This window comes from Brachyistius frenatus, unplaced genomic scaffold, assembly GCF_029030835.1.
Source record: "Brachyistius frenatus isolate BFR_SWC_R1_liver_20210118 unplaced genomic scaffold, ASM2903083v1 Contig_410, whole genome shotgun sequence".
Taxonomy (NCBI): domain Eukaryota; kingdom Metazoa; phylum Chordata; class Actinopteri; family Embiotocidae; genus Brachyistius; species Brachyistius frenatus.
The window spans coordinates 50,175-120,122 of record NW_027211009.1 but is presented as its reverse complement, the minus strand read 5'-3'; the positions used below and the strand labels follow the sequence as shown (position 1 = coordinate 120,122).

Sequence of the window (69,948 nt, the reverse complement as noted above, 5' to 3'; positions counted from 1 at the left end):
GGAGCGTCCGTTCTCAACTTTATCTCACGTACTGAAGCTAACAACAGATCTATCGAGGTGAAACGGACGACTTTCTGCACTCGTGCCAAAAAACATCCGCCATGTTTTAGCATTGGCTTCTTCACACCTTCAGAGAAAGACGTCTTTGAACGCAGCGTAGTTTCAACCACGCTAAAGAAAGCTTTCAGAGCCTGGGTTAGCTAAACCAGAACTAGCTAAACCAGAACCAGCTAAACCAGAGAACCATCCGTGGAAAATGATGAATTATGGATGAAAGTTAATTCGTGTTTTAGGGGCGCTACAGATAGTTTTAGTGTTCTAGTCTCAGATGAGCCTCTTAAACCAGAAGTGTCTACATTAGTTCTGGTTCTGGAACAGCCCGGACCAGGTCATATCTGAGTTCACACTCTATGAAGTAAAATAAAAGTGTATTATGTACATATCAGCATCTAGAAACAGTACAAACGGTAGAAATTACAAAAATAACAAAAGGAAAAATAGTTTTCAGAAGGCATCTTCAGAGACATGAAGGTAAAATAAGTTATAAAATAATATGGTTCTAACTAAATGTTCATAACGTACTGCAGGTGCACATGTAGAGCTGTTACAGATGTGTCACAAACAGAAATATAAAAGATTACAACTTGTATTTAGAAAAACAGGAATTCAAAAATCAAATATTCAGAGAAATTTAACTGAAAATCTCTTAACAAAACAAACCAAACTAAAAAAAGAAGAAAATGGAGGAACGCCACTTTAAATCCAGTCTGCTCCGTTTTCTCCAGATTGTTCAGTTGTTAGAAAATTACAAACCAAACTCCATTCAAAAAATGTGACATTTAAAAATAATTCCACTACTACCCAAAGGATATTTTGTGGATAATAACATCAAAATCACATTAATGAGAGTTTAAACTTGAAGACGGCATGTTGGGCCAGTTTATACCGAGCAGTGTACTAAAGTAAAGTGGAGATATTCTGAATTTACCAGATCCAAATTCAACTATTTGGCTTTAAAGCCTTAAATGAGTGATGAGTGACAGCTGCCTGAGTGACATGGAAATAAGACCGCTGTGGAGTTGTTGGAAGGCAGATTCTACCAGTTGGATTAAATCCGTCCTTCATCTTCTTCATCTCGTGCTCGTCTTTAAATGAGAAGAAGCGCGTGTTCCTGCCTTCATCGCCATGGTTACCTGAGGGGGTTGTACGTGGTCGAGGGCTCGCAGGTCGCGCAGCTGACGGGCCGTGACGTTTATATCTTTGTCTCGTGGACTTCCTGTCTCCTTCCAGTCCAAACAGTTCGGTCCCAGCAGACCTCACAAGGCAGCGGACACAACTTCATAAAGGAAGTGCGAGTTAAAAGAACGAAGGTTCCCAACAGAGATGTTGTCAATCTGTCGGCCGTCTGAGTGAAACAGACGGCCGACAGGAGGCATCATGAGCAGGCTGCATAGCTAGATTCACTGTTTCAAGCAAAAACGCCTCTTTAATCACACGAAGACACAAAAACACAGAAATAGAGAAGAAAGTCCAACATGAACCGCACCAGGAGTCCATCATCTGGTTTTAATTATCTAAAGAACTCTAACGCTGTTTAAAGTGCTTATAAAATAGGACTCCTGCTCCGATCAAACCCTCTCCGGACACCCCGATGAGCTGCCGCCGACGTCTTGAGCCACCGGTCAGCAGGAACAGATTCTGAGGTCTGGAGGAGGGACGGCTTGGTCCACAAAGGTCTTCACGGTTCCAAAACGTCGAACCAAACCCCAAACAGACCCTACCGATAGCATTAACTTTACAAAGACCTGATCCCAGAACAGCTGTACCCCAACAAACTCCAATTCATATAAAAAACAGACCGTCCTGTTTCCAACAGTAAAAGCTGCTGTAAATGCAAGAAGATATCGAGGGGACCGTTTGGATCCATGACGGTACTGGACACATTGAGACTCAGACCAGGACCACAGGCGCGAGGTTACCACGCAAAGGTGGTTCTGTGGCATCGGAAACGTCCGTCACTTGGACACCAACAGATTTCTGAGCTCCTCCAGGGAAATTCACCACAATCAAGTCCGTCTGGAAGTAGAAGTCTGGAAGTGGACCAGAGGACGTTCCTTCACTCAGCCAACAACAGGTTGGGTCAAGGTCACGTCCACAAACCATCGGCCTCAACCACCAGAAGAGTCACGACGGGACATCTACAAGTAATCTCAGCTCATCACCAACACAAACATGTTTAGGACTTCATGGGTGTCAAGGTTGAATGTCTAAGGTCAAAAGGTCACAGGACGGCACCAATCAGCAGCAATCATTCCAATCGTATAATAAAGCCGACCCCGGCTCCTTTCGGATCTCAGTTGGGAGGTCGTGGGTTGTACGCGACGCCTTCAACTGGACGTTAGGAGCAGTTTAGTGCCAGGGAGGACGAATATGGCGGCTAACTGTCAACTTCCAAAACAAACAAGAAAGAAGTCCAAAAGAAATCAGGTGGGAAAAGAAAGAAAAGTTTCGATGAAGCAGTGACTTTAGAAGCAGGTCATCCCGTCGGGCTCGGAGGTCGTGGTCGCTGTGGCTCCGCCTCCAACCAGATAGACCGCCATGCTGGATTTGGATTGGTTGAGTTTGGGGACGCCGGTGCTGCTTGCTTTGTAAAGACCAGAGGAGAAAAGGGTCTGGCTACTGCTACCACTACTGGGGTTGAACTGGAAGTCCGGGTCGAGAGCCGTATCCGTGGAAACAACCCATGAGGCTGGACGCCATTTCTTCAGAGTGTAGGGAGTCTTGACCCGACGTTTTATTTTCTCTCCTGAGGCGCTCAGACTGCCGTCATCCGTCCCGGAAACATCGTCTGAGAAGGAGAAGAAACAGCCAGAGATGTGGAGGAAGATGTCTTTTGAAGGAATCACAACACAAGTACAGCACAGTAAACCACTCACCTGAGGAGATGCAGGAGGAGGACAGGTCCAGGGAACAGGGGCGCTGAGGCCTCCGGGCTTTGGTCGGTCCCACCTGGGACCTCAGTAGACCTGGTGTTTGTGGTTCTAAAGCTGGACTTTGTAGAGCTGCAGGTTCTGGAACTGAATTTTCCACCACAGCTACGGTTTCTGGACTTTGAATTTCCAAAGTTTCTGTGGCTGGAACCTCTTGAGTTGATGCTTCTGGATCTAAAACCGCAGCTTCTGGATCGGAGGCTGGAGCTTCTGCTGTTTCTGGGGATGAAGGTTTCTGCGTGAAGACTGATGCATCTAAAATTGGGGCTTTTGCAAATGCGGTTGGGGCTTCAAGGTCTTGGTCTTGGTCTTGGTCTGGTGAAGCCGTTGTTCCTAGGGCTTCTGGAGCTTTTGTAGAAGCAGGATGTGGTTCTCTGGAGTCCGAATCCAAGGCCTTGGCGGTGACCGTAGAGTGGACCAGTTGATCTTTTGGATGTTGGGTATGTCCTGGGGTGAACTGGAGCCGGTGGCCTGTACCTGAGCCTTCACTCCTAACCTGGGCGGTGGGAGGGGCCTGTAGTCGGAGGGCTTTTCCAGATGAAGTTTGATTTCCTGGAGGGAATCCACTGGTCAGCTGAATTGCTGGTTGTGGTTCAGGTGCAGGTCCACCGGGTCCGACCTCCAAACCTCGGCAGACCTTGACCTCTGAACCCACCGCCAGCCGGTTGTTGTTGTTATTGGAGTTTGAGCCTCGTCCAGATAAGATGTTACCAGCTCGGCTGTGATGATGATGATGAGGAGGAGGAGGAGGAGGCGGTTCCCTCTCAGCAGGCGGCTGTTCCCTCCTCAGCAGTGGTTCATGCTCGTCAGGACTGAAGTTGAGCAGATTCAGGCGGCTGTCTTCTCCTTCACTCATCCCTCCCTCCATCTTGTCCTCGTCCTCCACCTGCGGTCCCGCTGGATTGGTCCGACCTCCACCAACCGTCCCATTGGTCACCAGGGTGGGGACGCCGGCGCTGTAGCCGCCGGCCGTGATGGAGTGGACTTCTCTCCCGGTCGCAGCATTGCTTCTGGTGTTTGTGTTGTTGGTAACCGTGGTTACCAGGTGTGGCTCTGCAGCCGCGACGACCATCACCGTGTTCAACTTAGCAACACCTGTCTCCACCTGGAAAACACCAAGTTGTGGGTCAGGTGGATGTTTGAACGTAGCTTAACCTTGTTGTAGAGAGTTCACACTGTTAGACATTAATCGGAGTTACAACAAAGGACGTGCTGCCGCTACGAAGTGGAGGTCTGTGGGTAGAAAACGTGTCCAAAAAATAATAACATAAAAATAAACATAATAACAACATAATCATAAACAAAATATTAAACATAATAACAACATAATGATTAACATAATAAGAACAACATAAAATACACATAATAGACATAATGATAAACATAATAACAACATAATAATAAACATAATAACATAATAATAGACAATGATAAACATAATAATAAACATAATAATAAGCATAATGATAAACATGATAATAAACATAATAATAAACATAAAACATAATAATAAACATGATAATAAGCATAATAAACATAATAACAACATAATAATAAACATGATAATAAACATAAAGGACAAACACAACTCAGCAAACAGTCGATGGACTCCACCTCTTAACCAAAATATCCTGAAATGATGGTCGAATGGCAAAGTTAATAATAGATAGAAGACGAAACACCCAACATGACCCCAGAACTTTACCCAGAACTTTACCGGGCTTTCGGCATCAAGACCCGATGATATGAGATGAATAACGGTGAACCTGTTTGAACCTGATCACATGAAATCCTCTCATACCTGTCGGTGGTTGGACTTCAGCCTCCCCAGCTTAAGTCGAGAGGCGGCGCCCTCCTTGGTTCTAGGGAGCAGGTGGAGACTGCCGGGCCTCTGGGGCAGGTTCTGCTGCTTGGGGAGGGCGTGGACGGAGGAGGACGGGGGCGTGTCCACCTGAAGATTATTCACCTGGAAGAGGAACAGCAAGTGATGTCAGGTTACTGCATTCAGCAGCCACTCATGTAATGGAGGCGGTCCTACCTCAGAACTATGCCGGTTCTGATGGTACAGCAGGCTGCTGGACTGTGGTTCTGATCCAAACTGTTTCTGCGAATGTTCCATCAGGTTTTCATCAGAAGTTCCCCTCAGGTTCTTATCCACCTGCACACAGACGTTACAGATGTTCCTGTTGGTGATGTGAGGCAGGTCAGACACACCGAAACAAGACAGAACCAAAAGGTCAAACCTCTTTTGGGTCAAGTTTGGTGGCCTCCAGGTCTTCTTCTGTCAGCTGCAGGCAGACCGGGATACTGGACACAGCACCACCTGGAGGACAACAGCAAGTATGAGGAAATGTTAATGAACATTAATGAACAGCTGCTGCAGTTCCCCCTCCCCCTCCCCCCACCCGGCATCTGGATGTGTGTTACCACTGTGTTGGGATTCAGAGATGGAGCAGAGGACGGTAGCGGTGGTCACGCTGCAGTCTGACGAGGACCGAGCCTGATTCTGAGGCACAGAGAGATGCAGCGAGTGAATAAAAGTCTCAAATGTGAATATTATATTATGAAGGATTAAGATTTATTGACGTTGTTTTTACTCCGACGCGGGTCGAACTTCTACCTGCGCCTGCTGCCGCTCGTAGTTGATGGAGTTCCTGTTTTTCTCGGCACCTTCTGCTCCGCTTGTGGTCGTTTTGATGACCGATGTTGGGTGCCCATCACCCTGGAGATTCTTGACCACGCCCACCTGGAGATCCTCGATGTAGGAAGAGGCGGAGCTAACCTGAGGAGGCCACCGTCCACTGTGAGACAGATTCCTGAGAAAGACAGACAACCTTTTATATAACCTCTATAACCTTTTTTTTACTGTGTATACCTGTGGTTGTGTAGTGCAGTGTGTGTACCTGTGGTTGTGTAGTGCAGTGTGTATACCTGTGGTTGTGTAGTGTGTGTATACCTGTGGTTGTGTAGTGTGCGTATACCTGTGGTTGTGTAGTGCAGTGTGTGTAGTCAGCAGTGTGAGTTCGGACAGTCGTTCCTCAGCACACTGAGCGGTGAGTCGAGCCTCAGCGTCCTGATCCCAGCAGTCCTCCATCGTCTCCTTCAGTGAGCGTAACGCCTTCACACACACACACACACACACACACACACACACACACACACACACACACACACACACACACACACACACACACACACACACACACACACAGAATATTTTTTAGATATTGAGAGCAGATGTTTTTTGAAGTACCTTAAATGCAAATTCCACCTGAAACAGACTAACATTTTGGGAGCCTTTCTGCCCTGAATTGAGGCTGTCAGGTGTGTTTGCTGTGTGTACTGTCAGGAGGAGCTGGTTGGAACCGGATCAGAGAGACTCACCAGGCTGTTCTCCTTCCAGGCTTCAGGGAATCTGGGTCGGTACTTCTCTCTGACCACCAGGATCTGCATGTCCTCGAAGCTCGGATGGTTCCCGAGCTCGGCCTGGAAGGCCAGTTGGTACTCTGGAGCGGCTTCACCTGAACACACACACCAACAAGTTAGCGATGAGGCTACATGCTAACACCTCCTCCTCAGGGAAACGCTGATGTCATCATGATGTCATGATCAGACGGCGTCACGACAACAACATCCTGAAGGATGCAACATTTTAATGAACAAATAAAGTTACAGATTATTATAGTAAATGCTGTCAGTATTTTATTTTGACAGCAGACAGTAAACGGTGAGCAGGAGGCAGCAGTGTGTGTGTCTGTGTTACCTGGGAAGAGGGCGGAGCATCTCCTGAAGCTCTCCCAGTACAACAGACCCAGAGCGTAAACATCCACCTGCTTCAGCGCCGACTCACAATCTCTGAGGTTCAGAGCTCCGCCCAGAACTTCCGGGGACATGTAGCGCACCGTCCCCACCTACACAGATACACAGACATACAAATACACACACACACATACACACACACACACACGCACGCACACACACAGACACACACACACACACACACACACACACCAGTCAGTCCCCTTCCAGATGTTTCACATCAGTTTCAGCAACTGTGGGGTCACATGACCTGACCTCAGATATGGCCATGGTGTCGTCGTCTCCGTGGCGACAGGGCCGGCTGCCCGTCAGCCTCATGGACAGACCGAAGTCTGCGAGGACGCAGGACAGGTCAGCTCGGACTAGGACGTTCCTGCTGGTCAGGTCTCTGTGGGCCACCGCTGGTTTGTACTGGTCTGAGACACAAGACATATCCTGGTTGTTGTTGTTGCTGTTTACATCACAGCAGGTAAACAAACACACAGCTGTGTGTATGTGTGTGTGCGTGTGTGAGTGTGTGTGTGTGTGTGTGTGTGTGTGTGTGTTACCTCCCCTGTAGAGCTCCGTGTGCAGGAAGGAGAGTCCTCTGGTGACACCGTGAGTCATCCTGCAGCAGGTCAACCAGTCCACCGTGTGGAGAGACAGGTAGTGGGACAGACAGCCCTGACAGACAGACAGAAAGAAAGAAAGGAAGAGAGACAGACAAAGAGACAGACAGATAGACAGACAGAGACATACAAAGAGACAGACGAATTCTGCTTTTACCTTTGTATGTTTAACCAGTCTTTGTGCTAAGCTAGGCTAACAGTTCCCCCTACCTCCAGTCTTTATGCTAAGCTAATGTAATATAACTGTAATGCTTTCCTTTAAAAGCATCGGAATCCATCAGGCTGGTTTCTGGTTTCATTTGTTGAGTTCAATGTTTCTGTTCTGTGTGTGTGTGTGTGTGTGTGTGTGTGTGTGTGTGTGTGTGTGTGTGTGTGTGTGTGTGTGTGTGTGTGTGTGTGTGTGTGTGTGTGTGTGTGTGTGTGTGTGTGTACCTGTGTGTGTGTGTGTGTGTGTGTGTGTGTGTGTGTGTGTGTGTGTGTGTGTGTGTGTGTGTGTGTGTGTGTGTGTGTGAACAGAGACAGTTAAGCCGGTAATTACTGTCTGTCTGTCTGCAGAGGAATGCAGAGAAACAGCAGACATGACACTGATTCTGTGTGCATGCGTGTGTGTGTGTGTGTGTGTGTGTGTGTGTGTGTGTGTGTGTGTGTGTGTGTGTGTGTGTGTGTGTGTGTGTGTGTGTGTGTGTGTGTGTGTGTGTGTGTGTCAGTGGCTCCAGACAGGAAGTAGGCGTGACGGCGCCTTGCTGCAGCACAATAACAGACTAATGGAGGGGAGACAACCAGCTGACTGTCTGAAGGTGCTCAGTGTGTCCTGAGGGTGGCGCTGCAGGTCTGAGGATGTGAGCGGTTCAACAATCACCACATCTCATATTTTATCCACTAAACAATGAGACCTGACGTATTTAATTAATAATAGCTAGTGTTATCGTGGAGCCCTGGTTGTCGTAGTAACCGTCTTACATGTGGGTAGAACTCCATGAGGATGAGGAACTCCGGGCGGCCGTCGGCCGTTGTCCTCTCATCAGCGGTCAGGAAGCGGGCGATGTTGTCGTGCTGCTGGAGCAGCGGCAGGAAGTAAATGGAGCGCTCGTTGGTGAAGTTCTGACGGTTCGCCGAGCTGAACAGCTTCACAGCCACGCAGCGCTCGTTAAGACAGCCACGATACACAGCGCCGTAACGGCCTCGACCAATCAGCTGCCAGAGAGGAGGACAGAAACAACCAATCAGCAGCCAGAGAGGAGGACAGACAGAAACAGGACACTGAGGAGTTCCTCAGGGTTCAGTTAACATTGATGTGTTTGTACTTTATTGTGGCGGGTAAAATAGGAAGTGAAAGATGTGTGTACCTCCATCATCTTCAGGCTGTCGAGGTCAACAGCAGACTCGGTGTTTCCCGCCTCCATCACATCGTCAGCTGACAGACTGAACTTCTGCCTCCCTGCAAAACACACATCTACACTTCACAATCAGCTGAGTGTGTGTGTGTGTGTGTGTGTGTGTGTGTGTGTGTGTGTGTGTGTGTGTGTGTGTGTGTGTGTGTGTGTGTGTGTGTGTGTGTGTACTTTTCATCATGCGGTATCCCAGGAACAGCGCCACGATGAGGATGGCTGCTATGGCGACGGTTACCAGGGCGACGAGCACCGTCTCCTCCGGCGTCAGCTGGTGATCTGTGAGGTTATGATGCCATCATTAACGTCACGGTGACATTATCAGTCACAGGTTCAGATGTCCTCACAAAGACACAAAGTAGCCAAAGTCCCTCGCACCGTCTGTCCCCTGTTCCGTCTGTCCCTTGTCCCGTCTGTCCCCTGTCCGGTCTGTCCCTCGTCCCGTCTGTCCCCCGTCCAGTCTGTCCCCCGTTCCCTCTGTTCCCTGTCCAGTCTGTCCCTTGTTCCGTCTGTCCCCCCTCCCATCTGCCCCTCGTCCCGTCTGTCCCCTGTCCCGTCTGTCCCCGTCAACCGGACGACTGTGACGTGTGTAATGAGCGCACTGATTAGTCGGGACGGAGCGGCACCTGTCTGTCCGTCGTCCCGGCCGTCCGTCTTCATGGGCCGCAGGGCGGGGGTGTCAGCGGTGGGCGGGGCCTCAGTGAAGTTGGCGTTGCAGAGGTCGCGGCCGCAGCAGCAGAAACGATAGTTGGCTTTCTGCATCTGAGAGCTGGTCGCCGTCACCAGGACGCAGCGGTCGCCATGACACTCCTGCTGGCTGCCGACGTGCATCCAACAACCTGCACGGAAACACAGGATGTTGTTTTACTGGACTTTCAAAATAAGTAATAAATTCAAGAAGTAAAGACACTAAAGGGTTTTTAAAAAAAGACCTTCATCTCCGGGGGGGCGGAGCTTAAAGGTAACTAGTTTCTATTAAGACTTCACGGCCGACAACCAATCAGGCTCCTCCTCCACCAGATGACCTCACCTTGGTTTAACAGCTGCATCTCCCCATCAGCTCTTTTTTCCCACAATCCATAGCAGCGGGAGCCACGGCTGCAGCGGATCGTGCCATTCTCCTGCACCACTCCTCGGAGCTCATTGGCTGGAGCAGGCTCCGCCCCCTGCAGGCTGTTGGTGAAGGCGCACAGTCGGTCCTCCCCGTCCTCCGACTGGAAACCTGCAGACAGTGACGGACAGAGTGACATGGGGGGCCGAAGGTCAGGGGTCAACAATTGATTGTTGTATCGTAGTATAGTACTGTAGTACTGTGGTACTGTAGTACCGTAGTACTGTATATTTATTTATTTATTTGTTTTTCATTTTTCCTGCCGGAAGTCTGAAGTTTCTATTTTTACATCAAACTGAGCATCGAACAGATCCATCCCAGAATAAAACTTTCAACTGTTTTTTTGTTCAGTGCAGCTGATGTTTCATGTTGCCGTAGCAACAGCAGCACCTGCTCTCCAGAGGAAGCACCTTCTCACTGCCTACAAAGATGGCCGACATCACCACTTCCTCCATCACCTGTCAGAAATGTTGCTGCCGTCTTGTCATGTCACGTCTTGTGATGTCATTTACAACCACGGTGTGCCACATAGACCCCGCCCACAAATAAGGCCACACCCCTTGAACTTTATTGGACTGTTGTGATCGCTGATTATTTTCTAGATAAAAATGATCATAAAACGGCCGGCTGTCGAGCAAGCTACATGTCAGCTAACTTTAGCTACGAAAGAAAATAAACATTATGGTACAAATCTGTAATTTACGTGCAGTTTGGAGGCGGGGAGTGCCGCCCCGGCTGCTTTCTGTCGTTACAATGAACAGATGTTCCCTAAATGCCTCACATGCTATCAGTAGATGCTAGCTGGCTCAGACGGATTCATGGCCAAAAGTTAAAGTGGAGAGACTGAAATAACGTGAAGCTACTGACGTGGTTCGCCGACGCCGCGTTATAAATAATAACGTAATAATACGTCGGTGTGGATGAAGCAGATATAAAAATTGGTACCGATGAAAAATACATTTTTAGATCCTTTTCATTCCGTGATATAAAAATACCGTACGACTGGTTGTTCCGTTAGTTCGGTATGGAGGGCGAAGCAGGAGGCGGGGCCTCGACAGCACGTCTCCGCCCCCCAGTCACTGCTGCTCACCCTCTGATTGTAAATGACATCACCAGACCAAGATGGCAGCGGGCATAATGTCATCCATCTTTAATCATTTTAATGATACTTCCTGTCGCGCCCCCCTCTGAGGTCTCAGGGGGCGGAGCCTCCTGGTTTCAGGTTTATGGTTGGACAGTTCGCTGAGATGGTTGATAACAATGACAATCCCCGTGAGGATCGGGAAACAAGTTTGTGTGTGTGTGTGTGTGTGTGTGTGTGTGTGTGTGTGTGTGTGTGTGTGTGTGTGTGTGTGTGTGTGTGTGTGTGTGTGTGTGTGGTCGTCAGGCCTCAGGAATCCGTCCCTCCCTGATCTCTCGGAGCCGGCAGCGTCTCTGTTTAGTCTGTGAACTTACAATGAGGGGATGGTGGTGTGTGTGTGTGTGTGTGTGTGTGTGTGTGTGTGTGTGTGTGTGTGTGTGTGTGTGTGTGTGTGTGTGTGTGTGTGTGTGTGTGTGTGTGTGTGTGTGTGAGAGTCTTATCAGCCACATCACAACAAAAACACTAAACCAGCTTAGACTGCCCGACGACTGCATGCGTGAGTGTTCCAGCATTTCTCTAGAAGTCCGGATGTGAGCTTGTGTGTGTGTGTGTGTGTGTGTGTGTGTGTGTGTGTGTGTGTGTGTGTGTGTGTGTGTGTGTGTGTGTGTGTGTGTGTGTGTGTGTGCATCAGGACTTCAACAGAATATAAAACGACACTCCGTCACGCTGCTAACGAGGTGTTCCTGTTCCCACTGAGCTCATTGGTCTGTGAACACAACAGTGAACTTCGCTTACAAATGAACCTGTCAGATGGATTCATGTGAAGTTCTGAGGACCTGCTGACTTGAACGGCGCCACTTCTGGACTGCGACTACGTTAGCCTAAACACGCCAACATTAGCCACAGAGAGCCACAGCATCACAGTCTCTGTGCTAAGCTAGGCTAACATTTCCCCTCTGCTTCCAGTGTTTGTGTTAAGCTGAGCTTGTGTGTGCTTCGTACTAACCGGTGGCGGCAGGCAGCAGCAGGACACACAGACACGCCGTCAGTGCTGATGAAGCCATGTTGGATGGTCGTCACAGAAACGCTGGAACACGGGCCACCATCATTGGTCCTGCATCAGATCCTCCTGAAGGAAATGGACACACGGCATCTCCGCCTCTGACAAACACAAACATCCACGTTACTGTCCTGGAGGCAGGACGAGTCACTGCTGACAAATCTCGCCAATATCTCTGTAGTGTCTCTACAATATGTCTATGCTGTCTCTAAAATATCTCTATACTGTCTCTACAATATGTCTATACTGTCTCGACAATATGTTTATGCTGTCTCTAAAATATCTCTATACTGTCTCTACAATATCTCTATACTGTCTCGACAATATCTCTTTACTGTCTCTACAATATCTCTACAGTGTCTCTAAAATATCTCTACAATATCTCTATACTGTCTCTAAAATATCTCTATACTGTCTCCACAATATCTCTATAGTGTCTCTACAATATCTCTATACTGTCTCTACAATATCTCTATACTGTCTCTACAACATCTCTCAAACTGTCTCTATAATATCTATATACTGTCTCTACAATATCTCTATACTGTCTCTACAATATCTCTATACTGTCTCTACAACATCTCTCAAACTGTCTCTATAATATCTATATACTGTCTCTACAATATCTCTATACTGTCTCGACAATATCTCTATACTGTCTCTAAAATATCTCTATACTGTCTCTACAATATCTATCATACTGTCTCTACAATATCTCTAAGACTTTCTATAACATCTCTAATACTATCTCTATAACAATACAAAATATTTACATCTCTATAAAATCTCTAACAATATGTCCAATGATATCCCAATGATATCTCAAACAATGTTATATGTATGTAATATTTCTAACAATGTCTCTATAATATTTATATAATATACCTAATAATATCTGTATAATATATCTGACAATGTCTCTCATAACTCCTCTAACAATGTTGCTGTAATATCTCTAATAATGTCTCTATAATATGTCTATACAATTTGTATAACATTGCTAACAATGGCTTTATGATATCTCTAACAATGTCTACTAAAATATTTCTAAATATCTCAAGCAATGTCATTGTAATATCTCTAACAATGTATCTATAATATCATCATTAATAAAGCATATTTAACACTTTATCTCATTATATCTCTGTAATATTTCTATAATATCTCTAACAAAATCTCGATAATATCTCTGCCAATCTCCAACACACTCTCTCATCATGTCTCTCCGATATTTCGATAATATCTCTAACAATGTCTCTATAATCCAGCACATCCAAAACATGTGTTACACTCACCAGTATATGTCATATCTATCATTAGGACCTGGCAGCGGTTCGTAGTGACCTTCATGATTCACCTGCTGTGTGCATTCCCCCCACCCCCCACCCCCAACCCCCACCACACACACACACACACACATACGCTGCACATACAAAACACATGTGTGTGCTGCAGGTCATATGACAGATGTTCTGATCACCTGTCATGTTGGTCTGCAGATACATTTAACGGCAGCTGAGCTGAGGCGGGAAGGGAGTGGCGTACACACACACACACACACACACACACACACACACACACAGACACCGGTCGGTAGAAACGGTTCATACCGGTGAGGAAGACTCCGCTCTGAACGAGTAGATGAAGCCGCCTGTCTGTCCCTGTTTTTTCTTTATTCTGGCCCGGCTCGTTTCGGCTCTGCTCAGCTCCACTCGGCTCGGTTCGGACTCTCTTCTCAGGTATTAATCCAGATCCAGGAGCGGGTTTCATCAACAGGATGAGAAAATCCGCAGAAATGAAGCTGCGCTGTTTCTGTGCGGCTCTAGACTGTCAAACTGCGGAGACGACACGCTGAGCTTCCGGGAAACACTTTCAAAGTAAAAGCCCAAAAACCTCAAATGAACGCTCGTCTTTAGGAAGATCAATAAAACAAAGACTGCCAACATCAGACACAGCATACAGGCTTTATGAACAACGGTAGTAAGTAATAATTAATTTAATGAAGTGTTCCATGTTGTTGAGGAATGGAATTCAGCATGAAATAGATTCCAGCTGTCAGAATAAAACTATCTCTTGACTTCTCCTGCGTCTTTAACCTGATCACCATTTACCTGTATCTATCTGTCCACTCCTTATTTTACTTTTATACTGAATGTAAGCAACTCTTTCTCTTTTATAATTTAATTCAATTACTTTTGTTGTATTATTTTTTTTTTTATGAATGAACCTGTTGTTGCTGTTGATTATAAAGATAAATATACATTTCATGTAAACTATGGATTCAAGATAAATACAGATACATTAAAAGATTAGTTCGACTATTGTTGTACTCAGTAAAACCCATGAGTTTTATTTTGAAGGCCACCGTAGTGCACTTCCTATGTACCGTCTGATGAGCCGAGCTGCAGAGACTCGGTCTGATTAAATCCTCAGATGAAGAGTTCCTCTGCCGCCTCTCATTCAGTCCGTGACGGTTATTGATCAGTTCGATCAGGACCTGATCAGCTCACTGTGACGTCACTGCAACGAGTCTGTGGTCCGACGTCCTCCAGCGATATCCGGCGGCCAGATGACGTCACTGCAGTGTCATAATCACAGCGGTCAGGTGTCCCACCCTCCTCATCCTCACCTTCATCACAACATCATCAATATCCGGAACTGCCAACTGACAAGGAACCACCAATTGACCAGAACTACCAATTAATCTATAATAATCTATAATAATTGATATGACTCTATAACAATATATAATAATTTATAATAATCTATATAATCTGTAATAATCTATAATAATTTATATTAATCTGTAATAATCAACCTTTCAGCACTGACTTTCTCTTCGTCAGATGCAGTATTCAGGTTTGAACAGCACGGGGCGCCACACTGACTGGAATCACATCCTCAACATAACCCCCCACCCCTACCACCTCTCCTGAGAGAAGGTCAGTGAGGAGTCAGAGGAGAAGTTCAACTGCAGCAGCAGCAGGAGGAGGAGGAGGAAGAGGAGGAAGAGGAGGAGCCCCGGTGCTGAATGTGTTGATTATTCAGGTGAAGAACAGAAGCTCCAGTGTGCAGCTGTTTTCAGCAAAGGAAGAGGAGTCAGAGGAAGAGGAGTCAGAGGAGCCAGAGGAAGAGGAGTCTGCTCTGTAAGTGTTTCCCGCCTGTTTATCTGGTCACAAACTTTTCTGTTTAATAATCAAACGCACCCAGACTCTCGGGTGGGCGGAGTCAGCGCTCCACGCAACTCCTGCCAGTTCACCAAAACAAACAAACAAACGGTTCTGTTGGTTTCTGATCAGTTTGATATCGGTCACTTCAGTCAGGTGACTCAGACCAACAGACGGACCAATCAATAACCAGTATCAGTGACATTGACAGTAACAGGTGGTCTTATTGGTCGGTTTCTTTCCCTGATAATAAAGTCGAATGTTTTCATTGAACTGATAAATTTATTGATCAGACTGATCGATTGGTTTCTCATGTCACACTTCATGTTGGATATTTGTCAGGTACTCCCTGATCCTCTCAAGCCTGACGGAGGTTATTAATGAGTCTGATCAGTAGAAACCATGATTAATATTCATGTGATCATTTTATCTCACTGCTGTAGTTTCAGACGTTGTTTTGGAGTTATGGATCAATACTCAACGTGTTCGATGGATTCTTCTCTCAGAATGAGGCCTGATTGAGCCGACATGAATCGATCAGGTTATTGAACTGAATGTGAAACTGTTCACAGTTCAAATCATAAAATCCAACTTTGTCTTAAATATTCTTGTGATGAGCTGATCAACAGTCCGTCCTGTTCCTGTCTGACCCTCCACTGATTATTAGATTCAAATTTATATATTTACATACTTACATGCTGTTTACAGCTGCAAACATCCTGAGACACAAAACCAACAACAACAAGGCTGGAAATAAAAATGTTCACAGTGCAGAACCACCGAGGACCACTAGGGGACTCGTCTTCACCGACTCGTCTTCACCGACGTGTGACTGGAGCGGATGTTTGTGAAACGGTCGAGCGGCGTGAAGGAATCTCGTCTGATCCGATCTGAGACCTGCAGATGAACCCTGGAGCATGCTGGGAAGTTTCCAGAGCACAACACACACCTGCAGCTCACATGAGCCTGTTTTCCTGCTCTCCTGTTTTGCTGGTTTTAAAACTGGTTTTGCACTGATTTTAGACTGGTTTTAAAACCAGTTTTAAACTGCAGGTTATTTATAGTCAGCTGGTTTAGTCCAGTGGTTAAAACTGGTTTTAAAACCAGTTTTAAAACTCTTTTTAGACTAGTTTTAAAACTGGTTTTAAAACGGGTTTTAGACTCTGATGGAGTGTGTCTGTGTGACAATAACATTTCTCAGAAGTCAGCAGTGAGGTCAGAGCTCTAACTGAAAACTTTGGTGAGTTTCCGTTTCCTCCTCATTATCAGCTGTGGGAACGACGAGCTCGCTGTCTCTCTCTCACGCTGAGTTTTGGTTCCAACCGACCAAGTCAACAACGAAACTGCTGAGTGTAAACATTCAGATCAGATCAGCGGGAGGCACTAAGGGGGCGGAGCCCAGAGAATTGATCTGTATTCACTGACCGGTCGCATGATTTCTGTATGTTCACAGACAGGCAGACAGCATCCGACCAACAGCCGACCAACATCCGACCAGCAACCGACAAGCATCCAACCAACATCCAACCAACATCCAACCTTTAATGTCGATCCGTTTCCACTACGACAGAAAATCCTGAAACTGAAAACAGATTTTCATCTCAGACCTTGTTTTTTCCATCTCCCTCCTCCCTTCAATCATCTGACTCAGATTTATCAGCTGACCCTTTCGAGGGGCCCTGACCTTCAGGTTGGGAACCACTGGACTAAACCAGCTGACTATAAATAACCTGCAGTTTTAATTCTGACTGTTGACAATCGTCAGAACAAATATTTCTACTTTTAACTTTCTGTACTGTTAAACTCGCTGATCGATCAGGACGCAGTATTTTACTTTAATACGATATTTGTACTGCAGTAACAGACGGAGCTGCAGTGATCAGGTAAGATGTGTGCAGTCACATGGTCAGCTGACCTCATATATACACACACAGAGCATCACATTCAGCATCACGTGACTGATTTGTTCTGAAGTTGTTATATTTTGTTGGACGTGTTCTTGTACATTGATTATAAATATTGATCAGTTTATAATTTTTCTCTGACAGCAAGATGAGTGACTTTCGGCTGTCTTCAGTGTCCCCCACCGTCTCCAAGGAAACAAGCTCATCACCGGGATGCAGTTCCCGCGGCATTGAGCCTCCGGCCTTCGTCATGCCTCCCCGCAACGCCCGGGTCACCTTCGGGGGAGATGCCCGCCTGGAGGGGAAGGTGGGACACTCAGTTGTCTTCTCAGTGGTTCTTTTCTTCTGACCGAGTAAAACAAGGTGTCGCCGCGTGGAGCATCTTCGTCCGGAAACAGCAGCCTGCCAGTCCGAGTTCAGGGTGAAAGTGAAGGTGGTTCTGCTCTCCACTCCGTCTGACTCTTAACGAGGAGACGGATTCACATTCTGCACTCATTTGACACCAGAACACGCCTCTCTCTCACCAGTTTAACCGGTTAAATACCAAACTGAGTACGGTTAATCCCCCAACACGTGAACGCACCATCAGTCCACTGATATGATGGATGGAGCTGTAAGGCCTCATGGGAGCTGAGCTGGTTAATACATGTACACAGAGAGCGAGGTGGTGGCATTTAAATCCTCCTCGTTGTCTTGCAGGCTTATTAGACCTTGATGTCTCCGTTCCATTTAGCTGAGTGATCCTCCTGTCACTCAGTTGGGTTCAGTGGGGTCCATTTTCCCTCCTCTGTGTCTTCCAGGTGCACGGACATCCTGAGCCGCAGGTCACATGGTACAGAGAGGGGAGGGCTGTGATTGGCGGAGAGCGCTGCGTCGTAAAACGAGGCACGCGGGGCACCTTCAGCCTCGCGGTGGGCAGAGTCACAGAGGAGGACCTGGGCCGTTACACCTGTCAGGCGACCAATCAGGCGGGGAGCCGGCAGGTTACCGTGGAGATCCTTCTGGAAGGTAAGAACACCTGCAGGATACCTTCAAAACTCTGATTTTCACTGTACGATCGTCGTGAACTTTTTGTTAGAAACGACATTATATTTTTATATTATTTATATTTTTATATTATTTATAGATTTATATTATTTTTAAAGATTTTAACTAAATCCTGAACGTGTTCTCTCGAGCGGTGTCAGGTTTCATCTGGGGGGGGCAGTGTTCCTCCTACTAGAACTGATGAAGTTGTTGCTGTTCATGAGACAGCAGACAGGAAGTGATGTCACTGGACGAGCACTTCAGCATTTCCCAGCATGCCTTTCTACTTCCGAACTAACAACCAACTCAGTGTGTTGAAAAGATCATTTTTAATAAAACCTGTTTGATCATTTTAAAAACAAATTTAAATTAAACAGGAAGTGACAGCGAACCTAAACCAACACACGATGTAATCGACAGTCCAGGGCTGTCATGGTTCTGATGGTTCTGTTGGACTCCAGCTGGTGATGCACTATTTTAATTAGTGGTGCTGCTGATGAGTTCTGTGGACCAGTTCCTGACCCGGTCAGCAGAGTCGCCCTCTGATGATGTCATCTGAAGGGTTCTGTCCCAGTGAGGTTCTGATCTGGTGGACTTCAAGTGAACTCCCCTTTAAGAGGCCCGACGGCTCCTCTGATGCTCTCCTGTTTGTTTCTGCCTGCAGAGGATTCTGGGAAGAAACACGTCCCGCCGTGGTCCATGGCACTAGGGTGAGCGCCACCTGCTCTGTTCGAAGCTGTACCTTTAAATCCTCCACTTCCTGTTCCCTCCACTTCCTGTTTCCTCTACTTCCTGTTCCCGCCACTTCCTGTCCAGCAGTGAAGCAGACTTCAGGCTTATATTTAACTTTTAATGTTCACATGAATCTTAAACTGGAATAAAAACAGAACAGACGGTTTCTTACTCGCTCTTCATTAGTAACTGATGGAGGAGTTGTGATGACAGGACTCCATTTCCCATGATTCCAGGCGTCGCTCTCTGGAGTCCAGGTCCAGTATTTGGGGCGAGAGTCCGCCGAAGTTCATCACCAAACCGAGCCAAGTGTTCGCCGAGCCGGGGCAGAGCGGGAAGTTCTCCGCCAAAATAACCGGACGCCCTTGGGTCACATGGTACAAGGTGGGAGGAGCTTCACTGTTAACGTCACATCTCACACACTAAACGCCCGTGTTCAGAATTCCACTTCCTGTTTATATCGTCATCGCTGGTGTCCTTTCAGAATAAACCTCCAGAGAAACACAGTTCGCAAGTCCCCTGAGAATCTGTCTGATTGAAATTTTCCTTCAGTATCACAGTGATCAGTGATGGTTGTCTGATTACCCATGATGCACTGCAGACAGGAGCTGCTCACACACAGTTCTGCTGTTGTTAAAGGGACAATCGGCCTAAATGTGGACAGAAACAGATAGAAGAACGCTGTAAAAAATGAAAGGTGTCGAAAAGGAATAATTCAATTGTTTGTAAACAGTTATTTCACTTTAATTAAACCTGAACTGTGTTGCTATGGCAGCAGGCTTGTCCAACAGGACAACACTCACGGTGTGTTGAACATTTTCTGTTCCCTGAAATCTGATGTTTCTGACATCACTAATCAAATCCCCGACAATGATGATGACAAATTAAACAGATCGGTTGTTTACTCTGTGTTTTAGGGAGAGGCGGAGCTTCAGTCCTGTGGGCGGGTCAGTGTGTATGAGCGCTCTGGCCTTCACTTCCTGGAAATAACAGAGGTGCGAGAAGAGGATGCCGGGAGTTACACCTGTTCACTAACCAACGCTGTCGGAGCGGCAACCGCCAGCGCTGAGCTCACCGTCCAGGGTGAGACGACCAATCAGAGCTCAGGAGGGACTCACCTGGAGCACACTGCATATGCTCAGGAGGGCTTCCCCTGCTGGCCTCACCCACATCTTACCAAAATAAAAGTTACTTGCTGGGTGCTGGGGAGGTTTCACAAAATAAAATATATTGATATATTGAGCGGGAGGAGGAGGGGGGGGTGTTCAGGCTCCAGGTGTTTGTCTTGCAGTACTGTCAGTGACCACCAGGACTCAGCTGATCAGCCTCCTAATGAAACAGCTCTGAAGGTTTGCATGTTGAACAGCAGCAGTTTGTTTCTGACGTCTCCTCCTGTTTCTCCTGCAGGTGCTCCTGACTCCTCCTTCAGGTGAGTCCTCACCTGTCCGCCACATGTCTGCAGCAGCCTGACGTCCTCTATGATTATTGATCACAGTGATCAATGAATCATGTCTCCTCCTGCAGGACTCCGCAGCCCACTGAGGACCCACAGACCTGGACCAGGACCAGGACCAGGACCCTGACGAAGGATCGAGTGGCTCCCGGGTCCAGGACACAGCAGCCCGGATACGCCAGCTCCCGGAGGAGTGGGCCTGCTGCACAGCTCCCTCTGCTGGCTGACAGGATAACTGCAGCTGCTCAGGTCACTGCTGTCACATTATTTATTACTGAATATTCAAAGAAAGATTATTAAATGAAGGATAAAATGGAAATACACGATTTTTAAATTGTGAGACGTCCATTAAATAACAATCTAAATATAATAATTGTAAGATAATTTAATTCAGTCCCGGATGACTTCCGCGGTGAACTCCTCCTAGACAACACCTGGACAACACCCGGATCACACCTGCACCACACCTGGACAACACCTGGACAACATCTGGACCACACCTGCACCACACCTGGACAACACCTGGACAACATCTGGACCACACCTGGATCACACCTGGACCATACTTGGACCACAGCTGGACAACACCTGGATCACACCTGGACCACACCTGGACCCCACCTGGACCCCACCTGGACAACACCTGGACCACACCTGGACAACACCTGGACAACACCTGGACAACACCTGGATCACACCTGGACCACACCTGGACAGCACCTGGACAATACCTGGACCCCACTTGGACCACAACTGGACAACAGCTGGACAACACCTGGATCACACCTGGACAACATCTGGACCACACCTGGATAACATCCGGACCACACTTGAACAACACCTGAACAATACCTGGACCCCACTTGGACCACAACTGGACAACAGCTGGACAACACCTGGATCACACCTGGACAACATCTGGACCACACCTGGACTGCGACTGTGGCGAAGCAACAGCAATGTTACCTGCTAATGTGACTCGTGTCACACTACCTGAAACAAGGCTTGGTTTCACACGATGGACGGTTCGCTAGTTTTATGGAGTTCAAACGAACCCGAAAGAAGAGAAACGATTTTACAATAAAAACACTTAAAATATGTAGAACAAGAGAGGAATGAGCCGGATTAGCAGAACTGTCTGTCTGTCTGCAGGTCCAGTCGGTGCCCGGTCTTGGTCCGGTTCAGACCAGTTTAGTCCAGCAGTCAGCTGCCGACTCAGACATCAGCAGGTCAGCGTGAAATTAACCAAAGATAATGATACCTAACGTTACTGTTATGTTAGTTAATGTTAAGTTAGTTAATGTTAGGTTAGTTTATGTTAGGTTAGTTACTGTTAGGTTAGTTAATGTTATGTTAATTAATGTTAGGTTAGTTAATGTTAAGTTAGTTAATGTTAGGTTAGTTCATATTAGGTTAGTTAATGTTATGTTAATTAATGTTATGTTAGTTAATGTTAGGTTAGTTAATGTTAGGTTAGTTAATATTGGGTTAGTTCATGTTAGGTTAGTTAATGTTAGGTTAGTTACTGTTAGGTTAGTTAATGTTATGTTAATTAATGTTAGGTTAGTTAATGTTAAGTTAGTTAATGTTAGGTTAGTTAATATTAGGTTAGTTAATGTTAGGTTAGTTAATGTTAGGTTAGTTAATATTAGGTTAGTTAATGTTAGGTTAGTTAATGTTAAGTTAGTTCATGTTAGGTTAGCTAATGTTAGCCAACCCAACATTAACAGATGTAATATTAGCTTTGAGGTCAGTTTGGTGTCGGCAGTGTGTCGGACAGTTCCAGGACTGTTCAGGACCATCTGTGTGTTTCAGGGCGGTGAGGAGGTCCAACATGCGGTTCGAGGCCATTCCTCTGGACCAGGAAGCCACAGAGGGAGCACAGGTCACATTCACCTGCCAAGGTCATTAGCACCTCGGATGCTAACGTCACATGTAACCAGCTGTCACAGGGTGGTCCAGTATCAGTTCTGCTGCACTGATCGATCTAACTCACTAATCAATCATCAATCACCTGTGCTTATCTGTCCCAGTCTCCTCTGTTGCTGTTGCTGTGGTTACCTGGCTGAGGGATGGGGACCCGGTGAGGACTGGACCAGGTCTGCAGCAGAGACAGGATGGAAGGCGTCTGTCTTTCACCTTGGAGAGAGTGAGACAGGTGGACCAGGGGACGTACAGGTGTCAGCTGACCACTGATGGACTGACAGTGAAGTCTGCAACATGGACACTGTCTGTCCACAGTAAGACCTGTCTGTCTGTCTGTCTGTCCTCCTGTCTGTCTGCCTGTCTGTCCACAGTAAGACCTGTCTCTCCCGTGTCCCTGCCCTCAGGTGTGTCTTGTCCCCCGGTCTTCCTCGGTGTGCTTCAGGGTTGCCAGGTAACGGAGGGTCAGAGCTTCGTACTTCAGGTGTGTGTGGAGGGAAAACCTGCACCATTTGTCTGCTGGCAGCACCACGGTCAGTCTCTCACTCACACACACACACACACACACACACACACACACACACACACGCACGCACGCACATCCAGATCCAGAGTGTGTTGCAGTGAGTCCTCCAGCAGGGGGCAGCACAGTGAAACACAACATACATGATCTACAGGAACATACAGGGAATAGAAGCCAGGATGTCTGAGGGAAGAACAGGTGGACAGGAAGACAGGAGGAGGACGGGAAGATAGGGGGACAGGAGGAGGACAAGAAGAAATCAGTAGAATCAGTAGAAACAGTATAAAAAACAATAGAAACAGTAGGAGCAGTAGAAACAATCGAATCAGTTGAAACAGTAGAAAACAATAGAAAAAGTAGAACAAATAGAATCAGTAGAAACAGTAGAACCACCAGAAACAGTAGAAACAATAGAAACAGTACAAACTAGAAACAGTAGAAACAATAGAAACAGTACAAACTAGAAACAGTAGAAACAATAGAATCAGTAGAAACAATAGAAATAGTAGAAACAGTAGGTGTGAAGAACTAACAATGGTATTTTTACAGTGTTGTCTTTAGTAGAAGGAACTCATCATGTTTTACAGTCAGAGAGACGTTGATCTGCTGAACAGATCAGAAGGAGACATAGAACCATATAAAGACAAAACACGCTGCTGCAGCAACACACACACACACACACACACACACACACACACACACACACACACACACACACACACACACACACACACACACACACACACACACACACACACACACACACACACTCACATTCACACTCTCACACACACACACACACATACACACACACTGCACCTCCCCAACAAGGGCATGCGGAGGGAGTCCACAGACAGCGTGCTGGTCTTCATCACGTTGTGGGGACCTGAGCTCTTAAATTGGCCAGATTTAGAACAGTCTTTGGTGCAGAGCCTTTAAATGTTCTGAAAACACAGCAGCAGCTTCCCAACCTGTTTCAACCAAACCGTGTCATCATGAACACGACGAGTTCATTCAACACAGGACACACTTTAATAATTCATTACTGTAGTTATTCATCACTGGGCACGTTTACACTTCATGAACAATCTTTAAAATATCTGAATAATCAAACGTTTCCACTCTTCCTGTTCAGCAGTGAAACAGGAGGCGGTGCTTAAAGCTCATCCTCCTGAATGTGTTGGTGTCTAAACAGATGTTTGTTTATTTATTTATTTCCTGCAGTTTGTTTTCTGTCATCGCAAGTGATGAATTATAGATTCTGTTGCTGTGATGATGGTGATGATGATGATGGTGATGATGATGATGATGATGATGGTGATGGTGGTGATGATGGTGATGATGGTGATGATCATAGTGATGATGAGGATGGTGTTGATGGTGATATTGATGATGATGAGGATGGTGATGATGATGATGGGGATGGTGATGATGATGATGATGCCTCCTCTTCCTCGTCAGGCTGTCCTCTTCCAGCTTCTTGGTCCTCCTACATGGGGGGAGTGGCCACGCTGAGCGTCCAGAGTGCATCACGGCGTGATGACGGTGTTTACGTGTGTGTGGCGGAGAACAGCCGCGGCCGAGCGGAGAGCTGTGCCCAAGTCCAGGTCAAAGGTCAGAGGTCACTCATCTTCTGTTCACCTCCTGTCCGCTAACCGGGACGTCCTCCTGTCCTCGAACCGGGACGTCCTGTTGATCTGAGACTTCCTGCTCAGGCTTAAAAGAAGAGACGTGAAACAGACTTGTCTCACAAACTGTTGTCCACACATGGACATCTGCTGAGGACGAGAGGGTCAGTGTGGGAAACTCCTCATATTCAGTGTGTGTGTGTGTGTGTGTGTGTGTGTGTGTGTGTGTATCCACAGACTTGTTTATAAAAGTGTTCGTAGCTTCAGATCTGAAAAATGGTTCCGAAGCAGAAGTGTCTTAAGCTGCAATTGTAGTGCCACTAGAGGTCGGCTCCAAAAAGCCTCCGGCTCCATAGACTCCCATTCAACTTCTCTCATCAAATACAAAGTCAATAAAATGTCTCCAGCAGTTATCTCGGTGTTGTTAGCTAAAGTCACTCCTTCTTATTAGTTTTCTGGAGGTCCATCTGAAAATAATCCCTCATTCATTAGAAAATAAGATTCAAAAAGACCTGTTTTTGGGGGTGTGTCTGTTTGATTGACAGGCCTGTGGTGCAGTCAGGTTACAGCTATCGGTGGGCGGGACGTAGTATCGTCAGGTTTCCAATCAGATCAGTCAGATCCACCACTGGCTCCTCCCCCAGCTCGTCCAAATATGGTCACTTCCTGCTCCAAACCGCTCCGAACTAGCAAAGATGGTGACGGACAGAATCTGAACTGGAGAATTCATAATGTTCACAAACCAACGATGACATCACTGCTGGTTGATGACATCACTGAGGAAACAGACTGTTGCATGACATCACTCATGGTTTCTGACACACATATCTGTGTGTGTGTGTGTGTGTGTGTGTGTGTGTGTGTGTGTGTGTGTGTGTGTGTGTGTGTGTGTGTGTGTGTGTGTGTGTGTATGGACGAGAGAAAAAAGGAAATCCTCACTCCTTATATGGAAAAGGACGAGTGAGAATCAGACTGGTTACAGACTCTCTCTTTGACACACACACACACTCTCTCTCTCTCTCTCTCTCTCTCTCTCTCGGGGGTAACCTGGAGGAGCTCTGTCTCTCAGTCTGTCCAAATGATGGACAGAAGACATGTCCAGATCTACGAGACACTTCCTGTCTGTCTCTTCTTTATCAATAAGACACACAACTGATCCCTGATCAGTTCACGTATTGATCTGTCGTGGCAGGCCTTGTATTCCCTGAGTGTAGTCTATAAGGCAGCACCTCCCCTCAGCGTCCTGGTTTATCCATGTCTGTGAGGACGAGCTGCCTGAAGGACGGACTCAGGGAACAAATGTCCCATCACAGATTTAAACATGAAGAGGAGCTGCCTGAAGGACAGACTCAGGAAACAAATGTCCCGTCACAGATTTAAATATACTGTACAGTACTGTAAAGTATGAAGTACCTCTGAGTGGCCATGTTGACCTCTGTCTTCTTCATGTGTTTCTATGCTGCAGGCAGGCTGCGGGGTGAGAGGTCAGAGGTCAGAGCGCTGTGTGAGGCTCCTCGCTTCACGACCCGCCTGACCGACCTGAAGGTGATGGATGGCAGCAGAGTCGCCATGACGGTGGAGCTGAGTGGTACGACCACGCCGTGTGTATGTGTTAGCTGTGGTATTTCCTGTCTTGTCTCCTGGGAGACGGTGGAGATGAGATGAGGACAGATTTACTCTGGACGAGTCCTGCCTCTTCATTTCCTGTGTGTGTGTGTGTGTGTTTTACTCATGTTGACATAAATCTGCTGTTTAGGACCAAAACACGTCAAATCCCAATGTCAATTATTGACATGAAGACTTGGCTTAAAGTTAGGTTTAAATTAGTTCAATGTTAGGTTAACGTTAGTTTAATGTTAGGTTAACGTTAATTTAATGTTAGGTTAACATTAGGTTCACGTTAGTTTAACATTAGGTTAACGTTAGTTTAATGTTAGGTTAACATTCGTTTAGGGTTAGGTTAACGTTAGTTCAATGGTAGATTAATGTTAGGTTAACGTTAGTTTAATGTTAGGTTGACGTTAGCTTAATGTTAGGCTAACGTTAGATTAACATTAGTTTAATGTTAGATTAACGTTAGGTTAATGTTAGTTGTTTAGTTGTTGTGTGTGCGTGCGTGCGTGCGTGCGTGCGTGCGTGCGTGCGTGCGTGCGTGCGTGCGTGCGTGCGTGCGTGCGTGCGTGCGTGCGTGCGTGCGTGCGTGCGTGCGTGCGTGCGTGCGTGCGTGCGTGCGTGCGTGCGTGCGTGCGTGCGTGCGTGCGTGCGTGCGTGCGTGCGTGTGTGTGTGTGTGTGTTACATAATGATTTTCCACTGAGGGTTTTCTCCATATAAGCTGTGAGGATCAGATCTGCAGCTCTCGGCCGTCTCTCATCAGACTGTCGCTTTAATACCAGGATCTGTCACATTTTATTTCAACACACTGAAGATGTGTGTGTGTTTGTTTGTTTGTTAGTTTGTTGTTAGCTGAGTGGTCGACTTTTCAAATGGGGCAACAAAACAACAGAAATATTCAAACCCATTGTGTTTTATCAGCGACAGGGTTTGTGGGAAATGTGGTCTTCTGATGGAATGTTAGATTAGTTGTCTCCACTTCCAGCAGGAAGAGACTGATCTTTGTTTTAGTGTTGAATGAATATGATTTAAAGATGATGTAAAGCTCTTATTTTGTAGGAAGATGTATTATTTGTGTTCTGTTACAGTCTAAAGCTCTTATTTTGAAGGCAGATTTATTCTTTTGTGTTCTATATTTCAGTCTAAAGCTCTTATTTTGAAGGCAGATTCTATATTGCAGTCACAGACGTCACTTTTAGACTCTTTTCATCCCATTCAGTCTCATGATGGTTCTCTGAGTTCAACACAGAAAGAAAAACACGGTACAGGTCAGATATTCCAGGATTAGAAGACTCTGCTCACTCTCATGTTCAGAACACTGCAGGGTCCGACTGATCGGTTCTGATGGACCCGCAGGTCACCCCCCCCCACAGGTCGTGTGGCTCCATGATGGGCAGGTGGTGATGGAGTCGGAGGACTTCCAGCTGCTTCAGCAGGAGAACCGCTGCACGCTGCTGATCCATGAGGTGTTCCCCGAGGACACCGGGACCTACAGCGCCCGGGCCTGGAACCAGTCCGGAGAGGACCAGACCCAGGCCCAGCTCACCGTGGAGGGTATGGCTGATCCATTCTGAGGCAGACTGAGTATGACCTCATATACCGTTCTACAGATGTGAAGTATTGATCATCGATCACTAAACCGACAGGTGTCACGTTTCACTGATTCTCCTCAAAGTCACAGTTAAACCAGGTCGATGGTCAAACCGGATCGCAGGTTAAACAACCACTCCGCCTCCTGATTTCTGGTTCTGGTTCTGGTTCAGAGCCCCAGGATGGCGTCCAGCCCTGGTTCATCACCAAACCCAAACCTCTGAATAGCACCGCAGGTCAACACGTCCTCCTGTCCTGTGCCATCGCTGGAGACCCGTTTCCCCAGTACACCTGGACCAGAACCGTCCCGAACCGACCTCTGATCTCCGGAGGAGACTTTGAAGTGCTGCAGAAGGAGGACGTGGTCTCCCTGCTCATCAGGTCAAAGGTCACTCTTCACACATGACCAATCATAAAGATTTACTGAGACTCAATCCTCCTCCTCATTCTTCCTCCTCTTCCTCTTCTGCCTCCTCCTCATCCTCCTCATTCTTCTTCTTCCTCCTCCACCTCTACCACCTCCTCCTCCCCATTCTTCTTCTTCTTCCTATCCTCCTCTTCCTCCTCCTCTTCCTCTGCCTCATTCTTCCTCCTCCTCCTCCTCTTGCTCTTGCTCCTCCTCTTCCTCTGTCCTTCATCAGACGAGTGAAGAAACATCACCAAGGAGACTACCGGATCACATTGAGGTACACACACACGGCAATAATCCAGCAGGATGTACAGTGAGGATTAAGCCCCTCCCCCATCATCTATCATGTATAATCTATCAGATGCTGAATGTCAGCTGGAACAGTGATAACGCAACATACTGTCTGTCTCTGTCTGTCTGTCAGGAACCATGTAGGTGAGTGCAGCACTGTGGTCCATCTTTCTGTCACTGAAGGAGAGGCAGACAGGAGAGGACATCCAGGACCAGCACACAACTGCAGGTGAGTCACATGACCAAGCTGTGCACCTGCAGGGGGCGGCATCAGATGTGGGTGAAGTCATATAACATTCATCCATCATCCATCCATCCATCCATCAACCATCCATCCATCCATCATCCATCCATCTGTCATATATCGAGTTATAAAGCTCCTTTAATCCGTTCATATCTACCGATCAGTGTTTCTGTTTGATGAAAGTTTTGACGGTAAAAATAATCTGCAGCTTTAAAACCAGCAGAAGAAGAAAGAGGATGAAGAACGTATAGAGAGGCGATGAAGAGGAAGAGCAGTCATATAAAGTAACTGGACGACTGTGAATTAGTGAGGAGGAGGAGAAGGAGGAGGAGAGGAAAAAGAAAAATGACGACGAGGAGAAGTAGAAGGAGCAGGACGAAGAGGACGAGGAAGAAAAGGAGTAGTCATATAAAGTAACTTAATGAGGAGGAGGAGCGTGTCCTCAGAGTCTGGTTTCACTTTGTTTACATCTCTGTGTGTGTGTGTGTGTGTGTGTGTGTGTGTGTGTGTGTGTGTGTGTGTGTGTGTGTGTGTGTGTGTGTGTGTGTGTGTGTGTGTGTGTGTGTGTGTGTGTGTGTGTGTGTGTGTTCAGGCCGTTCATTCCCATATAAGGGCAGTTGAGTCACTTGTGATGTAATATTAACAATTTGGACTCGAGGTCCTCCCCCCCTCCCTCTTTCTCCCAGCTGTAAGGAGGCGGAGCCTGTCCTCTTGTTTTCTGAGGGATTTTGACCCTGCTCTGATTATTCTCTCTCTCTCTCCATCTTTGTCTGTGCTCGCTCATCCAGCCCTACAGCAGCAGGAGGAGGTGGAGGGGAACGAGGAGGAGCAGTTGTTGAGAGCGCCGTGCTGAGAGGAGGTGCCACAGGAGGAGGAGGAGGCGTGGAGCAGAGAGGCAGCAGCAGCAGCGCTGGTGTCAGTCGTCAGTGGCAGGAGGCCAACGAGGAGCAGCAGGAGCAGCAGGAACAGCTGCACCTGCACCGTGAGAAGAAGAAGAAGAGCAAGGAGGAGGAGCAGGAGGAGGACTGTGTGAGTGCTCCCCGAGGCCTCCTCAGACACTGTGTGGAGACCAGGGAGCGCGGTGAAGAGGAGCTGCGACAGAGGGAGGTGCAGCAGCTGGACTTCCGCTCGCTGCTGGGACGCCAAGATCTCCACTCCGAGACCGAGGAGCCAAGGGAGGCCGCCGCCCACCGCCACCGCCGCCTCATGGATTTTAAGGCCAACCTGAAGGGGGTCAAACCCAAGACGGAGGAGAAGGCCAACTCCTCGCAGCAGGTCGACTTCCGCAGCGTGTTGGGCAAGAAGGGCACCGCCGGCACCAACGGCAACAAGCCTGGCGAGGCCGCCAAGAACACCGCCGACTTCCGCTCCGTCCTCGCCAACAAGAAGAAGCCCGAAAAGAACGGAGAAGGCGGGAAGGCAGCGGTGAACAACTGCGTTGATGGAGGGATTAACGAGAGCAGAGGAGAAGGAGGAGAAGGAGGAGAAGGAGGAGGAGGAGGGGGGAAGGTTCCGGAGTTCCAGGAGCAGCTGAGCGATGTAACGGTTCTGGACGGACAGCGACTCCGCCTGCAGTGTCGCCTCGCCGACGCCGCCGCCGCCTCCATCACCTGGACGCTGGACGGGAAGGTCATCAAACCCTCCAAGTTCATCGTCCTCGCCAACGAAGGTCAGAGGTCACGCACACACTCACACACACACACACATCCTGCAGTTTAAATGGACGATGATGTTTCAACTCATCAATACGTCCAATCAGCAGACAGATTCTTATTTAATGACCAATCAGAGCGGTCGGAGAGGAGATGATGGAAACAGTAAACTAGCAGTAAACAAACAGTAAACCAACAGTAAATAAGTCAAACCCTGGCTGATGAAGGCGCTCGAAGGAGACGAAGCAGCTGCTGATGGAGATCAGAGGATTCAGACTCTATTAATAGAGCGCAGATGTGAAACAATAGAGCGGCACAGGGTTTGTGTGTGTGTATGTGTATGTGTGTGTGTGTGTGTGTGTGTGTGTGTGTGTGTGTGTGTGTGTGTGTGTGTGTGTGTGTGTGTGTGTGTGTGTGTGTGTGTGTGTGTGTGTGTGTGAGAGTGTGACAGACTGGTATTTGCTGGTATTTCATATGGGAACAGATCACTTTACAGAGGACACACACACACACACACACACAAACTATCACACATACACACGCTGTCTCACACATTTTCTTGATCAGCTGCAGCAGATCTACTTTGATCAATAGCTAATATTAATAATAATAATAATAATAATATGTGTTGATCATCACATCTGCACTGATTATGATGTTGTTTTACTTTGAAAACTGAATATAGAACTTCCTGTCCAACAGTGAAACTCACCCACATCAACACAAACATCTAAGTCACTGAGAGAAGGTCAGAGGTCAGACAGAGGATTCATATCGTAGATGTAAAAATAAACACACACATAGACACACAGTGATGTCGTTACAGTAAAGACCTGCTATTTCCGAACATACATGTGGAACACAGAGGATTCCCTCAGTGTGTGTGTGTGTGTGTGTGTGTGTGTGTGTGTGTGTGTGTGTGTCTGTGTGTGTGTGTGTGCCCTTTATCCAACATTGCCTGTGTCCTGCAAAGTGAGGACTGACATGTTAAAGGTCAGAGGTCACAGAGGATTGAGTCCTCAACGGTGTGTCTGAATACTGTCAAAAATCAAACGTACAACAGGAAGTGAAGGTCTCAATACTTCCTGACTGCCTCATTCATCCTTTCAAAATCCATCCGTCCATTGTCTTGATTATCCGGGTCGGGTCATGGTGGCAGCAGGTCCAGCAGGTCCAACGGGTCCAACAGGTCCAGCAGGTCCAGCAGGTCCAGCAGGTCCAACAGGTCCAGCAGGTCCAACAAGTCCAACAGGTCCAACAGGTCCAGCAGGTCTGGACCGACACTCCAGACCGACCGTCCAGACTTCCCTCTCCTGCAACATCTTCCAGCTCCTCCTGGACGATCCTGAGGTGTTCCCAGACCAGCTGGGAGATATAATCCTTCCACGTGTTCTGGTCTCCTGTCAGTAGGAGGCGCCCTGGAGGATCCTGATCAGATGCTGAACCTCCTCAGCTGACTCCTTTCTACGTGAAGGAGTAGCGTCTCTACTTCCGGTGACGACCTGGAACCATCAGTGAGAGTCGAAACGTAAATCGACTGGAAAAATGGAAATCTTCGCTTTCCGGCTCAGCTCGTTTTCACCAACACGGTCCGATGCAGCGCCTGTTTCACTGCTACAGCCTGTCGATTTCTGGCTCCATCCTCCATCCTCCGTCCTCCATCCTCCGTCCTCCTCCCTCCATCCTCCCCTCACCGTGAATAAGACCACAAGATACTGAAACTCCTTCGCTGGTTCAAGAACTCTGTCCCCACCTGGAGGGAGACGACATCCACCGGGTTCCAGCAGAGCACCATGGCCTCAGATTTGGAGGTGCTGACTCTCTTCACACTCGACTGCAAACTGCCCCAGTGCATGCTGGGAGTCCGAAGAGGCCAACAGGACCACATCATCTGCAAACAAGAGAGGTGATCCCGAGATCCCCGAACCTGACGTTCTCCTCCCCCCGGCTGCTCCTAGATATCCTGTCCATGAAGCTCACTAACAGGATCGGTGACAAATGACAGCCCTGGTGGAGGCCAACACCCACCGGAAACATGTCTGATTTATTGCCAAGGATGCGAACACAGCTCCTACTGCAGTTGTACAGAGACCGGATGGCCCGTTGCGACGGGTCCAACCCGAACTCCTGCAGCACCCCCCACAAAAACCCCTGAGGGACCGAAAGCCGACCCCAAATCCATAAAGCAGACTGGATGGTTAAACTCCCAGGACCCTCCAGTAGTCCTGCGAGGGTAAAGATCTGGTCCACTGTTCCACGACCGGGACATAATCTGCACTGCTCCTCTTGAATCTGAGGTTTGACAAACGGTCGGAGTCCTTTCCAGCACCCTGATATAAGCTTTGCCCGGAAGGCTGAGTAGTGTGATACCCCGATAGTTGGAGCAACTCTCCAGTCCCCCTTTTTGGAAAATGGGAACCACCACCCCGGTCTGCCAGTCCAATGGTACCGTTCCCGACCCCCATGCGGCATTGAAGAGGCGTGTCAGCCAAGAACAGCCTGGGATAGTCCCTGCTTTCCCTTCCTGAGTCGTCGGGATGGTTTGCCAGAACTTTTTTGAGGCCAACCAAAAATCCTTCTCCATGACCTCCGAGAACTCCTCCCATGGCCGAGTTTTAGCATCCATGACCACCGCAGCCCTTCTGGCCTGCTGGTACCTCTCAGCTGCTTCAGGAGCCCACCTGACCCAAAAGGCCTCCTTTTTTAGTTTGACAGCTTCCCTCATCCCCGGGGTCCACCACCGGGTTCTTGGGTTGCCGGCGCGACATGCACCGACAACCTTCTGACCGCAACTCGGGATGTGAGAAGTTCTTCCTTAGGTGAGAGTTGAAGACCTTGGGGACAGGTTCCTCCGCCAGACGTTCCCAGTTTACCCTCACGACACATTTGGGTTTGCCAGGTCTTTCCAGCCGACTCCCCGGCCATCTGATTCAACTCACCACCAGGTGGTGATCAGCAGACGGCTCTGCTCCTTTCTTCACCCGAGTGTCCAAGACATACGGCCGCAGATCAGATGATACGACTACAAAGTCGATCATTGATCTCCGGCCTAAGGTGTTGTGGTACCAGGTACACTTATGAGCCACCTCATGCTCCAACATGGTGTTTGTTATGGCCAAACTGTGACTAGCACAGAAGTCCAATAACAAAACACCACTCGGGTTCAGATCAGCAGACCGTTCCTCCCAATCACCCGCCAGGTTTCTCCGTTGTTGCCCAAATGAGTGTTGAAGTCTCCCAGGAGAACTATGGAGTCGGCAGGCGGCGCCCTTTCCAGGACTCCTCCCACCGACTCCAAGAAGGACGGATACTCCAAACTGCTGTTTGGTGCATAAACACAAACAACAGTCAGAACCTTCCTCCCGTCATAATATATGATATGATGTGATGTTGTTTTATATGGTAATAAATGATGTGGTGTTTAATATGATAATCTGGTGTGATTTTTAACATGATGATATGGTGTGGTGTTTAATATAACCTGGTGTGATGTTTAATATAATCTGGTGTGGTGTTTAATATAATCTGGTGTTGGGCTGCAGGTGGGCTATGCTCTCTGACCATCGGTAAAGCTCTCCCGGAGGATGAAGGCCAGTACAAATGCAGAGCCGAGATGCCGGCCGGCCGCGCTGAGTGTTCCTGTATGGTTCTGGTGGATGGTAAAAACCTCTGTTCCATTCATCAGTAAATGTTTCAAACTTTTCATCGACTCTGTTTTTACTGTTGGATCATCACAGAAGTCCCTGTGATTTTAACACTTCAGCAGTGAAACGTCTTTCCTGTCTTTTATATCTGTGAAGGTTTTATCTTGAATATATCTTTTAACATCAATGTTGTCTTCATTGATCTGTTTCTGCAACACTTCAAACAGAAACTGACAGAAGTCCATTCAAAAACCTGTGAGTTTAGCCCTCCTGGTTTGGATGGACGTCAGTCTCAACTTCTTCTTCATCGTGATCTTTTTATCTTTAACCCAGACATCATTGTATTATAATAATATAATAATATTCATCCCTTCAAACATAAATATTCATAATTCATTATAGGAATATTGTCTCTGTCTGTCTGTCTCTGTCTAACTGTCTCTGTCTGTCTGTCTCACTGTCTCTCTGTCTGTCTATCTGTCTGTCCTGCAGATCCTGCTGAAAACTCTCCGTCAGACAAGAAGTCCAAGAAGGCGACTCCAACCTCAGAGAGTGAGTTTCCAAAATATGCAGCAGCCTCTTTCCATTTGTCCCAATAAGGAGCTGCAGGCTAGGATCACTCACCCCCCACCCCCTTCCACACACACACACACACACACACACACACACACACACACACACACACACACACACACACACACACACACACACACACACACACACACACACACACACACACACACACACACTCACTCACTCACACTCACACTCACACATATATACACACAAAAACACACTCTCAGGCTGGGTTCTATTTTAAAGTGTGTGTCTTTGGAAACATCAGTCACATTATTTTTCCTCCTCTGTACTTTAAGACGACGTTTCCCATCAGCCCCTCAACACTTCCCATCACCTGTCATGACTCCATCCTCCCTCCTTCCTCCTCCGTCCTCCCTCCTCTCTCCTCCGTCATCCCTCCTCCTTCATCCTCCCTCCTCCATCACACAGCATCAAACATCCTCAATCTGTTACTCAAAATACACATGAAATTATTATGAAAGCATGCAGCCATTGAAAGGAACTCTGCCCTGAGTAGTGTCTCCAGGTACAGGAGCTGCTTGTTACTGTATTCTGATTGGCTGGTTTGTTACTGTATTCTGATTGGCTGGTTTGTTACTGTATTCTGATTGGCTGGTTTGTTACTGTATTCTGATTGGCTGGCTTGTTACTGTATTCTGATTGGCTGGTTTGTTACTGTCTTCGGATTGGTTGGTTTGTTTGATTCTGAGGATCAGAGATGTCAGAGGTCAGGTGACCCTCCAGGTTCTACGAACAGATAGCGTTGGTTCCGTCATGTGCATAGAGGGTTAAAAACAGTCTGAGGAGGACAGACGTCCACATTAAGGAGGGGGACAGACAGTCAGGACGTCCTCGTCTGCAGCCGACCAAGAAATAACAAACTGCAGGAACTATTTCCTGCTTCCTCAGCAGATATTTATAGACGTCCTTATATGGTCATCAGAGATGCTCTTCTTCTGTCTCACATTCCTTTACTTCTGCTGCTGGAAAACAGACAGTTAAAGACAGTTAAAGACAGTTCGAGACATTAGAGACAGTTCAAGACATTAGAGACAGTTAGAGCCATATTAGAAACAGTTAGAGACAGTTAGATACATTAGAGACAGTTAGAGACATTAGAGAGCGACTGTTAGAGACAGTTAGAGACATTAGAGACATTAGAGACAGTCAGAGATATTGGAGACAGTTAAAGACATTAGAGACATTAGAGACAGTTAGAGGCATTAGAGACAATTAGGGACATTAGAGACAGAGATATTAGAGATAAAGTTAGAGACATTAGAGACAGTTAGAGATATTACAGACAGTTAGAGACATCAGAGACATTACACAAACAAATCAATATTTCAAAATAAAAGACTCATTTTACTATGAATACTTTACATGTTCACAGCTCAGTGACCTTTCATCTCATCTCATCTCATCTCATCTCATCTCATCTCATCTCATCTCATCTCATCTCATCTCATCTCATCTCATTCTCACCGGTTCTGATCTGGTTCTGACCCGGTTCTGATCTGGTTCTAACCCGGTTCTGTTTGTGTTCTAGGTGAAGCCAGAATAAAGAAGCCGACTCCGAAGACTCCTCCCAAACAAGGTGAGCATACCTGCCGTGTTTACCTGCGTGACATCATCCCTCCATGTCTGAACACAACACCAGGCCGGGAGGCTCCAGTAAAAGCAACTGATCTAACTTTGCTTGCACCAGACTCCATGTGTCTTTAAAGATTTAAAGTCATCTGACCGATCTGTGACAGCAGGGGGCGTTGCAGCTCAGACTGAAGCTATACTGAAGTATTTCTTTTGTACAGTGATTCAGACAACCCTTCATGGTTTTCACTGATTATCATTTTCATAAAAGAAACTATTAACTCAGTTTCATTCATTGAAGGTGATACTTCACTCTTAAATCTTTAAAAAAAAAATAACATGGAGTCTGGTGTTGAGAAAGATCAGCTTACTCTTCCTCTCTTTTTTGCCATTAATTGTTATTGATTGTTGGTGTGTGTGTGTGTGTGTGTGTGTGTGTGTGTGTGTGTGTGTGTGTGTGTGTGTGTGTGTGTGTGTGTGTGTGTGTGTGTGTGTGTGTGTGTGCAGCTCTGCCTCCTCAGATCCTGCAGTTCCCAGAGGACATGAAGATCCTGGCAGGGGAAAAGGTGGAGATCCTCTGCAAGTTCTCTGGAGCTCCGCCCATCAACTGCACCTGGCTGAAATTCAGGAAACCAGTGAGAGACACACACACACACACACACACACACACACACACACACACACACTCACTGGGGTTAGGGTCATCGAATACTGGTCAGCAGTCAGTGCTGGAGATCAGATTTGAACTAAAGTTGATTTTTCCAGAATCAGTTTTTCATCTCTGATGTATTTGTGGATGAATTCAGATCTTTAAGGCTCAAACAGGCAGAGTTCATCCTGGCCGTGTGACCTATGAGCTGCTGCATCTTACAAACTGTTAAAGAAGATTTTATTCATGTTTATGGAAACAAACCAACCAGCTTCAGGAACCCAATGACTATTGGAGCTCTGCAGGGGAACTGTCACACTGACCCAACTGAGAGGGCATCCTGGGAAAAAAAAAAAAAGGGGCCTGACTGCCGGTCTGTTGTGTCTGTTGTGTCTGTGGTTCAGATCCAGGAGGGCTCAGCTGACATCTCCATCGAAAGCTGTGACAGCAGCAGTAAACTGACCATCAGCAGCGGACAGCAGGAACACTGCGGCTGCTACACCATCGAGCTGAGGAACAGCTACGGCCTCCGACAGGCCGCCCTCAACCTCACCATAGTCGGTAAGAAACACCTGCAGCAGCCTCTGTGCAGCCTGTAGGGGGCAGTGTTTGTAGTTCTCTGTGTAGCCTGTTGGGGGCGCTGTCTGTCCCCCTGGGTGACCTCCAGGCCTCTGTCAGCAGCTCTCAGCCCTGCCTCCTCCCCCCCAGATAAACCCGACCCCCCAGCGAAGGTCCCTGCGGCCTCAGACATCCGGCGGTCCTGCCTGACGCTGTCGTGGTACGGGCCGACCTACGACGGAGGCAGCGCCGTGCAGTCCTACAACCTGGAGATCTGGGACTCAATGGAGCAGCAGTGGAAGCACCTGGTGTCCTGCAACAGCACGTCCTACAACGTCCAGGTGTGTCTTCGTCCCCCGCCGCCCTCAGACCGCAGACATCTCGTCTGAAGGCTAATTGTTCCTTTGTCTCTAGAACCTTCTACCAGAGCGGCAGTACAAGTTCCGTGTGCGGGCAGAGAACATCTACGGGATCGGAGAGCCGAGCGCCGAGTCCGTCCCCGTGACCGTAGGACTGGTGGACGACGGTGAGGAAACTGAAAACCAACTTCCTGTTCAGACAGGAAATTGCTGCTGTGATATCAGAGTGTACAAAACATACATATGTATATATACATTATATATATATATATGTATATATATATATATGCATTATATATATATATGTATATATATATATATGTATGTATGTATATATATAATAACCCAGAACAACCAACTAAAGCACCTGTAACTAACTCTGACCAGCAGCTGGTTTAACGAGTCTGAACTAAAGCGACTAACTGAACTAACTGTCTGCTGTTTGGTTGGTCTGACAGACAACCCGGAGGAGGCTGAGGAGGACGATGAAGGTACCACTTCCTGTTTATCAGCTGATCAACCGCCACACAAACACAACACAGGAGAGAGACGCAATAAACAGCACACACAACACAAACATGGTCCAGTTCGGCTTTAGCTCTGTGACTTGTGACCTCTGTGTTAACCCTCACACCTCTGTCACCTCTGACCCCTGTGACCTCTGACCCCTGTGTGTTTGCGTGTCAGACTTGGAGAAGGAGCCGGACTACAGAGACGTCACCGTTAGAGCAGACTTGAAGGTGAAGGAGCTCTACGACGTGGAGGAGAGGCTGGGAACGTAAGGCTCCGCCCACTCTCACTTCACCCACAATGCACCTCTCCCTCCCAGACTCAGTGCGTATTAAAGGCCGTGCATTGGTGTCGCAGGGGGAAGTTTGGTCAGGTCTTCAAGCTAGTGGAGAAGGCGACGAAGAAGGTGTGGGCGGGGAAGTTCATCAAGGCGTACTCGGCGAAGGAGAAGGAGAACGTGCGGCATGAGATCGGCATCATGAACAGCCTCCATCACCCCAAACTGGTGCAGTGCATCGACGCCTTCGAGGGGAAGTCCGACATCGTCATGGTGCTCGAGATGTAGGTGACCTTTGGACTCTGGAAGGTTATATCCTATCAGGCAGCTGTAACTTTAACTTTAGGCTACTGTGGAGGATCAGCTGCAGGAGGAAGTCCTGAGGAGGTTCTCAGGTGGGTCCTCAGGTGGATCTTTAGGTGGATCCTCAGGTGGATCCTCAGGTGGATCTTTAGGTGGATCCTCAGGTGGATCCTCAGGTGGATCTTTAGGTGGATCCTCAGGTGGAACCTCAGGTGGATCCTTAGTGTGCATGAATCCATTGTGTTTGGTGTCTCTGCAGGATCTCAGGCGGCGAGCTGTTCGAGCGGATCATCGACGAGGACTTCGAGCTGACGGAGAGGGAAGTGATCAAATACATGCTGCAGATCATCGACGGCGTCAGCTTCATCCACAAACAGGGCATTGTCCACCTCGACCTCAAACCTGAGAATATCATGTGTGTCAATAAGAACGGCAGCAAGATCAAACTCATCGACTTCGGCCTTGCCAGACGACTGGGTAACTAGTCCCTGTAACTAACTACTTACTGTCAATAACTTTAACTAATTACTCAGTTACTCACTTTAACTAACTAGTCAATGTTACTCACTTTAACTAAGTAGTCACCGCAACCAACTACTTACTGTCAATAACTTTGACTAATCACTGTTACTCACTTTAACTAACTAGTCACTGCAACTAACTACTTACTGTTAATAACTTCAACTAACTAGTCACTGCAACCAACTACTTACTGTTACTCACCTTTGATTTGTTTGATTGACAGCTACCAAACCCAACTGAAACTGAGTTCATTCACACTCATTGGGAGCATGTATTATGTGTTTTAACGTTCCTTCTTGTCCTCCGGCAGAAAACGCAGGAACTCTGAAGGTTCTGTTTGGAACTCCAGAGTTTGTAGCTCCAGAGGTGATCAACTACGAAGCCATCAGTTACCCCACCGACATGTGGAGTATAGGAGTCATCTGTTACATACTGTAAGTACACCTGTTATATACTGTAAGTACATTTATTATGAACTAACTGTAATGAACTGTAGAGACACTACTTACAGTTTGTTACCCAAATTTCTTTGATTTAACAAAGAACCTTTAGTTTTGGCCTGGTTGAGTTTGTGCTGTTAGCTCAGTTAGCTGTAGTCTGGTTCAGTTGGTCTCACTGGCCTGTCTTTGTTCTCTCAGGCTGAGCGGTTTGTCTCCCTTCATGGGCGACAACGACAACGAGACGCTGTCCAATGTCACCTCGGCCACCTGGGACTTTGAGGACGAGGCCTTTGATGAGATCTCAGACAACGCCAAAGACTTCATCACCAACCTGCTGAAGAAAGACATGAAGTAAGGAGGGAGGAGCCTGGGGGTCCTCTTTACAGTGAGGGAGGAGCCTGTCAGTCCTCTTTACAGTGAGGGATGAGCCTGACGGTCCTCTTTAAAACGGGTTTGCAGTGAGGGTGGAGTTATAGCACAGTAACAGTGTTAATGTGTACCTGCTGCTCCGTCAGGGCCCGGCTCACCTGCGCTAAGTGTTACGAACACGCCTGGCTGAAGCAGGACACAAACACCATGAAGGCCAAGAAACTGTCCAAGGAGAGAATGAAGAAGTACATCCTGAGGAGGAAGTGGCAGGTAAACAACAACATGAGATGCAGCAGGCGACAATAAAGACATGTGATCAATAGAAGTGATCAGCTCTAGTCAGCCCAATGGTCACAGACTGTTTCTTCTTGTAGAAAACGGGTCATGCTGTCCGAGCCATCGGCAGACTGTCGTCTATGGCCATGATGGCTGGAGTCAGTGCCAAGAAGGGCTCGCCCACCGAAGGTAGGACAACCAGAATCACAACCACAACCAGAACTACAACAACATCCAATACCAGAACTACAACCACCAAAACCAGAATCATATCCACAACCAGAACTACAACCACAGCCAGAACTACAACAGCCACAACCAGAACTACAGCCACAACCACAACAACAACCACCACAACAAAAACCACAACCACAACAACAACCACAACCAGAATCACAACCACAACCAGAACTACAACCACAACTCCTTCCAGAACTACAACCACAAAAATCACCAAAACCATAATCAAAGCCGCAACCAGAAGTACAACAACCACAACAACAACAACCACAACCAAAAACACAACCACAACAACAACCATAACCACAACTACAACCACAACAAACACAACCACAACCATAACTACAACAACCACAACAAACAACACAACCATAACTACAACCACATCAACAACTACGACCATAACTACAACAACCACAACCACAACCAAAACTACAACTACAACCAGAACAAACAACACAACCAGAACTACAACCACAACCACAGCCAGAACTACAAAACAACCACAGCCAGAACAACAACAACAGCCACAACAACAACAACAACTAGAAGTACAACCACAGCCAGAACTACAACATCCAGAACCACAACAAAAAACACAACAAGAACTACAACCACACCTACAACCACAACTTGTAGTGTTCTTCTTCTTCTTCTCCTCATAAAACCAATCAATAAAACAAAATGTCTTCCTGTGTGTGTGTGTGTGTGTGTGTGTGTGTGTGTGTGTGTGTGTGTGTGTGTGTGTGTGTGTGTGTGTGTGTGTGTGTGTGTGTGTGTGTGTGTGTGTGTGTGTGTGTGTGTGTGTGTGTGTGTGTGTGTGTGTGTGTGTGTGTGTCCAGAGGACAACCAGTTCCTGGAGTGTTTGGAGTATGATCAGAAGACGGAGTGTAAGCCAACGTTCAGCTCAGTGATCAGAGATGTGGAGGTGGTGGAGGGCAGCGCGGCGCGCTTCGACTGTAAGATCGAAGGTACGAGGGATCCATACGATGAATAACTATTACTACTAATAATCCATCGATCAATAACTAATAATAATAAGCCATCGATCAACAACTACTACTACTAATAATCCATCAATCAATAACTACTACTAATGATAATCAATTGATTAATAACTAACAATAATACTAATCAATCGATCAATGACACTAATAATAATAATCAATCGACTAATAACTAGTGCTAATAATCTATCGATCAATAATTACTAATAATAATAATCCATTGACCAATAACTAGTACTGATAATAATAATCCATCGACCAATGATTAATAATCCACCGATCAGCTGTTTTCTCTTCTTCACTGAGTTTCATTGAACAAGTCGACCAGCGAACGACTGATTGATCATTTAAGATGTGATCGATGATGTGTTTTAGATTTCATGTTTTCTAACAGAAACGTCTGAACCGTGTTTAATGAGAAGTTGTTTCTGCACCGATGGTTCTGACCCGACCCGCTGCAGGTTACCCTGACCCGGAGGTGGTGTGGTACAAAGACGAGCTGCCCATCAAAGAGACCCGACACTTCCAGATCGACTACGACGAGGAGGGGAACTGCAGCCTGGTCATTTCAGAGGTCAGAGGTCAACACATGTCTTTTTATTTTAAAACAACAGTTTGTCGGCATAAACGCTGCCCTCCAAAGGCAGAACACGGGAACTACATCTAGAAAATACTATGCTATACTAGAAAATATTATAGCAAACTTAAATAGAATCAACTGAATTTCTTCACGGACATGAAGACAAGATGTTGTTAACACAAGATTTGACTTGTCATCTACATGAAGACGAATCCATCCCTCCGAGAGTTATTTTGTGATTGTTTTTATTCAAAACCGTTTGATTTTGCAGCAGATTTTCTCAAATGTTTTGATGTAATTTGTGGAGTTTTAAGTGAGTTTTTTGTTGTAAAATCGCAGGAAGTCACCTGCCTGGTGACATGTGGTGACTTCCTGCGACAATAATCCTGAAATATCTGACCTGTCATGTGTTCAAAACTAAAACAAAGTTCAGTCTGTTACAGCTGGAAGTGAAGAAAACTCATTTAACATGTTCCTCGTTCCCATCATAAGACCACATTTCCCACAAACCCCGTCACTTCCTGTTGTTGCAGTTAGCTAGCAGCAGTTTGTTTTAATGGAGAGAGGAGAGGGGCGGAGCCTCGCTGATTGGAAATGAACATTTATTTTGGTAATAAAGGGAGTTTAATTTTAAAAGTCTTTACGTTTCATACTTTCAGCTGAGATTCGGTTTACGCTGTTTTTAGAGGAAAAATTTTGTGAATTTTGCAAAATTGCAAGCTGCTGCAAAAATTGTGGAGATTGATTGAATTGAATAATCGTATCAATATTATCCGATCAGACCATATTAATCTGGTTATATTGATCTGCTTATGTTGATCTAGTTATAATGATCTAGTTATATTGATCTGGTTATAATTATCTGGTTATATTGATCTGCTTATATGAATCTAGTTATACTGATCTGGTTATATTAATGTAGTTATATGTATCTAGTTATATGTATCTAGTTATATTGATCTGGTTATATGTATCTAGTTATAATGATCTAGTTATCTTGATCTGGTTATAATGATCTGGTTATACTGATCTGGTTATGCTGATCTGGTTATATTGATCTGGTTATACTGATCTGGTTATGCTGATCTGGTTATAGTGATCTGGTTATATGTATCTAGTTATAGTGATCTGGTTATCTTGATCTGGTTATGCTGATCTGGTTATATGTATCTAGTTATAATGATCTGGTTATCTTAATCTGGTTATGCTGATCTGGTTATAATGATCTGGTTATATTGATCTGGTTATGCTGATCTGGTTATAACATTGTGCGACTTCGATTGGTTTTGAATTAATTCATTTTTGTATCTACATTTTGCTTTATTTAATTTCCTGTTGTGGTTTCCTGATACGAACCTGCAGGTTTCAGGCGACGATGACGCCAAGTACATGGTGAAGGCGGTCAACAGTCTGGGGGAGGCGACCTGCACCGCCGAGCTGCTGGTGGAAGTGATGGCCGGCGAGGAGGAGGAGGAGGAGGAGTAAGAAGTGACTGTCTGGACTCCCACAGGAAGAGGAGGTGGTGGCAGTGGCGAGCAGCAAACACCTCCTCAGCCTGTCAGACTGAGCAGGGAACAAATTGCCCACAAATAACAGAATGTGATTGGAGGAGCAGGTGGGCGGAGTCTCAGGTGTCCCTCAGAAACAGTTTAGCGTTTAGTGAGTGTTAGCATCAGAGAGCACGTACAGGTGGAAGTACTGAGCATGTGCAGACGTGTTTTTAAAGATCCCGAAGGAGACGAAAACATTTGTGCATATTAATTATGTGAGTTGTTGATCTTCGCTCTCTGTTTATTAAAGCGTTCCCCTCGTTTTTGAATCCATCCACTTGGTTCCAGTTGGAGAACCCTTACTTTAAACCCCGCCCACCTGAAGCTTTCAGAGCAGAAGCCCCTCCCCCTCAGGTGAGTTTATCTCAGACTTTATATCATTGCTCTTTCTGAAGGCTGAAACAGGACACTTCGGATTTTCCGTCCATTCTTAGAATATATTTTACACCAACCAACGTAGATTTATGCTAGCTCAGAGAAACATTGCTGGATATCAAGTGCTAACTGTGCTAACTGTGCTAAGATGCAGATCAAATCTCGAGGAGGTGAAATTGTATCGAATGAAAATCCCTGAAGATTTTCAGCTCGCAGAAAGACGAAGAGAAAAAGTCTTTGAGGGGGAAAAAAAAAAAAATCAGCGATGGAGGTGAAACGTGGTTATGATGAGTAACATTCAGCTACGAGCTCCTCCCTCAAAGCCTCGCGAGAGCTGGAGTCGTCGTAGCTGTACGTGACCCTGCTGCCTGTGGGAGTCCGGGTGAGGAAGAGGAAGGGAGGGATGAAGGCCGAGCCGTATAATCACAAAGTTAGGTCACCAAGTTAGCGCTGCCACTAACGATGTAGTGAAGAACAAACTGGTAAAAAAAATTAATAATAATGACGTCATTCATCTATTCATCCCGACTCCGCCGCTAAACCTCACGAAAACACACAGTTCACATTCGTTAGCGAAGTAGCCTCAAACCCCTGAGCTAACATGCTAACTGTGCTAAAAAAAAATTTTTTTAAATTTAAAAAAAAAAAGCACCATGTAGTGACTTCACCACAGAGGGATTGTGGGTAATGAAGTGCTTCAGATAACGTCACCTGATGCCTTAAAGTGACCGAGCTCTGTGTTCGAGGCTCCTGACGATGAACCGGCTGGGAAACGTTGAATCTTCTTCTGTTTGAGCACTTTTCTTTTTTTTTTCTGTTTGTAGTTTTTGACTTCGACGGCGGCGACCATAGGCTCCGCCTCCGCTGAGCACCGTCAGCTACGTCTGCAGCCGTCGGTCCAAACAACACTTTAAATGACTTCAACTGCGTTTAAACTCGTTCATCTAAATCCCTCAAAGTGAAGCAAGAGGCTTTTTGATTTAAACCGAGATTCATTAAGTTAATTTCCGGTTAAATTCAAACACGTCATATCTCTCATTATTCATCTCGATCTATCTCTGAGAAACAATGATCAGTTCAAATTAGGAAATTGTGTTACAAAAGAAAATCATCAGAAATTTACGTGACTTTCTTTCACACAAATATTCATTTTGACTTTTTTTTTTCGATTTGAATCTTTTACAAGATCTAAAATGTCCTGAAATTCAGAGATCTGTAGTTTTTAAATGGCGAAATACAGATCAGTATTTTATGTTATGAGATATAAATCGTATCTCTTTATCTCGACACTCTGAAATACTCATCCTGCAACTTCAAGAAACATATTTTAATTTATTTTTATGAAATTTTAGAAATCATGTGACATATTAGATCTGAGTGCTCATGAAGATGTTCGGATGTTAAAATATGAGGCTGAAGAAACGTCCAACAGATGAAAGAGTCATTTAACAAATCACAGAAGACGCAGGTTGTAGTTCTAGATGTAAATATCGCTGCATTTTAATACAATTTTTATATCTCCTTTAAATCTGTGGACTTTGGTCCCATTTTAAAATGAAATTTCAGTTTTTCACAGCCAGAAGAAACAACGTTTTACAGGATTATTTCTGATTTCAGTGAATCTGAGCTGAAATTTCTTCTGTTGTTTTATGAAATAATGAGAAATATGAAATGTGGTCGCTGCAGCGTCGTCCTCAGACCGACGGCAGAATCCAGATGTGTGCGAATGTGTTCAGGTGTCGAAGTCGCAACGTTTTGTTTTCACATTCCAGCTGTTTGTGTGAATCCATTTATTTAAAGCTTTTTGAACTCACAGGTGTGTTTGTGTGTTTCCATCTCCCTGTTTGTGTGTTTGGTGGCTGTTTGTTTTCAGAATGTTTTATTTTTAGACTTATTTAAAGCACAGATTCATAATTATAATACTATCATTTGAGCATCCGTCTTCTTGAAGGTGTCGCTGTCACTTAATGTTGTTCACAGTTATTAACCCCGCGCATACTGAACCAGCCGTGGACTCACTCCCACACTAACTTGTTTTTCTATTAGATGTATGTAGATTATATTTCTCAAATTTGTATAAATATATATTAGTTTGATGAACTGCAGGTGACATGTATGAGAACACTACAACTGTAGTTGCTCACAAATACCAAATAAATTTTTATCACAAAACCAACGAGGTGCTTTCGTTTGTGACGAACCGACACAACCACAACACACATTATCAACACAACCTTTTCACACCGTGTTAGAGGTGTCAAAAAGCAGAAATTTATGTTTGAGTTTATGATATTTCAGCTGTTTGTTTTACAATGACATACAGGCCAGTCAGTTATTAAGTTTAACAGCAATTTCTTTAGTTTATTTCAACTATATATTTAACTGTAACATCGCCATACATTGGGATATTATTAGTTTTTTAACGTTTTAATTAAATAGAACATTACAAAGAAAACAAACTGAAGCTCAGAGATAGACAAACTATTGTAGTTCCCAGTGTAACCAGATGGGTGCAGTGTTGTAGTTCAGTGTTGTACTTCCCAGTGTGACCTGATGAGTCAGAGAATCTGGAGAAATCTCTGAACACACGGGACAAGGTTGAAAACCAATATTGGATGGTGGTGATCTTCGGGCCCTCAGGCAGCACTGGATTAAAAACAGACACTATTCTGGAGTGGAAATCACTGCATGGGCTCGGGAACACTTCTGAAAACCATCATCTGTGAACACAGTTCATCACTGCATCCACAAATACAGGTTAAAACTCTCCAAAGAAACCAGATAGAAACATGATTCAGAAACACCGGCGCCTTCTCTGGACCCGAGATCAATGAAGATGGACTGATGTGAAGTGGAAAACTGTTCTGGGGTCTGACGAAGCAAAAAATGTGAATTCTTTTTGGAAATCATGGACGACACATCAAACGTTTCTCAATGAAAAAAATTCTCAGTTTCAACATTTGATCTGTTGTCTTTGGTCTATTTCCAGTTAAATATGAATGTACATGATTTACAAATCATCACCTTCTGTTTTTATTTAGATCAAACACTATTTCTAAGAAACACCGCCGCCTTCTCTGGACCCGAGATCATTGAAGATGGACTCTGAATAAAATCTGACTGTAAATCAGAATGAAAATAAAATAAACCACAAACCATAAAATAAATGTTTTTCTGCTGGAATCGTTCGGGTGAAGGTCTGCGGTGCGTCAGCAGGGGGCGCGCTCTGCTCAGACATGGGTCCGAACGAACCGGAAACGACCCGAGAACTCAACCGGATCAGCTGTGGATCCGTCGTGGAGTGAAGACTCGGAGCCGGTTCTTGTGTCTGTCTCCGGTAATCACGATGGCCGGTACCGCGCTGAAGAGGCTCATGGCCGAGTATAAACGTGAGTGAACCGGGCCGTCGTCTCGAGGCTCCGCCTCAAGCCGATGAGAGGACGTGTGACGTCAGTAAACAGGCTAAGCTAACAGCCCCGTGAGTTCCTGGAGGTTCTGCTGCACCAAACTCCGTCAAACAATCTTGAGAGTTCAACGTTGTCTTTGCTCTGCGCTTCAGAGCGGATGAATGGCAATAAAACTCGATAATTAGAACCAGTACATGAACAGTCTGATTCGTTCGGCGCCACCCGGCAGCATTCACAGCAATAAAAAGCAGATATTATATAACTCCGATGTGTCGTTCGTCACTGCCATCCAGGAACGGCTGCGATGACGTCATTTTAATAACAATCACACAAACAGTTGTTTGTTGTTCACGTAAATAAAGATCACGTGGTTGTAAATGTGGCAGCCAACTTTACTGCTGTTCGGTGACGATGCGACCTTCTGAAAATCACGTCTTTTTTAAACGGAGTTTGGTGCACAGCGGGCTAACCTTAGCTGACCGGTTAGCCGGGTTAGTTCGGGAGATTAGATCAATATTTAACCAGCATTTAATCAACATTTAATCCGGTTAAAAAAAACAACCGTTAATGTTATTTTAACTTGAATATGTCCAAGTTCGGACGCTTCACGTTAATTTTAACAACAATGGGAAGTTGTTGTGATGCTAGCTCTTAATTAGCATATTAGCACAGACTTGACTGCATAGATCAGTCGATTAATCGATCAGTAGATCGACACAAAGTTAACCTGGAACTATTTCGATAACCAGTGACTTGTTTTAGTCTTTTTTTTTTATGTTAAACGTGATCATTTGAAGCTTTTCAACGTGAATATTGATCAACTGAATATCCATTATGAATTATTGATCATCTCAAACAGGAAGTGATCCTATGAACTGACTGATCGATATAAAATAAAAAAAATAAGGATTAAATGAGTTTCATGTGATTATTGATCAGAATGAGCATCTGATCTGTGTTTGTGTTTCAGAGCTAACCCTGAACCCACCTGAGGGCATTGTGGCAGGTGAGACTAAGCTCCGCCCACCATGTTTTTCAGGATTTAAACTAGTGACTCTTGATAAAAGTAACCAGGTTTTAAATAATGAACTGATCAATACCGACAGGAAGTGTGTTTGTTCTGCAGGTCCGGCCAACGAGGAGAACTTCTTTGAGTGGGAGGCTCTCATCATGTGAGTACACACACGTGACCATCCCGTGTCACATGGTTACCGTGGAAACAAACGTGCAGTGCTGTGATAGTTTAGATTTATTTATTCATTTTTATGAATGAACGAAAAGAACAAACAGGCTCTGCAGCAGAAACTGATAACTTATTGATCAGTTATTAATCAGTTATTAATCACTTTTAACGGGACGTCCCTGAAGGCAGCAGTCTGTCTGTGAGAGACCGTCCTGTCCGTCAGTGCTGCTGTTAACGGGAAGTCCCTGAAGGCAGCAGTAATCAGGTTGTTGTTGACAGCCGCTTCAGTCTGCCCTTCAATTTAACCTGCAGCTCAGTCACCTTCCAACGGTGCACATACCTACCGGTGACATCACTGGCACCCCACCCATCATTACCTGGGACAGTACCTGAGGCAGTATCTGAAGCAGTACCTGAAGCAGTACCTGAGACAGTACCTGAGGCAGTACCTGAGACAGTACCTGAGACTTCCTCCTAATGTTCCACTAGAACCTCCTGATGTACCAATATAACCTCGATGTACCACTAGAACCTCCTGATGTACCAATAGAACCTCTTGATGTACCACTAGAACCTCCTGGTGTACCAATAGAACCTCCTGATGTACCACTAGAACCTCCTGACGTACCAAGAGAACCTCCTGACATTCCACTACAACCTCCTGACGTACCACTAGAACCTGGTGGAACCTTTAATGAGACATTTTTCCTGTATGAACTTCTGAGAAACAAGAAGTCACTTTTATCTTCTGTGGACACTGAGGAACAAAGAACATCAGATGTTCCGGGATGATTGGGGATGAGGTTCTCTGCAGTGAGGCTCACCCTCAGGGGGCGGGGTATGTGCATACAGGTGTTGTAACAACAACAGGAAGTTACTGCATTCTGTCTGCAGGTGCAGACAACCAGATCAGGGAGGAGATTAAAATACTTCAAACACTCTCTCCACCAACACTGGTGCTCCTCAGATTCACTTCTGAACTCACTCACATGAAACACGTATGGTCAGCCTTAGTGTAACTTCCACTTCCTGTTTATAGCATCATCTCTGATATCCTTTCAGAATAAACCTCCAGGCACACAGTTCAGAAGCTGCCTGAGAATCTATCTGATTTTAGGCTTCATTCACAATCACAATGATCAGTGATGTTTGAAATCCCATGATGCACCGCAGACAGGATTTAGATGTAAGCAGGAGAACTCCTTCACGGCTGTCTTCTGTTTCCAGATGAGCTTCTGGAGCATGTTCTTAGCGTGTTGTGAGGATCTCAGTGTTTTTCTGTCATGTTTCAGGGGCCCTCAGGACACGTGTTTCGAAGGAGGAGTGTTTCCTGCCGTCCTCAGCTTCCCCTCCGACTATCCCCTCAGTCCTCCTAAGATGAGGTTCACCTGCGACATGTTTCACCCCAACAGTAAGTCCACCTGCAGCCCAACGGGTGCCGCCCCCTCACCTGCACACAGCTCCGGTGATTTTAGAACAATAATCACAGCTGAAACGCCCTCCTGTTTATCCTCCTGTATTTTAAATGTCAGCCAGAGCCTTTAAACTTTTCAGTCCTTTAAGGTGAATCTCCTGGATTTGATTTCACAGGTCCGAAGGAAACATAAAGTTCTACTTTAGGAACCCAACAGGTTCCCCCTCTCTGCCCTGTTTCTGCCCACATGTAGTGGAACTGTCCGGTTAACAGCAGCAGAACTGTGTGTGAGCAGCTCCTGTGTGCAGCGCATCATGGGTAATCAGACAACCGTCACTGATCAATGATACTGAAGGAAAGCTGAAATCAGACAGATTCTCAGGCAGCTTCTGAACTAGTTTCTGAGCTGATTTGTGGAGGCTGGTGTGTTTTTTTTTTTTTTAGAGCAGATCCAAAAACAACAGCCGTCATGTGACCAGTCAGGTCACCTGTCTGCTCTCTGTCTCATCAGTAAACTGCTGAGACGGTGAGTTGGACTTCAAACCCGTCATTTGACCCGTCACAACACGCCACGCAGCGCCGCAGCCGTTAACATGTGGTTAGCATGTTGTTAGCGTGCTGTCATTAGTGCTGTGATTAGTGGGTTGCAGTCTGAGCCATGATGTCACGGCAGCACGCTCTGCACTGATTAGAGGACAGGACGCTGGCCCGTCGTCATCATCATCATCATCATCATCATCATCATCATCATCATCATCATCACACCAGCATGGCCCTGAGCTCAAACACCTGAAGAAGAAAACACACATTAAACAAAGGTGAGGACAGACAGGTGAAGAGAGGACAGACAGATGAAGAGAGGACAGACAGGTGAAGAAAGGACAGACAGGTGAAGAGAAGACAGAGAGGTGGACACAGCAGGTATCTGATAATTAATGATGGAACAGCTGATAACAGCTGCAGCTGTCAGAAGCTCCTCCCTGACCGGAAGTGAACAGGAAGCTGTGATAAGGCAGCAGGAAGTTTGATGGTAATCATTCAGGTGTCCTCTGAGTCCCGCCTCACCTGACAGGTAAACACTGAACCATCATGTCCCCCATGTCCTCACTGCAGGGGTCATTAGAGTCTCCACTTTCAAAATAAAGGTGTCCACTTTCATTGAGACAGAAGACAACACTTATACCTTCAGGATAAGAGTCTTAGAAAAATACTCCACTTTGTCCCCCCCCCCAGTCTATCCCGATGGGCGGGTGTGTATCTCCATCCTTCATGCTCCAGGTGATGATCCGATGGGTTATGAGAGCAGTGCAGAAAGATGGAGTCCAGTTCAGAGTGTGGAGAAGATCCTGCTGTCAGTGGTCAGCATGTTGGCAGGTACAGCGAACGCTTAGTACTTGCTTAGTACACACTTAGTACACATTTAGTACATGCTTAGTACACTTAGTGCACACTTAGTGCATATTTAGTACATGCTTAGTACACGCTTAGTACACATTTAGTACATGCTTAGTGCACACTTAGCGCAGGCTTAGTACATATTTAGTACATGCTTAGTACACACTTAGTACATATTTAGTACATGCTTAGTATACGCTTAGTACACACTTGGTACATGCTTAGTGCACACTTGCTACATATTTAGTACATGCTTAGTGCACACTTAGTACATATTATAGTACACACTTAGTACATATTTAGTACATGCTTAGTATACGCTTAGTACACACTTGGTACATGCTTAGTGCACACTTAGTACATATTATAGTACATGCTTAGTACATATTTAGTACATGCTTAGTGCACACTTAGTACAGGCTTAGTACATATTTAGTACATGCTTAGTATACGCTTAGTACACACTTGGTACATGCTTAGTGCACACTTGCTACATATTTAGTACATGCTTAGTACACACTTAGTGCACATTAAGTACATATTTAGTACATGCTTAGTACACGCTTCACACATGTTACGTTACGTCAGTCTGATGTTAACAAGTTCAAAACATGATTCACAAGTGCTAACTCCTCTCCTTGTTTCCTTCCCTCCCCTCCTTGTTTCCTCTCTTTGCCTCCTCATCTCCTTGCCTCAGAGCCTAACGATGAAAGCGGAGCAAACGTCGACGCCTCTAAGATGTGGCGGGAGGACAGAGAGCAGTTCTACAAACTCGCCCAGAAGATTGTACGCAAGTCGCTGGGCCTGTAGAGATGATGTCATCACTCTGCGCCCAGCGCTCTGTGTGGTGTGTGTTTATTGCAGAATGGATAGAGACTCAGTGGAGCGCCTGCCTCGTCACCATGGAAACCACAACACACACACACACACACACACACACACACACACACACACAGAGAGAGAGAGAGCTGCTGAGACGGACAGATCAACGAACTGATGGATGGATGGCATCAAATCAGCAACAGAAGAAGAAAATTAGTCTGTGAGGTCAGCAGCTGTCCTGATGACATCATCAGCACCTGTTGGAAGAGTTTCAGTCCGACAGCAGCAGCAAACATTCATCAACAGCTGGATACAGAGATCAGTCTGTGGTCAGGTATCGATCAAAACCTGATCAACACCTGATAAACACCTAATAAACACTTGATCAACACCTAATAAACACTTGATCAACACCTGATCAACACCTGATCAACATCTGATCAATACCTGATCACAGTCTCAACTAGAACGTGTGCGAGGAACTGTTCCATATTAAACAAACTTCTGGATCAACATCATCACTGAGTTCCACACATTAACGTAAACATCTGTGATGTCACCACGGACCTGAAACTGGGGCAGAGAAACTCTGGAAATCACTTCCTGTCCTTTGTATGATTGTTGGCCCCGCCCCCTGATTAGTTCCACCTGCCCGTCGTTATCCTTCCCTCCTTTGCTATATTCAGTCTGTGAGCTCTTCTTCCCTCTTTGTTAGTTTCTGTCTGTTGCTGCGTCTTTTGAAACACAGAGAACACAAACCACCTGAACTGTGTCGCCATGGCAACAGGTTTCTCCAGCATGACAACACGCCACTCACAGTGCGGGGAAAACCGGGCTAGTTTCTTATGTTTTCAACGCGCTGTGAGCGTGTTGAAGAGTTTCTGTCCCCCAAAATCTGATGGAAGGGACGCGGTGGAAAACCGATACTGGACGACTGTGATCTTTGGGCCGTGATTCTGTGGTGGAAATCTCTGCATGGGCTCAGGAACACTCGGCTGGAAGCAGACGTGTCTGATGTTTCTCTGCTCCAGTTTCAGGTTTCCATGTTGACATCACAGATGTTCACGTAGCAGCGGTCACGTTAACGTGGTGAACTCAGGCTGTTGATGTTAATTAATAACTGAATACTTCCTCATCCTCCGTGTGCAGCACCGTGCTGCGTTCAGGAATTCTCTGAACTCGTGTTACTCACAGACATGTTTACCTGTAGTTTATTTTCCTAACAGAATCTCTCAGTGGGAATAAAGTCCTTAAAACTTTGTTGGACGTTCGTCTGCTGGAAGTCTTCATGAGATGACGTTTCTTTGTTTCCTGCTGTCGGTGTGAAATCGTCTCCATCTGTGGTTTGAGAGGAGGCTCCTCCTCCTCCTCTAGCTCCTTCTCTTGCTCCTCCTCCTCCTCTTGCTCCTCCTCCCAGCGAGGTGTCATGCACTTTATCTCCTCCACCACCAGGAGGTGTCAGAGACTCTGTTTGTTTCTTCATTAAAACCTCAGAAGAGCAGCCGCTGCTTCTGTTCCTTTTTAAAAGAAACTTAATCACATTTAGTTTATTTGTGAAAGAAACGTTTGAACCGTCAACATGAAAGCTGCTTTGAATTGTTCGTAAGGATACAGCACGCCATCAACACGTCACCCACACGCCATCAACACGTCATTAATATTCACAGGTAGGTTTGCAGGTAGATTGACACCTGAGCTGCGCCGGATCCGTTTCATCTGAAATCCCGACTGAAGTCTGCAGATTAAAGGAAGTGATGGCAGCAGCTTCCTGTCTGAACCTGCCTGACCGACTCCACACGGAACAGCTGCAGACAGAACACACCTCCTCTGATTACATCACAGGAATCTGATTACCTGGGACTGATTACATCACTGTCTAATCCGATTTCCTGCCGCACGTCGTCTCCGCTCATCTTTAAATAAAGAAATGAGATTCAGCCGTTTATGATTCCAGGGTTCTTCTTCAGGTGACTTCAGATTCACTGAAGACAACCTTCCTGATGCATTTAGCCTAGCTTAGCATTAAGGCCACTTGTCGCCATGTTTAGCCACAACAAGAGAAACACAGGTTGAGGTCGGTGATTGGGCAGCATTAAGCTAACGTTAGCGCGTCGGTTTACCGTTTATGTTGAAGAACATTAAGACTTTTCAGAACTACAGTTCATTTTAAAACTACAGACTTTATTCATATGAACAGACGTTATTGATGTGAGCACTCGTCCTGGAGTTCCACAGGGTTCTGAACTCGGTCCCATACGTTTCACATTAACATGCTTCCACCAGAAAACAGGAAGCTCTTTGTTCTGCAGACGACACTCAGTTGTCTCTTTCTGTTAAACCAGACGAGACTAATAAGTTCTAAAGTTCTCAGTAAATGTGATCATTTGAGGCCAACAGTTGTTAGCTTGACAGCTAGCACCTTGTCAGCAGATACTTATACTAATTTAGTTTAGAACTAATTTAAATGTTTACAGCCACAAATATGAAAACACGAACTGACCGCCAGCTGTAGAAAAACAAGGAATGTTCACATTCACAGCCAGCTCCTTTTAGTGCCACTATTGTCTAATTGCAGCTCCTCAAAACGGGTTTATTTCCAGCACAACTCGGCCCAGAGGTGTCCCACCTGAGCTGTTACCTCTTACCTGATGAGGCCAGACATTAGCATTAGCACGCTAGTTAACTAGCAGTTTGTATGAAGAATGCCGCAACAAGTGAGGACGTGTATGAACACGTGTTCCTGATGTCATCTATTCACACTTATGATTTATTAATATCTAACTTGATCAATAGTTTCACGTCTTTAATGTTCCCACAACAGCAGGAAGACCAGAACACACACACACACACACACACACACACACACACACACACAGCAGCTGAAACACTTAGTGAGATCGTATCAGATCATTGCTGACATTCCTGTCCTCACACACACACATACACACACATTTTACTTTTTACTGCCCATCCACCTTCATCAGCTGCAGCTTCAAAGTGAAGACGAGTACTGTAATGATGATACTTTAGTAACAGTGTAGATGTTCCTCCTGATGATGATGGTGAAGATGATGATGATGGTGAAGATGATGGGGATGAGGATGATGGTGATGGTGTTGATAGTGATGGTGATTACATGACATTACATTTTATTTAGCTGACGCTTTTATCCAAAGCAACTTACAATAAGTGCATTTCAACCATGATGATGATGATCATTATCACGTGAAGATAACAGGCGTGCTCCGTCCCACATACATGACATCCGAACATCCCGCAACTGATTGGTTCTGCATACACACACACACACTCTCTCTCTCCCACAGACACACTCACACTCACACACACACAACACACTCACACACACACACACACACACACACACACACACACACACACACACACACACACACACACACTCTCTCCCACAGACACACACAAACACACACACACACTCTCTCTCCCCCCCCCACACACAAACACACACACACACACACACACACACTCTCACACACCCCTCAACTCCGGAGTGACTGGGAGGTTCAGTGACTCAACCTTTGAGAGTGAATCAGTTTCTGTCCTCATGTTGTTCTTCAGGTGGATTAAAGTGTTTGTCAGGTAAAGAGGAGCCCCCCCCCCCCACTCCCTCTCTCCTCTCTCTCTCTATTAAGCTCCTCCCAGTCTTTTTTATTTAAATGTGGGGCGAGGGAGTCCGACTCACCTGCAGGTAAACTCCCACCTGAGGCTGAAAGCTCCTCCAGTCGCAGTGACAGATTCAGCAGCAGAGAGACGCTGAGAGGAGGCTGGAGGACAGGAGACCAAGGAGGACAGGATCCAAAGGAGGACAGGAGACCAAGGAGGACTGGAGATCAAGGAGGACAGGAGACCAAGGAGGAAACATGATGGAGGATTTAAAATGGATGAAAACTGTTAGGGAGACGCAGGACAAGTGGACGACAGGTGGACGTCTGCGTCTGAGACACACTGAACCCTGAAGACAGATGGTTGTTCTGTTTGTCTTCAAAGTCTGAAAGACAAAAGACTGAACGTCCCAGACGTTTAAAGAAAAAGGACATTTTCTTACCTGAAAGAAGTTTGATGTTCTCTGAGGGATCAATAGAAACTATCAGTTTCCCGACAGACGTCCTCCCTGTGAGACAAACATGAGGATGACCTGCAGGACATTCAGTCTGATTGAAAGAGTCCAGGAAGATTTCTACATCCGAGTAGAGTAGCAGCCTTCTTTAAAGAGGGACGAGCACCGGATCTGGACCCACCTCAGCACGCCGAACTGAGCTCTGACCTCTGACCGAGGTTTGGTTTTACTTTATAACTTAATTTGTAATTTTTTGTTGAACCAATGTTGGTCCAGTGTCGGTCCGGTTCATGTCCAGTGTCGGTATGGTTTATCTCTAGTGTTAGTCCGGTTTATGTCCAGTGTCGGTCCGGTTTATGTCCAGTGTTGGTCCAGTTTATCTCCAGTGTCGGTCCAGTTTATCTCCAGTGTCGGTGCGTTTATGTTCAGTGTGGATCTGATTTTTCTTCAGTATCGGTCCGGTTTATGTCCAGTGTCGGTCCAGTTTATCTCCAGTGTCGGTCCAGTTTATCTCCAGTGTCGGTCCAGTTTATCTCCAGTGTTGGTCCGGTTTATGTTCAGTGTAGATCTGGTTTTTCTCCAGTGTCGGTCTGGTTTATGTCCAGTGTTTTACCATTTTAATTTATGTACTTATGATATATCAAATTGTCCAGTTTTACTTTGACCAGTGTGTCAGGAAAGAACCAGGAGAGTCATCAAACCTTGAGGTGCTTATTCTCACAATTCTTCTTCCAAACAGACGTTTGAATAAGCGGCTGTCCTGACCGGGTTGTCTGTCTGTCAGATTCCTGACCGGGTCGTTTGTGCATCCGATCCGTCCCCTGGGCCAACAGGAGAATGATGGTGAGCGACGTTGGTCAACGCGCGGTCCAGTGAGGAAGCGAATGCACGCCGTTCACAGTGCGCAGGCGTGATGTTGGCGTGGCGCCCCCTGCTGCTCACCTGGATGCTGCTCGCCACCAGCTCCAGTTCCAGCTGGAGACCGTGCACAGGTGAGGCCTTTACATGCAGCAGAGGTCGACAGATGTTCAACCAGCTGCTTCGTGTTTTATTTAATACAAGACAAAACAGCTTTACAGAAATGTTTTACACTTTAGCTTCAGATGGAAACTTTTCTAAATTCACTCCAACAACCCAGTCTGGTTTATATGTTGTATCTTGTTTGCTAACAGGTTAACAAACACTGCCCCCTGTGGTGAGCTGCATTTATCGGACTGAGGCTCAGGGTCAAGACAAGGAAACCAACTCTGAGCGAATACAACCTCGATCTAACTGAAACCTCAAACAACCTCGATTTAACTCGATCTAACTCGCTCTCACTCGATCTAACTCACTCTCACGCGATCTAACTGAAAGCTTGAGCTAACTGGACCCAGAAACTAACATTCAATTCAAAGGGCTTATTTACATCAAAGTTTCACCTGCAACGTATCAAAATACAAGCGTTAACATATTTGGACTGAACACAAAAATAATAACATCAAAATATGATATTATAGAAAATAATGTTCTAGAAAAGATACAAACATAATTTGTGTATCTTCTGGATGTGTGCGTGCGTGTGACTAACAGGACAGTGACACTAACTCAGAGCTGCTCACAACGATTGAAGCAGACTGTATGCTAACAGGCTAACTGTACGCTAACAACGGCCTAACTGTATGCAAACAACAGGCTAACTGTACGCTATCAACAGGCTGACTGTACGCTAACTCAGGTTTGATCTGAGCCTTACGAACTGTTCGCGTCACAGACGGATGACCTGAAGTCCGTTTGAAGGATCGCCGACTGGATGGTTCTCCTGCGTGTTCTTCACGTGTTTCAGGCGGGTTTCTGCTGCTTTGTGCTTCAGTGTTTTGAGTCTTTGAAATATGAGATATGTTCCTCCCTCCATTGATCTGCTGCTGCAACAAAGCTCGGTGCCACCTCAGAGGAGCTTAAAGGGGAATTCCAGTTGAAACTGATGCTGTCGGTTGGGAAATAAAGATTTAACCTCCATCTGCAGTCGGTCTCAGTCAGCGTTTCTGATCTGATGCCGAAAACTCACAAATTTGAACACATCAGGACGCTTTGAATCCTTTATTGCAGCAGTATTTTCTGGATGCAGACCTCTCTCCGTCTCTTCTCAGCGTCTGGATTCAAAATGTCTCCTGAATCATGAAAAATACTTATTTGTTTCCCATCCTCTGAATCGTAACAGGAAACAAGCTGATAAAGTAAACGAGTTTTAAAAACTTTATTTTGTGCAGCTGAAAAAATATTTTACCATCCAGATTGTCAGGAGAGTCTTTAACTACTCCTTACGTTAGTCCGTATATGTTACTCCGTACGTTATCTACGTTACTCCCTACCTTATGTACGTGCACGGTACTCCTTACGTTGCTGCTTACGCTGCGTATGCTCCGTTCTTTACTACATACCTTACTCTGTACGTTACTACGTACGTTCATTTGTGAGTAGTACATGACTCTTTGAGTCACATGACCGTGTACTACTTTACTAAAACTAAACAGCTCATTTGTGAGGCTGGTTGGAGAGAGAGACGCCTGACAGGCTGAATTCTGGGTAAAAGTCTCTCAAGACATTTGAAGCTCCATGTGTCGCTGGAAAACGCTGAGGTTGTGATGACAGGAAGCTGGAAGTCGACATCCCTGTGTTTTATTTTTAGATCCCCACTGAAGCCGCAGATAGAGGAACACATGCGACCTGATAACCGGATCAGAACCACTGATCTGACATCCGAGAGGATAATAAACTGATAAACTCTTCGTTTCCCTACACCCAGCAGCAGGTTTCACCTCCATGAAGATCTGAGCTGAGATCAGCTGGGAGATCTTTTTATCCTCTTTAAAGGAAATGTCTGTATTTTTCAAGCGGGACTTTGTTTGATCATCTTTCTGGGTCTCAGTGATAAATGAGGATGGCGGTCTGTGAAGTTGGCTTAGTATTGATGAGAAGATCTTCAGCCAGCAGTCTGATACTTCGGGGAAGTTGTTCAGTGTACGTTCTGTTTCTCAGATGGATTACAGGAAGTACAGAACACCGGTCTGGACCCAGATGCCTGTCAGAACCGGTGTAACGTTCCTGAATGAGCGGCTGTTGTGTCATAAAAGCGAGTTTTTTCCTCAGACCTGCTGCCTCTCGACCTGCTGGCCAGAGCCCTGCCACGACCAGGAGAAGCCCCGGCCACACAGGTAGGACGCAGGATGAAGAGAATAACCAGAGAACAGACGAAGGTAGTTAACCTGATCACTAATGATCTGCCCATCAGGTGCAGATGGTTCAGTCCAAAGGCTCCAGAGGTGTCCGATTTACTGGCGCCATGGCAACAGCACTGAGTTTCCCGGCCTCCCAAATCTTCACCCACTGTGACTACTTCCCTGCTGAGTTCTCATTGGTCGTCACGGTGAAGATACCGAGACTGAGAGAAAAGGTAAACCATTCGAATGGAACCGAACCTGGTCCGGTCCGGTCCCATCTGGTCTGACCTAACTCGTTCTTGCTCTCTGTTTCCAGACAAATGAGTACATCTTCTCTGTGGTTCAGGAGAGATCTGATTCGCTTTTACTCGGGCTACGTGTCTCTGAAAACCGCCTCCACTTATTGACCACGCCCCCTGGTGTTGGTGGGCGGAGCCGGTTGAGTTTTAAGGACGTTGTATTGGATGATAACCGCTGGCACACCGTGATGCTGGCCATCACCGGACGGTACGCCACGCTGACCGTCGACTGTGGACTACCGCTGGAACTGTGAGTCACCTTCAGACCGGTTCAGACCAGTTCAGATTAGTGCAAGTGTTCAGTTTAACTGGATCATCTCAGATTGATTCTTTATTTTATGCCTGGTCCATTCCAGTTGAGCCTGGTTTTAACCTGGTCCAGTCCAGTTGAGCCTGGTTTTAACCTGGTTCCGTTCAGTCTGGTTCAGCCTGAATTGTTTTGTGAAATCCCAGTTTAAAACTAAAATAGAAATGGAGTCCAACACCATGTAGACCAGTAGAGACCGGTTAGAACTGGTCTTTGAAGGTGCAGGATCAGGAGGTCATGTGGTATGACCTGGTTCTGTCTTCCAGTAAACAGGTCCAGTCCTTCCCCAGCGCTCTGAGCACCACAGGGTCCAGGTTCTTCGTCGGCAGCAGGGGCAGGTGGAGGGGACACTTCTCTGTGAGTCTGTGATCCGGATCAGGATCCGATCCAGAACTGCCAGGCCTTCGTACTGGTTCACCCTGGTCTATATGTGTTCAGGGTCTGCTGCGCCAGCTGGTTCTGCTTCCGGGCTCGGACGCCACACCGAGGCTCTGTCCTGCCTCGGACCCTGGTCTGTCCCAGCTGTCTGTACCCCGGATCCTGATGTCCATTCCCCTCCAGCTGGACCAGCAGGGACCCGTTTACCCGTACGGTGAGGAGAGGAACCGTTTTGGAACATGATACGCATGTGGCTGCACCCACCAGCACACCTGTGCTGCTCGCCTCGACAGCATTACGTAACAATAGGTGTTTACGTACTCACCTGGAAGGTGTACTCATACCTGTTGTATGAAACCGTGGATACTGTTCACCCTCAACAGTTGTCGTCATGGCGACGATAAGTCCTCATGGTGTCATCAGATAAACTCCCTCCTTCTGGAAATAATTCATCACTCATCACATGTTAGGACTCTAACACACATGTTTGGGGGCGGGGCTCGTTAATTGACAGGCCTGGGTGCAGTCAGGTTTCTGGTATAGGTGGGCGGGGTTTAGTGTCCTCACTCAGATTCACCCCTCACGCCTTCCCCGCTGGTATACACCTGAGAACTTTAGTTATTTTAGTGTTTCACTGTTTATAACCACAAATACCTGTGTGTGTGTTTCTGTGTGTGTGTGTTTGTGTCTGTGTGTTTCTGTGTGTGCGTGTGTGTGCTACCAGCAGTTTTATTGACACTCGGGGTCCGTCCTGCTGTTTGATGTGTGTTTCCATGACAACAGTGAGGTCAGACAGGTGCTGACTCGTGCAGGTGTGTTTGTTGTGGTGTCTGAAGTTTAAAGGAGCAGTCTGACATTATATTATTATTATTTTTCTTTCTTTCTTTCCTTCTTTCTTTCTTTCTTTCTTTCTTTCTTTCTTTCTTTCTTTCTTTCTAAGAATTAATGGATTGATGAAAGTGTGTTAACCAAAGTTGTACCATTAACCAGCTGATGAACATTTTGCAGTACATTATCAATATCATGATGATTTTATAGTGTTTACTTCCTGTTGTTGGGACAACGTTTCTCTGGTTTGGTCTTGAAGTTAACTGCATAATTGATGGAGCTGCTTCCAGCCTCCGTGCTAAACTAAACTAGACTAAGCTAAGCTAGTGATGATGTGGTGACACATAGAGCTGATTGCTGACTCAGCATTGATCCCTTCAGTCTGGGTGTGTTTAATTTAGTCACTTTCACCCCGACATGACTTCAGAGTTTCAGATCTCATTATTATTTATCAGCTGTTAATAATCTCATTATTATTTATCAGCTGTTCATCACATCATTATTATTTAAAAGGTGTTGATAATCTCATTATTATTTGAGCTTTAAATACTTCAACTTGATTTCCAGTTAAAAACCTTTTAAAATCCAGACTGATGCTGTTCATGTCTGAAAAACACACTCAGAATCCTTCAGATCTGACCTCTGACCTCCTGAGGATACCTCTTACCTGTCCCCAACTGTCCACACCTGTCTCCACTTGTCTCCACCTGTCCCACCTGCTGCTTTCTGTTTCAGAGGCTGAGACCAGAGTGACGTTGGGAAGTCGTCCTCCCTGCTCGGGACCAGAACTGGGTCAGCTGTGGTTCAACACTCAGAGGAGAGTTCTATCCATCTGTGATGGGCTGGCATGGAGGATGCTGTTGCAGAGTGAGTGGATGTCCATCACAATGTCTTTAACAGGACAGGAAGTTCTAAAGTCCTCGTGTCCCTCTGTCTGTCCTCTTCAGTTAAGTCCTGCATCGTGTCCTCATGTCCCTCCATCTGTCCTCTGCAGGTGGGGAGCGTCTGGACTACGTGGAGGACTACCAGGACCTGTACACCCGCTCAGAGACCTTTGACGTCGAGGTCTTCTCTGTCCCATCTGAAGGACTGTTCATGGCCACAGCCAACAGGTAGCCTGACCGCCCACCACACCGTGGCCTGTGTCCCCTGTGTCTCCGTGGTAACCGTCATGTCTCCTCCACCGGCAGGGACTCTCGGCCCGGCTCGGGTATCTACAGATGGAGGGACGGCTCGTTCCAGCTCTACCAGAACATCAGCACTCAGGAGGCCCGAGCCTGGAAACACTTCACCATCGACGAGCAGGTGGGAACCGATCAACGTTCTTTAGATCAACGTTCTGCTGACCAACGTTCTTTAGATCAACGTTCTTCTGAACGTTTCTTTAGATCAATGTGTTCTTTCATGTGGAGTTTAGACGGAGAATAAAAGAGAACAAACAGATCGGAGTTTGATTCTCAGCAGCTGTTTGAGCTCTTGTGGTCACATTGTGTTGTAACACACACACACACACACACACACACACACACACACACACACACACACACACACACACACGCACGCACACAGGTGTTCCCATATAGCTGTGCACTTATTCAGAGGACAACGATGTACACCAAAGTAGGACTGGAGGTTGTGGATGGATGTCAAAGGTCCCCCACAGTCTCTGTTGAAGTTATTTTGTAATTATTTTATTTTGGAGTCTTTTTATTTTGAAATTATTTTATTTTGGAATCATTGTATTTTCGTCCTCCAGATTTTTCTGGTGGTGGCAAACTTCAGGGAGGTGGAGCCTGAGCTGTCAGTCATCTATCAGTGGAACCGGCGGCGGCGGCGGTTCGTCCGGTACCAGACTCTGGAGACTCACGCCGCTCTGGACTGGGAGTTCTTCCACATCCACAACCACAGCTTCCTGGTGGTGGCCAATCACAGACAAGGTAAACACTGTGTCATGTGATACTTTAAGACACACGTCCACCTGTAGGACCAGACACATCTCCACCTGTGGGACCAGACACACTTCCACCTGTGGAGACAAGACGCACCTCCACCTGTAGGACCAGACACACCTCCACCTGTGGAGACCAGACACATCACACATTCACAGTGTACATATTGAGACTCTAACAGATGTTTGGAGGCAGGGCTCGTTGATTGACAGGTCTGTGGTGCAGTCAGGTTTCTGGTACAGGTGGGCGGGGTTTAGTGTTACTTCCATCAGATCACTTGAACACTTCAACATCTCAACACCTGTGAACATGGAGATGGTGGGACTTATGTCCTGTACTGCACCCAGCCACCATGGGACGGTCCATTTACGTGTGTCCCCGTGTGTCCTCAGACTCCAACCACAACATCCACAGTGTGATCTACAGGTGGAACCCCGACACTAAGGTAACGCCACCTGCTGTCCAATCACGGGACATCTTCCTGTCCCGATGGATCCAGTTTCTCATGTCCCCCTGTCTTCCTGTCCTCCTCCTGTCCCCCTGTCCTCCTGTTCTCCTCCTGTCCCCAGCTGTTTGAGGTGAACCAGACTGTTTCCACATCCGGAGCGTACGACTGGGAGTTCTTCAGCGTCGGTTCATTCCACTTCCTGGTGGTGGCGAACACGTTTGACGGCCGGACGACGTCCATCAGCTCGTCCGTCTACGTGTGGCTGGACAGCTGCTTCCAGACCTTCCAGAACATCCCGGTCAGTGTCTCTGTCTCTGTGGGACGGACGAGACACCAGCTTTGGTTCTGGCAGATTGAATTAGAGAACATCAACTGTGGCGCCCTCTAGTGAGTGTGGCCAAAAACAAACAGCAGTCCACAGCAAGGAGCAACATGGAACCAACGTCCTTCATCGTCGGTCTGCAGTGTCAATAATCAATAATCTACAATCAATGATCAATAATCAATCATATATAATCAATGCTCAATAATCAACAATCAATCATCTATAATCTAGAATCAATTTTCAATAATCTATCGGGTTATTAATGACTTGGTCTCCATCTGAACAGTAGAACATGAGAACAGTAGAACTAGAGAGCAGGAGAACAGTGGAACTGGAGAACAGTAGAACAGCAGAACAGGAGAACAGTAGAACTGGAGAACATTAGAACTGGAGAACATGATAATGTTCTCCCTGCTGCCTCAGTGTGTCTCATAAATCCTCTCTAACAGCAATCAAACATTAATGTGCAGACAGACGTTCAGATGAAAGCAGTTGATCAGAAGTGTTTTTATTTGTTCCTGAAGGAGTCAGGAAACCAGAAGAGTGTAATTACTGAGCGTTTGAGGGGCTTTCCAGCTACTCTCTGAAGAAACACTTTAAAACCACAAAAACATGTTAAATCTTCATGAAAACCAGCTGAAGCTTTCATTCATCTTCTGACAGCAGCTCAGCTCAACGTTAAGCTCCTCCTCCTCCAGCATGGCTGATGGAGCTGCAAATATAGACGGTTTCGAAAAAAGGTTTGTAGCTTCTGTAAAATGGTTCTGATGCAGAAGTGTCTTAAGCTGCAATACCACCGAGTGCCACTACAGGTCGGCTCCAAAAAGACTCCGGCTCCATAGACTCCCATTTAACTTCTGTCATCAAATACAAAGTTAATACAATGTCTCCAGCAGTTATCTCGGTGTTGTTAGTTAAAATCAGTCCTTCTTATTAGTTTTCTGGAGGTCCATCTTAAAATAATCCCTCATTCATTAGAAATAAGCTTCAAAAAGACCTGTTTTTGGGGGCGTGTCTGTTTGATTGACAGGCCTGTGGTGCAGTCAGGTTACAGCTTTCGGTGGGCGGGACGTAGCATCGTCAGGTTTCCAATCAAATCAGTTAGATCCACCGTTGGCTCCTCCCCCAGCTCGTCCAAATATGGTCACTTACTGCTCCAAACCGCTCCGAACTAGCAAAGATGGTGACGGACAGAATCTGAACTGGAGAATTCATAACGTTCACAAATGATGCCGGTAAACAGGATGTTTTTGTTTGACGGTGTTGAAGGTAAACAGGATGTTTTTGTTTGATGGTGATGAAGGTAAAGAGGATGTTTTTGTTTGGTGGTGATGAAGGTAAACAGGATGTTTTTGTTTGATGGTGATGAAGGTAAACAGGATGTTTTTGTTTGATGGTGATGAAGGTAAACAGGATGTTTTTGTTTGGTGGTGATGAAGGTAAACATTATGTTTTTGTTTGATGGTGATGAAGGTAAACAGGATGTTTTTGTTTGATGGTGATGAAGGTAAACAGGATGTTTTTGTTTGGTGGTGATGAAGGTAAACATTATGTTTTTGTTTGATGGTGATGAAGGTAAACAGGATGTTTTTGTTTGGTGGTGATGAAGGTAAACAGGATGTTTTTGTTTGATGGTGGTGAAGGCTGTTCATAGAGAAAGTCCAGATGTTCATGAAGTGAAGAAACATCCATGAGGACGCGGGGGTTCTCCTTCCTGTCTGAGTGTCTGAGCTGAGTGTCGTCCTCTCTACAGACGGTGGGAGCGACGGACTGGGAGGCGTTTCAGATTGACGGCAGGTTTTTCCTCGCCGTGGCAAACAGTCAGAAGGTTTCCGAGCGCGGCCCAAGTCTCTACAGCATCAACTCCACCGTGTACGAACTCAACACGCTCACGCAGACCTTCATCCGCTTCCAGGACATCCTCACGCACAGGTGACCCACCGGGCCTCACACCTGGATCGACGTCCAGCACACCTGTGACACACTTCCTGTTTCTAAATGTAGATGAATGACCACCCCAAAGGGTCCAATAGAACGTATTTAAAGTCACTGTGTCGATAAAGTTTCCTCCTGTGTTAAAGAAAACACCTGGTTGTTGTTTTTGTTGTTGATGTTGTTGTTGTCATTGTTGTGGAGTTGTTGCTGATGATGTTGTTGTTGCTGATGTTGTTGTTGATGATGTTGTGGTTATTGTTGATGATGATGTTGTTGTTGATGATGTTGTGGTTGTTGCTGATGATGTTGTTGTTGATAATGTTGTTATTGTGGTTGATGATGTTGGGGTTGTTGTTGATGTTGTGGGTGATGTTGTTGATAATGTTGTTGTTGATGATGTTGCTGTGGTTTATGATGTTATTGTGGTTGATGATGTTGTTGTTGATGTTGTCATTGTTGATGTTGATGATGTTGCTGTGGTTGATGATGTTGTTGTTGATGTTGTCATTGTTGATGTTGATGATGTTGCTGTGGTTGATGTTGTTGTGGTTGATAATGTTGTTGATGTTGCTGTGGTTGATGATGTTTTTGATGTAGTTGATGTTGTGGTTGTTGTTGTTGTTGATAATATTGTTGTGGTTGATGGTGTTTATAATGTTGTGGTTGTTGTTGATGTTGTTGTTGATAATGCTGTTGATGTTGATGTTGTTGTGGTTGATGTTGTTGATGATGCTGTTGTTGTTGATGTTGATGATGTTGTGGTTAATGCTGATGTTGTGGTTGATGATGTTGCTGATGTTGTGGTTGATGTTGATATTGTGGTTGTTGATGTTGTTGTTGATGTTGTTGTTGATGATGTTGTTGTTGTTGTTATCTTAGCGCTGTGGACTGGGAGTTCTTCACCATCGGAGACGAGAAGTTCCTGGTTGTAGCAAACTCTCACGACGGCACTTCGTACTCTCTGAACAGCATTGTCTACAGGTGTGTGTGTGTTTCTGTGTACGTGTGTGTTTCTGTGTGTGTGTGTGTGTGTGTGTGTGTCTCCAGCTGACTGTGTGTGTGTGTGTGTGTGTGTGTGTGTGTCCAGGTGGCAGGGTTACGAGGGTTTCGTTCCCGTCCACATCCTGCCGACGTTCGGCTGCAGAGACTGGGAACACTTCAGAACCGACCAGGGATCCTTCCTCGTCTACTCCAGCGCCACCTCCAGGCTCAGCAAGATCTTCAGACTCAGGACCTACTGACCGGACCTGCAGCTGGACTGGACAGAAACAGCAGAGCAAGTCAGCATCAGTGATGAAGACTCATCGTCCTGCTGAGCTTCATCCTCTCAAACACGGAGAAGAATCAACTTCATTTATATGTGCAGCACTTTTGTTAAAGAAGCTGTCATGTTGAGCTCTGCTGATGAAGACCAACCTCTGATCCTTTCTAACTGCATGTTTCATGACTTTTTATTTAAAGAAATAATTAGCAGATTAATCAATCATGAAAATAATCATAGTCATCCCTTCAACAGCAGCAGAACTGTATCTGAGCAGCTCCTGTCTGAAGTGCATCATGGGTAATCAGACCACCATCACTGATCACTGTGATACTGAAGGAAAGCTAGAATCAGACAGATTCTCAGGCAGCTTCTGAACTATTTATCAGGAGGTTTATTCAGAAAGGACACCAGAGACAGTGATAGAAACAGGAAGTGGAAGTCTGAACATGTGCGTTGGATGTGTGTGAATTCTGAGATGAGGTTTGACGCCCTGCAGGTGTTCAGGTGAGGAACGCAGCACAGTGAGGTTTATAATAACTCTGGATGTAAATAAATTATCAGCTACTCAGATAAATATGAATCCGTGGTTGAAAGTGAAGATGGTCTGATGATATGTGTGCGCTCAGTTGAACGTGATGAGGCTGCAGTCGATCAAACACGTCGTCAAAAGAGGATTTCTAAATAAAACTTCCTGTAGAAATGCACGGATTTCTTCTTCAGATTTTCTTTGATGTTTTTATTGAACACCTTTTCAGGATTTTATCTCGTCAGCTCTTCCAGACCTGTGCGGCTGTGTGTTACCTCAGCTGAAACACCTGCCATGACATCACAGAGGGGGCGTGAGCAAACCAAACAGCTGCCAGCTCATTCTTTTAAATTACACTTCAATCACACAAATGCTCCCTGTTATTATAATTTATTGGTATATTTTAGAGTTTCTTCTTTCATCAAATATATTCAGACTGATTTCCTGCTGTGTGAAGGATTAAAGTGCAGTTTGTGTCATGTTTCACTGTTTGATCTTTCTGTTTATTGGCGAGACGCTCAGTCCAACCGTTTCCAGCTAGAAACTGGTTTCCCTCCTCCTCTGTCCAGACTTATATTTATAATATATATACTATATAACACATGTAGTCTGTTCCTGTCAAGGATACAACTTTCGCTGTTCTATCAGGATCAGATTTATTGGACAAATTCCCTCGAAGTCTCCTCTACAGATATGATAAGAGGACAGACGTGGAGGGAGGCGGTTCTAGTTTTTATTATTCACAAATAAAGGACACGTTTCTCCCTTGAGGTCAGGAGAGCACACCACTTCCGTTTTAAAATGTATTTTTGATTTTTATTTGTGATTTCTTCTTTAATGCCTTCAATATAAATATCTGTTATGTAATCATACAGTATATTTTTATTAGTCTCATGTTATTTTACATTTCTCTATAATTGTTTAAAGTACTGTTAAATGTGTTTACTTTTTTCTGGATTAAATGTATTCCTACGTGTTTTAATGTGTTTGTGTTGTTTTATTATTGTTATTCAAGCGATTATTATTATTCTCTGTAAACAACTGCATTTTTGGAGGCTTTATCATACTCAAAAATGCGTCTCTCCCGGCAAAATTTTTTATACTTCAAAGGAGTCGCGAGTGGGCGTGGCCATTAGGCTCACTAGCGCCCCCTAAACAGATGCCCCGGCAGCTACATTTACCTACATGCACGAAATTCGGTGGACATGTGTATTGCACCGAGATGTACAAAAAAGTACGCAAGTACCAAAAATGTACCATTATGTCAACTCAACAGGAAGTCCCGTGGCGTGGTGGCCAAAAAGTGACCCAAAAGTCATCCTACAGCATGTTGTCCAAAATGTGATAAAAAAAAAAGGTCATACTATAGCATGTCGTTCAAAAAGTGACCCAAAAATTACTTTTGGGTCACTTTTTGCTATACATATCTTTTTTGATGACATGTCATAATATGATTTTTTTTTTTTTTTTTAAACTAAAAACCACTAACCACTGCACCACCAATCATCCCAGAAGAGAGTTTGCATTGTGCCAAATCTTTGGCTCACTGTAAGCTATAACTCCACCGTCCACTAACATTCATTCAAATGTGACCAAAATTGCCGCAGACATTCTTTGGATAGTAGATATACGTGTTTTCAAGGCGGTCTGCAATGATATTAAATATCTTCCTGTAATGTGTAGTGTATGCAAAATGTTTTCAATTTCTTCAAACGTTTCAACTTCACTAAAAGTTGAATCACCATCAACAGGCCGAGGTGGAATCTGAACCATTAATAACAACCTTGGTGAAGTTGAATCTTTTACCTGTTGAGTTAACCAGACTGTCGGTTGAGTCTCTGAGTGAACTCCGTGAAACTCTTTCTCCTCCGCGACTCATTCTTCAGCTGCAGATAGCCCAGTGGTCTATGACACCGCTTCAGAGCTGGAAACGACCTTATGAAGACGCAGGTTTGAGCCCCACTCAAGGTAATCCACGGAGAGCCAGTTAATTGTTTAACATGTTTCTATCGTTTGCGCCATGGGCCGCTGTGAAGGCCTCCTGCCAGCAGGTGTCGCTGTGGCCGCTTGAGGGTGATTCTCTCGGTAGGGTCACGTGAGTGCCAGTACCCGGGTGAGAGTTGAAGCTCCCGG

At 45.9% G+C, this 69,948-nt stretch overlaps 5 protein-coding genes across 5 annotated transcripts in view; 4 read left to right on the top strand and 1 right to left on the bottom strand.

The window, feature by feature from the left end:
• Window positions 1-13,887, bottom strand: part of LOC138636858 (bone morphogenetic protein receptor type-2-like) — a 14,652-nt gene extending 765 nt beyond the window's left edge. Inside the window, exons 1-19 of the mRNA XM_069725134.1 lie at window positions 13,668-13,887; window positions 12,004-12,158; window positions 9,836-10,027; window positions 9,432-9,644; window positions 8,980-9,084; window positions 8,764-8,870; window positions 8,378-8,611; window positions 7,358-7,472; window positions 7,065-7,225; window positions 6,754-6,901; window positions 6,375-6,511; window positions 5,972-6,108; window positions 5,611-5,806; window positions 5,418-5,496; window positions 5,234-5,313; window positions 5,029-5,148; window positions 4,792-4,956; window positions 2,937-4,095; window positions 1-2,848 (exon numbers count right to left, since the gene is read on the bottom strand). The exon at window positions 1-2,848 is cut by the window's left edge and continues 765 nt beyond it. Coding sequence (XP_069581235.1) covers window positions 2,526-2,848; window positions 2,937-4,095; window positions 4,792-4,956; window positions 5,029-5,148; window positions 5,234-5,313; window positions 5,418-5,496; window positions 5,611-5,806; window positions 5,972-6,108; window positions 6,375-6,511; window positions 6,754-6,901; window positions 7,065-7,225; window positions 7,358-7,472; window positions 8,378-8,611; window positions 8,764-8,870; window positions 8,980-9,084; window positions 9,432-9,644; window positions 9,836-10,027; window positions 12,004-12,061 — 3,729 coding nt within the window. The 5' untranslated portion in view covers window positions 12,062-12,158; window positions 13,668-13,887 and the 3' untranslated portion in view covers window positions 1-2,525. The remainder of the gene's footprint in view (window positions 2,849-2,936; window positions 4,096-4,791; window positions 4,957-5,028; window positions 5,149-5,233; window positions 5,314-5,417; window positions 5,497-5,610; window positions 5,807-5,971; window positions 6,109-6,374; window positions 6,512-6,753; window positions 6,902-7,064; window positions 7,226-7,357; window positions 7,473-8,377; window positions 8,612-8,763; window positions 8,871-8,979; window positions 9,085-9,431; window positions 9,645-9,835; window positions 10,028-12,003; window positions 12,159-13,667) is intronic.
• A 3,021-nt stretch (window positions 13,888-16,908) lies between these two features.
• mylka (myosin, light chain kinase a) lies at window positions 16,909-46,209 on the top strand. The gene is made up of 37 exons (XM_069725132.1): window positions 16,909-17,107; window positions 17,273-17,435; window positions 17,929-18,136; window positions 18,819-18,864; window positions 19,123-19,270; window positions 19,804-19,969; window positions 20,294-20,315; window positions 20,411-20,588; window positions 21,492-21,568; window positions 22,155-22,243; window positions 22,373-22,579; window positions 22,670-22,795; window positions 24,247-24,399; window positions 25,879-26,001; window positions 27,382-27,579; window positions 27,789-27,996; window positions 28,257-28,301; window positions 28,449-28,544; window positions 29,348-30,228; window positions 33,754-33,870; window positions 34,348-34,407; window positions 35,984-36,031; window positions 36,532-36,659; window positions 37,078-37,234; window positions 37,382-37,572; window positions 37,646-37,757; window positions 38,049-38,081; window positions 38,278-38,368; window positions 38,458-38,661; window positions 38,940-39,157; window positions 39,513-39,636; window positions 39,841-39,993; window positions 40,158-40,281; window positions 40,386-40,476; window positions 41,370-41,498; window positions 41,996-42,108; window positions 43,477-46,209. The coding sequence occupies exons 2-37, from the start codon at window positions 17,277-17,279 to the stop codon at window positions 43,597-43,599; spliced, it is 5,346 nt and encodes a 1,781-aa protein (XP_069581233.1). The 5' UTR covers window positions 16,909-17,107; window positions 17,273-17,276; the 3' UTR covers window positions 43,600-46,209.
• A 1,084-nt stretch (window positions 46,210-47,293) lies between these two features.
• On the top strand, window positions 47,294-53,520 carry ube2g2 (ubiquitin-conjugating enzyme E2G 2 (UBC7 homolog, yeast)). Its single transcript, XM_069725136.1, has 6 exons — window positions 47,294-47,428; window positions 48,417-48,452; window positions 48,573-48,618; window positions 49,922-50,040; window positions 51,277-51,417; window positions 52,136-53,520. Exons 1-6 carry the CDS (start codon window positions 47,386-47,388, stop codon window positions 52,246-52,248), a joined length of 498 nt encoding a protein of 165 aa, XP_069581237.1. The 5' UTR covers window positions 47,294-47,385; the 3' UTR covers window positions 52,249-53,520.
• A 3,749-nt stretch (window positions 53,521-57,269) lies between these two features.
• On the top strand, window positions 57,270-67,266 carry LOC138636859 (thrombospondin-type laminin G domain and EAR repeat-containing protein-like). The gene is made up of 15 exons (XM_069725135.1): window positions 57,270-57,348; window positions 59,486-59,550; window positions 59,628-59,789; window positions 59,873-60,105; window positions 60,429-60,519; window positions 60,601-60,754; window positions 62,104-62,235; window positions 62,363-62,480; window positions 62,559-62,673; window positions 63,125-63,305; window positions 63,710-63,762; window positions 63,887-64,063; window positions 65,844-66,022; window positions 66,905-67,006; window positions 67,113-67,266. Exons 1-15 carry the CDS (start codon window positions 57,270-57,272, stop codon window positions 67,264-67,266), a joined length of 1,995 nt encoding a protein of 664 aa, XP_069581236.1.
• Window positions 67,267-69,935: 2,669 nt separating this feature from the next.
• LOC138636852 (trichohyalin-like) overlaps window positions 69,936-69,948 on the top strand; it is a 13,607-nt gene continuing 13,594 nt past the window's right edge. The window contains 1 exon segment of the mRNA XM_069725125.1: window positions 69,936-69,948. This exon segment is cut by the window's right edge and continues 95 nt beyond it. The gene's annotated coding sequence lies outside the window, so the exon portion shown is untranslated.

Bases quoted from the DNA above. Each gene is read 5' to 3' on its own strand.
- LOC138636859 (XM_069725135.1), top strand. From the start codon at position 57,270: ATGTTGGCGTGGCGCCCCCTGCTGCTCACCTGGATGCTGCTCGCCACC. The intron at 59,551-59,627 runs GTAGGACGCAGG...TCTGCCCATCAG, and splicing joins GAGAAGCCCCGGCCACACAG to GTGCAGATGGTTCAGTCCAA. The intron at 64,064-65,843 runs GTCAGTGTCTCT...TCCTCTCTACAG, and splicing joins AGACCTTCCAGAACATCCCG to ACGGTGGGAGCGACGGACTG.
- mylka (XM_069725132.1), top strand. From the start codon at position 17,277: ATGAGTGACTTTCGGCTGTCTTCAGTGTCCCCCACCGTCTCCAAGGAA. The intron at 20,589-21,491 runs GTCACTGCTGTC...GTCTGTCTGCAG, and splicing joins GGATAACTGCAGCTGCTCAG to GTCCAGTCGGTGCCCGGTCT. The intron at 27,997-28,256 runs GTCAAAGGTCAC...GTCCTTCATCAG, and splicing joins GTGGTCTCCCTGCTCATCAG to ACGAGTGAAGAAACATCACC.
- ube2g2 (XM_069725136.1), top strand. From the start codon at position 47,386: ATGGCCGGTACCGCGCTGAAGAGGCTCATGGCCGAGTATAAAC. The intron at 48,453-48,572 runs GTGAGACTAAGC...TTTGTTCTGCAG, and splicing joins ACCTGAGGGCATTGTGGCAG to GTCCGGCCAACGAGGAGAAC. The intron at 50,041-51,276 runs GTAAGTCCACCT...CCCCCCCCCCAG, and splicing joins CGACATGTTTCACCCCAACA to TCTATCCCGATGGGCGGGTG.